The 71,010-nt window shown below is 45.4% G+C and overlaps 2 protein-coding genes across 4 annotated transcripts; one reads left to right on the top strand and one right to left on the bottom strand.

Annotated features, from left to right (window-relative positions):
* Positions 1 to 6,866: 6,866 nt before the first annotated feature.
* USF3 (upstream transcription factor family member 3) lies at positions 6,867 to 28,396 on the top strand. 3 transcript variants are annotated; one of them, XM_041410843.1, is made up of 6 exons: positions 6,867 to 7,025; positions 7,873 to 7,937; positions 9,958 to 9,986; positions 12,306 to 12,388; positions 13,421 to 13,517; positions 14,589 to 28,396. In XM_041410843.1, the coding sequence occupies exons 2-6, from the start codon at positions 7,891 to 7,893 to the stop codon at positions 21,053 to 21,055; spliced, it is 6,723 nt and encodes a 2,240-aa protein (XP_041266777.1). In that variant the 5' UTR covers positions 6,867 to 7,025; positions 7,873 to 7,890; the 3' UTR covers positions 21,056 to 28,396. The 3 variants fall into 3 exon arrangements, with proteins under 3 accessions (XP_041266777.1, XP_041266779.1, XP_041266778.1); XM_041410845.1 differs by lacking the exon at positions 9,958 to 9,986; XM_041410844.1 differs by lacking the exons at positions 6,867 to 7,025; positions 7,873 to 7,937; positions 9,958 to 9,986 and adding an exon at positions 11,532 to 11,647.
* A 3,933-nt stretch (positions 28,397 to 32,329) lies between these two features.
* Positions 32,330 to 55,435, bottom strand: SIDT1 (SID1 transmembrane family member 1). Its single transcript, XM_041410846.1, has 24 exons — positions 55,359 to 55,435; positions 55,111 to 55,156; positions 52,541 to 52,642; positions 51,708 to 51,791; positions 51,484 to 51,577; positions 50,224 to 50,295; positions 49,772 to 49,865; positions 48,605 to 48,648; positions 44,723 to 44,794; positions 43,339 to 43,487; positions 42,675 to 42,748; positions 42,095 to 42,161; positions 41,396 to 41,469; positions 40,705 to 40,828; positions 39,564 to 39,681; positions 39,047 to 39,183; positions 37,306 to 37,414; positions 36,937 to 36,951; positions 36,089 to 36,165; positions 34,931 to 34,977; positions 34,065 to 34,170; positions 33,651 to 33,761; positions 32,792 to 32,905; positions 32,330 to 32,392 (listed from the first exon to the last, which is right to left on the bottom strand). Exons 1-24 carry the CDS (start codon positions 55,418 to 55,420, stop codon positions 32,330 to 32,332), a joined length of 2,055 nt encoding a protein of 684 aa, XP_041266780.1. The 5' UTR covers positions 55,421 to 55,435.
* Between the last annotated feature and the right edge of the window lie 15,575 nt (positions 55,436 to 71,010).

Below are 71,010 nucleotides of genomic sequence, written 5' to 3' on the forward strand. Positions count from 1 at the left end.
CCGTGATGTGTTCTTAGTTTGTGTCAGATTTCTCAAGCCCCAAGCCTATAAAATATTTAAGAACTTGACTATGTAATCCTTTGTACTGAATGACTCGTATCTGAAAAGATGAATTAAAAAATTTGACACACAAACTCTCTGGATGCCCTGTACATTTCGGTTCTAGGATATTTTGCACTGCTTGTTAGTTGGGGTCCTCAGGAGAGAGCAGCAAGGCAGTTTGGCATGTGCCAGAAAATGCCTTGATACCTCCTCAGGTATAAAACCACACCTCATGTGTGGTTTCATAAACAGACTCTGTGAGGATCCTTTGTAGTTGCAGAACAAAAAAAGCTCAGCTTAAAACCAAAGCAGTGAAGCAAAGAATACTGCTCTGGCTAAATCATTGTAGCCAAAATGAATGTTTTTATGTTGTAATTCTAAGTTGGTTGTCAGGCTCTGTGACGAGGCTCTTTGGATAGAGATTTAATTTGGAGACGAGGTCACATGAGAAAGCAGAATTGGACTGGCTCTTGCTGGAACAGGTTGTCCAGGGAAGCTGCAGATGCCCTATCCCTGGAAGTGTTCCAGGCCAGGCTGGATGAGGTTCTCAGCAACCTGGTCTAGTGGGAGGTCTCCCTGCCTGTGGCAGGGGGGCTGCAATGAGATGATTTTAAGATTCCTTCCAACCCAAACCATTTTTTGATTCTATGACTTACAGCTTCTACATTTTTCCAATCAAGTCTGGAAAAGTCTTCGGTGTTTCAAATACAATTTTCATATATGGATGGATTCCTGAGTTATTTATAACCATCTTGGTCACAGTATTTGGAGACCGTGACGACTTGTATGTTTCAGCTTTTTTCAGGAAAAGAATTCCTTGTTCTTTAGGCAGCATGCTGCTGCAAGGTCGGGCTCACCAGCAGCTGCTCTTGCCCAGGAGCGAGCGGGAGAGCACTCAGCCCGGTGCAGGCAATCGTTGCCATCTGATCCAGGTAACCTCGCCCTAACCCACACAGAGGTGATGACCCGTGTGAGGAGGAACTTGCCTGCCATTCACTTTGTATCCACCTAGCTTTCACCATCAAAACACACTTGTGGCTCCTTTGTCAAGTGCGGCATAATTAGATGTCGGTCTTCTCTTTGAAAACCGTTTGGTTTTGAGGTGTGCCACGGATCATTGGGCATTGGAAGCCAGGGAGATGAGCACTGTCTTGCAACATAGAGACATTTCTCACACTTTCTCACTTCCTTAGTGAAATTGGTATGTGGTAACTTGGAAATTCAGCACAATACATGGGATCAGGAGGATTTCCCTGAGGAGTGTTGTTCCCGTTATTTGATCTAAAGTAGCTGAAGACAGGCTTTAAGGTGAGAGCTCTGGTCTTTGTGATTGTGGTTGTGCACTGGTTGCATAATTACAGCTCTTTAGCTCCCAAATGCCTGCTTCCCTATAACAATTGCTCCAGACCCCAGGAGATGGTTCCCATAGGCATCTTCCTTTACTTGCACCGTGTGCACTTCAGTTTGTTTGCCGTACCGAGATCATCTGCACAGTGTGAGAGGGTGGCAGCAGCTCTCAGCTGGGTGCAAAATGTGCAGAGATACTTCTCCTTAAATATTTTCCAGACAACAAACAGTGAGTAAGATACTTGGTTTTGTGGACATGAGTTCTATCTCTGCCCCTCTTCTAAGGTTTAAAAAGAAATTATGTTATACTTAAGAAAACTTGGGAGGGAACAACAGTAGACAAAGAAGAATAAATATGAGATGTGGATCTTCAGATGATTAACAGGGAAGTTTGGGGTTTTTTTCTTCTTATGAAGTTTCCTTAAGCAGATCTGGTAAGGATTTCTCAGAATGACCCTACACCTATGCTGTCCTAAAACTGCTTGTTACTAAATGGCCAGTGCAATTGCCATTGATATTTTTAAAATTACAAATGAAAACAAAAGCAATGTAGATAGGGTGATTACTAAAGTGATATTCCTTCCTTTCTCTTCCTCCAATGCTATTACAAAAAAAAACCCTAAACATTTTCTTTCTAGTTCTCTTGCACGCTCTTGTATAAGAGCCTTACTAAAACTTTATTGCTTTAAGTCAGCAGGAGGAAAACTGTTAATGTATTTGAGTTTAGATAATACAAACAAAAGAGGCAGAATAAAAATATCTAAAAGCAGTGAAGTTTTCTTTCTATCTGTTATTTGCAAGCACCTTAAAAAAAAAAAAAGAGTTGCCAGTGTAACAAGTTTTATCTTATTGGCTTTGGTTTTCTTTTCTTAGCTTTTGCAGAAACTCTGGGAACAGTTTGGTTGGCCTGGGAAACTCTCAACTGGTTTGCATCAGGAATATCTTCCTCAGCACAAGGTGGCAGTACCCACTCTGAGCTGGTCAGCCAGCACATCCATGCTGCAGAGCTGCTCAGAGACCCAGGCGTGTCCAGTGCCTCACCTGACCTCACTCCTCCTCCTCTGCTCACTCCCAGGTTTTTGTAAACATCTGGGAACTTCATCTCTTTGAGAGGTTGTAGTTGGGTCAGTCAGTGGGACCAGCTGTTGTGAGGGAGTGGATTAAGGGACGCAGTAACAGGGAAATCTCGATTTCTTCTGAAACCAGACTGATAGATTTTTTTTTCCTCCTGTCAGGAAAAATAGCCTTTTTTATTTTCCTGTATGATAGTCTTACCAGGTTGCTTTGATAGGCCACAGTAGTTAATACACACAGGTAATAATCACAAAGGTCAGCTCTGGGTTACCTTCCCTGCAGTCATTTTAATGGGTAAATACAAAATTAGAATAGAACCATTCCAAGGGGGAATAAAGAAAGGGCAGGAAATTTTGTCTCTTGGTCACAAGGACACCTTGCTTGTCATTAAAAGCTTGGACTAAGTCCCTGATTAAAGCTAGCCTTGTTCTAAAACATGCATGGAAGACTGGAGAAGTGAGCTTCAGCAGCTGCTTGGATGAAGAAGACACTGTCTCAGGAAAAAAAGCATTTGAGTAGTTCCTGTCTATGCCTTGGAATTGATCTTAGCTTTACACTGACAGGTGTACATTACATTACATTCCTAACTACATGAGGTGTACAAAACCAGGAGCAACTGTGAGACTGAAGCAGTGTCACAGCATAAGCTTGCTGAAGGATATTAAGAGGAAGAAAGATTTGGACTGCTGGTAGGTATGCAGAATATGTGTAGTTGCATATAAAAATTATTCTTTCTGCCTGATGCAGAAGAATGGACTGGCTATTTTCTTTTTAAAAATTAATATTAAGCTTGGAAACAATTCCTAAATGAGGAGTGAAAAAATAATGCCAAACAAAATAATCTAAATTAACTTGTTCTTGTATTTGCTGAGTGCATGTTTTGAAGAAGAGATTTCATAAAATTTGCTAAATACTATCTGGAAAGATGGGTGGTATGCAGGAAGATGTTTAAATAAATTGGTTTTCAAGTTTTATACACTATGTTTCAGAAACTATAGAAGAGATTAAATTATGTTAAATTTAAATCTTCAGAACACAAAGCATCCTTTAGTTTCTGAGGATGACTTTGCATTTAAATTAAAATCAATATTTTAGGTTGATGTTGTGAAAACTGTTAACTTCATAAAGCTTAAGGGAAGCTTGGAACTAAATAAATAAAAATGATGAGTAAGTGCTTCTTCATCTGTTTTAAGAATTTGGATTTTGCTACATTTTCTCTGCAGATGACATTCAGCTGAGTTAAATGAGCATATTTCATGAGTGAACTTAAAATTCATTTGTCTCTGAGCTTATGAGGCAAATACATGTATTCTGCTTTAGAGAATACATGAAGGGATCTTACCATGAAGAAGCAATATTTGATGTGGAAGAAGTAAAGGGAAACCCACTGTCAAAGCTCTGGTCATACAATAGCTGAGGGGAAGAAATTGAGACTGTAACATTCATCAGCCCTCAGAAATCTCCACCTAGGCAGTATTTTTAATTTCTTTTTAATTCACAAAGCCCATATTTTCAGCAGCCCTTAAGAAAACCTCCTCCCTGGTATTGCCAGCTTGAGCTGTTCTGTGGAGTATCAAGTAAAATGCAAAGGTTTCTGTCCTTACAGAATAAGAATGGAAAAAAACCAGCTTCAGTTCACCATATTTCTCATGGTAGAATCTATCAGTAGAAAGCCCAGAGTTTATACAAGTGTTGTTTAACAAATTTAACCACCTCTTTTCAGTGGAGCTCAAAATAAACTAATTAGTTCATTAGATAATGTGTACAGCCTTGCTTTTTGCTGTCAGGACCGTGAAAGTGGGAGCATTGATTGAGAGGTAAAGTGAAAAACTTCACCTGAAGTAATTCCACAATAAAGTGAAATTAGTGTAACAGTTATGGCATTCCTATGTCATGTCTTCTATATGAAATGCAGATCCCAGTGGAACTGAAGCATATAAAATAGAGACTTTAAGTTTACATTTGTGAGGCTTATACACTCAGTGTGGCAGCAAATGGCTTGAAATATGCAGGGAGCAGCATCACTTGGAAGAATCTTACTACATCATTTTAAAAAAAGGACAGAGGAGGAAGAAAGAAGTGGGGTCTTTGACATGTAGTAAAGATTTTCTATTCTTTTTCAGGATCAAAAAATGGTTAGAAACTGTATCAATAAATTACAGCACAAATTTTCACTAAGGCCTTGTCTATCTATCTTCCAGAATGCTATTTACAATGAATTGCTGAATCATTTCAGCATCTGCTCAGCACGAAGAAATGAGGCAATTGGAATATTTTGTATATCATCACTTTGGGAGATAGGGATGGCTGCTGTTAAGAAAAAGAACTTTGCTGAGTGGACACAGAAGAAGCCAAAATACAGGAGTAAGGAGAACTCCTGTCAGGAGGGAGAAAGGGGTGCTCTGACTTAGGGCAGGGGGAAGATGGGGTTGTGAACGTGTTCCAGACTGTGCAGCTGGAGTCAGAACAACCATGTCTTTTCTGGGGAAGGGTATTCATGGGTGGGTGCTTTTTTATGCCCTTACCTTGACAGAGTTGTGCTTTACTGTGAACGTGTTCCAGACTGTTCCATGTTTGTTCCGGGGAAGGGTCTTCATGGGTGGGTGCTTTTTTATGCCCTTACCTTGACAGAGTTGTGCTTTATCTGTAGCCTTGCATGGTAGCTGGCCATCTAAATCCACATTAATGCTTTCTGTGTTAAATACACTGCAATGCAGAAAGCTTTGGTTGGTTCTCAAGCTGTATAAATTTGCATAATTTAAAAAATTGCTTGGTGAATACATTAGTCTTTCAAAAATGCTAAGTCCATCAAAACTAAGACCTCTTTTATATTTTTGCTCTGATTTCCAGCATATTTGCTATGGTCTCATAATGCCCAACAACAGACACATCAGCTCTGTCTTTATAGGTGGTGTAGAAATCAAGAAACAGGGTATGTGACTGCCACATGATACAATCCAGCATCTTCCTTTTTCTAAGCATGTTTGAGAGCTTTGCTTTATCAGAGCCATGTCCATGTGCTCACATCCTCACTAAACAGAAACAGTACTGTACACAGTAAATTAAACAACCCCTTTGCCCTCTTGAGTACTTATTTCACCTGCTACACAAGGTGCTGCCTCAGTGATGGATACATGAGTGTAGTGTCACCAGGCAGCTGCTCTGCTGGTGCCCTTAATGGATACAGATTCTGCTGGGCTGCTTTGGCTCACTGGAAACTGCTGAAAGGAATTGTGCTGGTCTCAGTCACTCCCTGTACACCTGTACATCTCTCTGGTGGCCAACAGCATCCAAAAGATGGCTGGGCTCTAACCAGGTTTGTTGTTTGGTGGTTTTTTTATATAATCAGAATCATTCATCTGCTAAGGTCTCCCAGCTAACCCCTCATTATCACCTTGTACAGTGAATGCAGCTAGAATCAGTGAGTTAAGTACCACTGACCATCACCAGCTGTACCCAGGAGGGATGAGTTATAGATGCCTTGGGTGGGAAACTGGCTTTCCTGGCTCTCAGAGCTGTGTTTACTAACTTGGACAACCTGGCATAACAACTGGATTCATCTTACTACGTATAAACTCAAATAAATTTGTTAGTGAAGTAAGCTAATTGGATTTAAAGAAGTCTTGTTTTGGAGATGAGGTAACACAATTTATAAGAGCGTGCTGAAGTCCACCACTGCTTTCTCCCACAATAAAAGACTGTTAACTCTGTCAGGTGTTTTCATAATTTGTGCAGGGGATGGTCAGTGAGCACAGAGAAAGCAAAGTCCATGGAGGAATATAAATAGAAAGTGATGTGTTCCCATTGCTGGGCTGGAGAGGTCTGTGGTGGCTGTGTTTAGGTAGACTGTGTGTAACACCCAGTGGGGCAATGGAATGCTGTAACTCATCTCAAGAGGATTGTGTCCAGTTTTGTGATGGTGTGAACACTGTTGTGTCAGTGGAGCTGAATTATGTTCCTGAAATCTTCAGGCACTTTGAGTTCCCCGAGTTGGATCTAATCATAGGTTGTTTCCTGTTTGCTTTATTTTATGGTTTGACAACATCTCCCAAGTCTTCCCTGGAACAGAGAAAATACTTCAAGATTAGAGTGGTAAATAGCATCAGCCCTAATGTTTCTTCTCCTCTAATCTTCACTGAATGCACTACATTCAGTTAACTTCTAAAGTATAAAGGCTGAAAAGCAGTATCTGAATTCAGTTCTGGTACAATACAGATTATTTCTGTTAGTTTGACACAGATGTGTGCACAGAGCCCTTTGTGAAGTGTATGCTTCAGTGCTTTGGGAGCTCCATAGGTATCTGGTTTTCTGGATTGTAAGGATATTATTTTGGGGGTTTGTTTTTGATGCCAGTGCCAGTATTGGTAGGCTCAGTTTACATTAAGAACTGCTTGATGTTTAAAGTTATATTAAAAACCACCTCCACTTTCTTGCAGTCGAAACAAATAGACAAAAAATACCCTAAAGATATGAAGCCTGTTAAAAGAAGCTTTTTGGGAGGAGCCAGAGAAAGGTGAAGCCACAAGGAGTTTGAGGGCATATGGGAAGAGTTGCAATAACAGGTTGGTTGATGAGAGTGAACAGAGCTGTGAAAGGAGATAGAGAGCTCAGACATATCAAAAACCAGATCTGTTTTTTTCCTGTTGTCATCTGTGGTATACTTATGTCACTTGTTCTCTAAAATTCATTCCTCTGGTAGCTATGTGTTCAACCATCATTGACTTAATCTCATCTTTTGTGTAGTTTTATAAGGTTTTTGTTTGTCTAAATACAGGCTACCAATCTGTTCAAGATGAGGACAAGTTAGATGCAATTCATTAGGAAGTTATGTATAACTTTAATTTTAGCTGAATTTTACATATCTGAGAGCTTAGTGGTGTCATTTTTGCTTGTTTTAAGGTGTACAGTAATTTAATAGCAAGTAAGTTTTTAATCTGCTACATTAAGAACACTTTAAATGTGTAGTTAATGAAATGTCTTCATTGTAGCTTGTTTTTTGCTTAGCATTCATACTTTATTTTGAACTGGGAATTGAATGCATGTTCAGTGAGGAAGGGCTGATAAGAGAGAGTTCAGCTGCTCCTCTTCCATTTGAAAAGCAGTCATGTGCTCTTAACTATCCTTCTTGTTTGCTGAAAGTGGTTGGGATTATAATAGTTTTTAAATTTGAATTAATTGAGGAAATGGAAACCAGTTCATCACAGACAAGTTTTGCAAAACATCTTGATAGGTAATGTGTTTAATTTTTAATGTCACAAAATCAACTGCTCTGAATCAAGGGGATCGACTTGTGCCTGCGCTGTGGTAAGGCCCCATCCTTGTGGTCCAAGGCAAAGCCATGTAAATGTCATGGGCTAAGGATTCATAAAAGTGCAGGAGTTGTTAATTCCTTCCATGATTTTTTCTCAGGCTCTCTTCTCCGAAACCATGCCAGAGATGACAGAGAATGAGACACCTACTAAGAAGCAGCATCGGTGAGTTGCTGTGGGAAAAGGACTATGTCTGTAGTCTGCAGTCAGGTTGCAGTTACAAAGTTTCTAGCTAAAAGTTTGGCAGTAACGGTATGGACAAGAAGTTCTGTGTGTTCATCAGGGTTGATCCAAAAGTTTCTCTCTTGCCCTGTCTATGCCAAACTGTTTGTTAAAGATACATCTACTTGGGTGACTTAGGCAAAAGAGATTCTTTAATTATTTCACTGACTATTCTGATGTGTGTAGAACTGTGTTGCTGCATTGGTTAGAGCACAGCCTCTCTTTTTGTGGAGGCTCCTTGTAGGTATTGGGGGGTAACTATACTAATTTTGACAGGGTCATTTAGATCTCTTCCTCACTTCCCAGTGGAATCTGGATCTTACATCTCAAATCTCTGCAGGAACTCAAACTACACCTTGAGGTTGTACAGCAACACTATGACCAAAATTTGTAGCAAAGTGACTCAGCACTCACTAGAACTTTTCCAGTTTTGTTCCTTTGTGTTAACATGGGTGATATAATACTTGATTGGTAGGGGAATTCTTCAGTCCTTAGTTAAATGCAGCATTCATCTTACACTAGTTAACCATGTAGAATATGGTTTATGATCAGGAAAGCTCAGAGAGAACATTGATTTGTCCTACAGAAGGTTTTTCAGTCTTCGCAGATTTCGTGACTCTTTCTTACCTGACCAATAGAGTATTTTGTGTTCTGTAATGGTAATGTCAACCAAAGGACAGCTGGGTCTGTCCAGTCCTTATATTCCTGTGCATATTTAGTATTAATGATCATCTTAAAGCATTGTTTCTTAGCAGATGTCTCTGGGTCTGACCTGTAGCAGTAACATTACTGTCTCTAATCCTTGTCTAAGTTACTCTAGGTGCAGGCTCTCTTTAGTGAGTTACCAGAAATCAGTATCAGCTCAAAGCACAAAGGAAATACTGTGCCCCATGGTAATCACACATCTACCACATGTATCATGCATTCTTAGCTCAGATTCCTTCTTACATCTGGGCTGTTCTGTGACAGGCAAAAAGGACAGCAGAAGATGTTACTCTGCTTTTTGCATGCCCTAGTAGACATCTTTGCATCTAGGGTGTGCTGCGGGACGGAAGCTTTTTGAAATTGTTTTCTTCTGGAATTTTGGAATTTTTTTTTTCCAGAAGACGTGCTTTGCTTTACTGTACTTCCTGGAGGTATTTGTCTTAGTGCATGTGTATAGTACACCTTATTTATATTCCAGAAGACATGTGCTTTGCTTTGCTGTACTTCCTGGAAGTATTTGTCTTAGTGCATGTGTATAGTACACCTTATTTATATATGTAAAATATGCATTTGAAATTTACTGACTGCCAGTAAAGCAATTTGGGGCATTTCACAATGATTGTTGTCATCAGTCCCAGGTGAACATATGAAACCAGACACAACCCTCACATGCCCAAAACACAGCTAATCAGAATTTTGAGACAGTAAAGAACAGCAGCTGCAGAGGAACAGTATTTTTGGTTGCTCTCACAAAGGAAGCCCCTTTGACATCAGAAGCTATGATGTTTGAAGGCAATGTGGCTGGAAAATCAACTTGCTGCATGGTAAAGTTTTCTTCTGTTTTGGTGATCCAGTGAATGTAAAAGCAACATTTCAGACAAATACTTAACTGTCTTGTTCCTCAGAAACAAAACGATTTTTTAAAAATCTTTGGCCTTTTTGAACATTGCAGAGTGTAACAGGAACATAAAAACCCAGCTCTCCACTATAAATATGTATAAATAATCAAGTGGAGCATTACACTGTGCCATGTTATATTGCAATTGATTTAAGTCTGACCATGAACAAATTTTTGTTAGAAACTGTCTAATACCAATGTCTAAGAACATCTGATTGTGACTTCTGCTTTCTAGTTCACAGAGCAGACTACAATATTTAGTATTTTTAGCTGTAATAGAAATAATATAAGAAATATTTATTTGTATGCAGGTCTTTAACCTTCAGTTTCACATGAGTCTTTTCCCTTTATGTTTCACAGAAAGAAAAACCGGGAGACACATAATGCAGGTGGGAACATCATGCTTTGCTGTTTGGTCTGGAAATAAGCACAGACACTTTGGAGTAGTAAAACATACTTTGCATGAGAAGGTTCACCCATGGGAGTTTAGTACACTGAAAAAGTCTCACCCTATCAAACACCTTTCTGTGTCCTTGCATAAAATAACTGAGCAGATTGTTTCTAGTTCGCTGCTTTCCACAGTACAAAGTTAAAGTATGAAGGAACACCTGCCTTTCCAAAGCTAGTAAATTGAGAAGTAAGCAATTTCAGCTGTGTTCAGTTTCAAAGGAAAACAACTGCACAGGCATTCACATACAACTAGTATCACCTCTGTCAAAACAGAGACAGGTGTCCTACCTGAGAGCTTTAGAGGCTCCTGGATTAGAAGTATTATTCTAGCCTATTCCTAAGGCACCCACTTGGATGTTGACACCCCAGAAATTCTGTGCAAATGTTGGCTGTATCTTGCAGGAGTCACATCCCTTGTGCAGCACCCAGTCAGTGTCTAGTGCCAATGGCATCTTCTACAAGTAGGAACAGAAAGATGGACTGGGGAAGAGTCTGGAAGGCTTTGGCCTGGTTTATCCAAAGAAATTGATTGCAGTTCTTCTTCTGCCAGAACAGCAGTATCATGAGATCTTCACAAACTCAGCTGGAAAAACCACTGAGCAGTTTTCATGTGAAGCCTGAGCAGTGCTGTGCTTGTTGAGTGTGCTCAGGGTGTGGCCAACTTCTTAAGAATTAAGAAGAATCAGGAAACAGTCTTATCAAGTTTACTTCTAAGATGGTTGGCCTCATTGGAATTCCTAGTTCCTGTTTCACTTGTTGATAGCTTTCCAAAATCTTTATTACCTGGGCTGAACTCTGCAGTATGTGGGGACCAGCTCCTTCCAAGCCTATACTTTCTTAGTCATTAATATATGGAAAAGCTGAGGAGAGTGTTGCAAATATTACCAAAACAAAAGAGTAGCACTTCACAAACACTGTGATATGTGTATGTATTAGTAAGATATATAAAAATTAAATATTAATTGTCCTGTGTTTTAATTTTTACAGAGGTGAACTAATTTATATGGTAAATTTCTTAGATAAGAAACTTTGTCTTGCTGTGTTCAGTGTGTTTAGGCCTGTCTCTGTCAATGCCAGCAATCTTTCCTGAAATATTAAAAAAAATTTTTTGAGAAAGGTAAATTGAAGTGACAAGCTACTGAAATAAGACTATTTAAATTAAATTAGTGAGTCTTTTGTAACAGAGCAAAATGAAATACACTCACCTGCAGGTCATGGTTTGTTTCTGTGTGCCACCAAAAGCAGAGCAACTGAACAAATCAAAAGGTTCATTCAGCACCATGAACGAATAACACAATGGTTTGAGTCCTGACAAAGCCTTGACAGAATGTTTTCCTTTTTTTTTTAAAAAAAAAAGACATCTAATAGTTTTAGGTTTGCATAGAACATAAAAATATTTCAGTAAAAAAATAGCTACATAAGACTTAAGTATATTTGAAGGAGGCTGCTGTGGTGGATGGAAAACAGAGATACTGTCTGTGAAAACCACTCCTAGATTTACAGTGTAGACCCTTTCTGCCAATATTCAGACCTATTGAAGAGGTAAATGGTATCACTAGAAGACTACAAATGAAGCATTTTCTGACCTTCTGCAAAATAGGTAATTCAATGGAATTAATCTCCATTCAGTATTTTCTTTACTCCCAGCCAGTTAGACGCTACGGAACAGTTAAACCTTTGGACATAGAAAAGAGTAACTGATAGTCCATCTACCTACAGCTTCAGCTATGTTCATTGTTGGCTGGCTCCTCTGTTAATAGAAATTTAAAATTCAGCCTGAAGAGTGATAAAATCTACATTATTTCTCTTTTGGTGCTAAATTTGACATTCGAATTTAAGGGGCATGGGTTTTTGCTTCCCAAATCTGAAACTGATTCTTTCCATAATCTTTGTTCATTTGCTTTCTGTATGCATAAATTTAATCAATTTCAAATTTAATCTGCTTTATGAAGAGAGTGTCATAAAACTGTCTTAGAAAGCAGTTTCAAAACCCTAATTTTGAGTTGTAGGAACTTTACTTTTTCATGAAGGGGTCCAAAATATCCCCACCTTTTAAAGGCTATTTACATTATGGCTCTTTGATTCCAGTGAGTATTAATGAGGTTTACTTTAGAGGAACATTTTTCCTCACTCAAGTTACTCCAGGTTCCAGTGTGTAATGAAATAATGTATTTATGAGCCCTTGCATTATCCTAGTTGTGCTGCTGTTGTGCTGACTTGCCCAACCAGATGACACAGTACATATTGTTTTTGCTTAGTGGAGAGACATCGAAAGAAGAAGATTAATGCTGGGATAAACAGAATTGGAGAACTCATTCCCTGCTCTCCAGCACTTAAGCAGGTGGGTGTCCATCCAGAGGTGCATACAAGTTTCCTGTCAAACGTCCAAATGTTTCTTTGTCTGTAGAAGTATAAATACTTATTTTACTATTTGTATTAGCAAGAAGGCAAAACTGTCTGAATTAAAATACTCAAACATATCACTATTTATTAGTATTTTAAAAACTACTTGTAATAGAATTCCTAGTTGGAAGTGCAGGGTCACATGAATGTAGTTACACAGATTTTGAGCATTTTATCTGAAAGTGTTGCATATGACTGCTTCTTTTTTGTCATCCTTCGTATTGCTTGAAAGCAATTCAGAAACTGAAATTATAATAATAGTAATTTAAAACACTCTCCTTGCAAAAGATGAACAAGACAAATGCTTTGAGGTTGATACACAGAAGCATCTTTTTCAAGATAGAGGAATCCCTAGCAGAGACTGTTCCTATGGAACAGTAGAAGAAATTAAGAAATGAACAAAGGTTTTGCAGACAGAATAAGCATAGCTTCATAAAAAGATGATTGTGGATGGGTCATTTTCTCTTCCCATACTCCCTAGTATACTACTTTCAAAATTATGCATATATCTCCCTGGATAGTTGTTCCATGTTTGTTGCCTTTCTAATAAAATATTTACAAGGCAGTATCCTGGAAATCTCATGTGATGTGTATGTTTATTAGTGAACATGAATTTTAGGCTGATCAGCAAGAAAGGATGTTGGCTGTTCAGGATTTGTGGCCTTAGTATCTACTTCTGGGCATCAGAAAGTGTCAGCTCCAGCACTGGAAATGTTATTCTGTAAATTCCAAGGCATTTTAGAGTCAGCATCAGTCATAAAACCTGTAGTTTCGTCTTACAAAAGCAACCAAACCAAAAAACAACCTCTAAAAAACCCAACCCAAACCAGAAGGAAACAAACTCTACCCAGTGATATTCAGAGCATATTTTTAAAGTAAAGATCTCTTGGAGTAAGTGCAGCCTCGTCACTAATGGATTTACAAATTCTAGACCTTTCTCCTAATCTTGTGTGTGTGTTTTCTTTTACAGAGCAAGAACATGATCCTGGATCAGGCCTTTAAGTACATAACAGAAATGAAAAGACAGAATGATGAGCTTCTGTTAAATGGAGGGAACAATGAGCAGGGTAAGTACAGATGCTGCTGAGGGCTCTAGAATTTCTGTCCCTCACTTCTGCTGTGTCTCTGTACTGACTAACAAGAAAGCCTGGAACCACACATGGGAATCCCGAGAAATTATGCACCTACAGGAAAAATACAGCTGCTTAGAATATCTTGAAACAAAAAGCTGACAGAATGCCCAAGTGAGTGTTCTGGCACGTAGCTATCAGATAATGAAGCAATTGCATTGTGATGTAAAGTAATCACAGAGCTTATGGTGATGTGGCGTCATCTCATAAATTGTGCCCCAGTTTATTCTACTGTAGTGACCAGAATGATTTCTGATAAACTTCAGTTAGATTTTTTTTCATTGAAAAGATGAAGTTTTCTTTGTTCATAAATATTTTTTTTTCAGTTTGGAAAGCTGTAAAAGTTATAACAGCTCATTTTGTAAAAATATAATGCATCATATAAAATTTACTTGAATAGATGTGTAAAAGTACAGTGGTGGAGGTGTGACAGAAATAATCTTCATGGCTAATGTTGGGGTTTGTGATTTTTATTTCTGCTTTATTGTGATTTTCCCGGTTGGCGAGCCATCTCCCAAGAGCATTGCCAGTTTTTGTGGCTTTACATGAGTGCTTTGTATTTCATTTTGTCTGCAATTTTTAGATGTAATGAAATTTAATTCTTCTGGAAAGCCGTAAGCTTATCAATTAAAACAGTTTTGGTGTTTGCAAAAGAGCATGGAAAAGAAAAAAATTAATGTGCTTGTCTTTCCTTCAGGAATTAAACAGTTTTGATTAGCATTCAATTTCATTTGGGATAGTCCTAATATTTTTTCCTAAATAATTTGATATAACGGAATAGTCTGTGAAATTCATTCACTTTCCCATTCAGTAGAGAGACTTATCAGGATAAGAGCACATAGGTTGTGCTAACCGTTTGAAAACAACATACATTATTAACAATTTATTCAATTTAATTCTACAAATTATTTCATTACTTCACGGTGTTTACTGTCTAAATCATGTGGTGACATTATTTCATTATTTGCTCTGGTGCTGATGTAATGGAGTGTTCTCACTGTTTTGTAGCTGAAGAGATAAAAAAACTCCGGAAACAATTGGATGAACTGCAAAAGGAAAACGGGAGATACATCGAGCTACTGAAAGCCAATGATATTTGCTTGTATGATGACCCTACAATCCACTGGAAAGGAAACCTCAAAAATGCCAAGGTTTCAGTTGTTATTCCCAGTGATCAGGTTCAGAAGAACATCATTGTCTATTCAAATGGGACTCAGCCAAATGGAAATAACCAGGGAGCATCTGTGCAGGGAATAACGTTTAATGTCGGTCATAATTTACAAAAGCAAACAGCCAACGTTGTGCCAGTTCAGAGAACTTGCAACCTAGTGACTCCTGTGACGATTGCTGGTATTTATCCCACAGAAAATAAACCATGGTCACAACCTACAGTTTCTCCACTGGCTTCTGCTCAGACAGCTCCAGCAGGGAATGTTCTTGAGCTCTCCACCCCGGAGAACGAGCGAAGTGTGCCCACTGCTGCTCCTGCCAGCTCACAGGGCACACCTCGGCCTGTTGTAGAACAGGAACTACAGCGTCCTTCAAGTAATGCACCACAGAATGAGCAAAATCCCCCCAAAAGTAAAAGTGATGAGGAGGGCACTAAATCAACAAAGAAAACGCTCCCGCAGGGAACCAGCCTTCCTTCCAGTGCCTCTGTGGAAGCCTCCCAGGGTCAGCAAGTGAATGCAACTTGCTCAAATACACACAATTCCAGAAGTGACCTCCAGGAGAGCAGCGCCATTTCAACCACGGACACAGCTTGTGTGCCACCTGTGAGGTTGTCTGCTGCAGAGAGCTGCTCTTCTCCAAATGTCCCCAAAAGTACGGACGTGGTCAGCAGTGCCGGCACGCCTGCGACGTCTGCAGCAGAAGGAGTTAAGGCTGTGACAGCAATAAGCACTCTGGCTGCCAGTCCTCTGGAGAACTGCTGGTCTTTTTCAGGCTCTTCAGGTGTTGGCACTTCAGACTTGAAAAACATGAGTAGCCTTACCCGGATGCCTTCAGCTGGGAACACGCAGACCACGTGGACCACCTTGCAGCTGGCAGGAAACACGGTTCAGCCGCTGAGCCAGACGCCACCCGGGATAATGACTGCCCTCCTCAACGAGCCAGTCAATGGTGCTGGGACTGTGTCTTCTGCCCACAGCAGGCCTTTGACTACAAGTATCAGTTTGCATGCTTCTCTGCCTGGGGATGGCCAGGCAGCTGAACAGATTGTAGTTACCTTGCCCTCGTGCCCACCTGTACCTATACAGCCTTTAATCAGCCAGCCACAGGTTAAAGCTCAGGCTGCAGGAAATATCCTTCCATTAAACTCAGCTATGCAGGTGATTCAGATGGCTCAGCCAGTCGCCTCAGCTGTGACAGGAGCACCAGCTAACCAGAATGTCATCATTCTCCAGCCTCCAAACCCTGCTCCGTGCCCGCCCATTGTGAGAGCGGACGTTCCCAGCCAAAATGTTAGTCAGCAAATTGTAATTATACAAGCTGCAAATCAGAATCCTCTTCCCCTCCTCTCTGCTCAGCCTTCTGCTTCTGTAAGAGTTCCCGTGAATGGGCCGACTGCAGTCGCCAGTTCCAGCGGCTCCATGCAAAATGCCTCCCTTCCACAGACTTTTGGAGGGAAACACCTTGTCCATATATTACCAAGGCCATCTTCTTTGCCATCTTCTAGCTCTACGCAGACATTTTCAGTGACAATGTCCAACCAACAGCACCCTCAGACTATCTCATTAAACGGGCAGCTTTTTGCATTGCAGCCTGTGATGTCTTCATCTGGAGCTTCAAACCAAGCCCCTATGCAAATTATTCAGCCCACCACCAGCGAAGATCCAAATACCAATGTTGCCCTCAACACATTTGGTGCTTTAGCTAACCTCAATCAAAGCATATCGCAAATGGCTGGACAGAGCTGCTTGCACTTGTCTCTCAGCCACCCCACCAATCCTGCAACTGTCAATAACCAGATTGCCACAGTTAACTGTGTGTCACTGCCAACTTCTGTGGCATCTTCTGTGCCTGCAGAGGTTTCAGTATTAACCAGTGCATCTAATTCCATAAACGCTTCCCCGCAAAAAGCGGCTGCTGGCTTGCCATCCAGTGCAAAATCAAAAAGGACAAACAAAAAGGCAAGCGCAAAGAAACACCTAACAGTCAATAACAAAGTGTCCTGCCCAGCAGTTCCTTGCAAGGATGCAGGGAAGGTGGACTGTGCTCCTGTGGAAACGGTGGCCAAGCCCTCAAGTGGCAAAGGGCCACCAGAAAACGCCCCAGCAGTGTCACAGGCTGTAACCACACCACAGACGGGCAGCACGGCTGCATCGAGCGGCGTCAGCATTTCTGACTCTCCTTCCAAAGAGGCTGCAAGCTCCGAACAGGCAGTGAAAGCCCCCTCTGCTCCAGAGCCAAGCGTGGCAGAGGTGCCTGCTTCCTCACCGCTGGAGTCTGTAGTGTCAGAGCAGCTGCTGCTCGCTCCCCCGCCAGCCAAAGATGCTGCTCCTCGCCAGCAAGCCCAGGGATCTCAGAGCCACCCAACTGCTTCTGTCCCATCAGAGTCTCCCAAACCCTGTGAACCCCCCAGCACCTTAACATCCTCTGGTAAAGAAGCACAGGTTATACATTTGCAGGTTGCAAATGGGACTTCAGCAGCACAGAGCAACACACCAGGTCATACTTCCAAGGCAGGAATGATTTCAGAGTCCTGCAACGCTGCGCAGGATTCCTCAGTGGTAATGCAAGATGCGGACTTGTTAGAAGGACATGGTCTAACCAAAATGCTGTCTGATCTCACAAAAGAAAGAACAGCTGTGGAAAAAACCTCTTCCTTTACTGTTCAGGGGGAGCATTCTAATTTTCCTATGGAAAACTCTAAATCAGCAGAATCAAATGTTGATTTGCCTGAGAAGCAGGAACTCTTGTTGATGAATACAGAAAGTGACACTCTCTCCCAGCCTCACTCCTGCATCTCTGATCAGGAAGTAGTCAGTGCTTCCCTTATTACTAGCAGGCAGGCAGACTCCCCCATGTCAACCAGCTCTGGCAGCAGTCGAGGCTTCTCAGTTGCATCTATGTTGCCAGATACCACCAGAGAAGATGTCACAAGCAGCACCTCCACCAGTACCTGTAACAGCTGCACATTTTCAGAACAGACTGACATTGTAGCTCTTGCAGCGAGAGCTATTTTTGACCAGGAAAGCCTTGAGAAAACTGGAGGGGGAATACAGGTTAACACGAGGGATGTCATCTCTAAGTCTGAGGTTGTACCTTTGGAGAGAGAGCAACAGCCTTTTAAACCTCAGTCAGTGAAAGAAAACAACGCAGGGCCGCTGGAAGCGGCACCGAACAAATTCAGTGCTCATGAAACAGTACAGACAAATGTCGACAGGCAGATTGAGAAGCCAAGCTGCTCTGTAGGAGGTGTGGAAACATCAAACACTCCTTTGCAGATTTCCACTTCCCAGACGCCCAGCATAACCAGTCTAAGTGTGAATAATCTGATACACCAGAGCCGCATTGTCCATCCCCTGGTGAGTTGCTCGGGTTTATCCCAGTCTTCAGAGCCTGCAAGCGTCCCTGCAACCGTGAGCCTCTCCCTTCCATCTAGCACATACATCAATCCGTCTCCGGGACCTGCTCTGATGAGTGAATATGCTCAGGAACAACTGAATGCTATCAGGGCAAGCAGCATGCAGGCTCCCCAGCTGCAGGAACCACACTTAAAGCAGCAAAACCATGAAGGTCGCAAGGATTCTGCCAAGAGGGCCGTTCAGGATGACCTTCTGCTTTCTACAGCAAAGAGGCAAAAGCAGTGCCAGACAGCACCCATAAGGCTTGAGGGGATGGCACTGATGAACCGGACACCAGAGGGTATTGCTGATCAAACACAGATGCTGGTTAGTCAGATTCCTCCTAATTCATCCAACTCAGTGGCACCAGTGAGCAATCAAGGGCACGCTGATGGCCTCAGTAGGTTATTCCCACCCAACAGCAATTTCGTAACGCCAGCTTTGAGACAAACTGAAGTTCAGTGCAGTTCTCAGCCACCGCTTTCAGAGCAGCCAGGCCAGGCAGCGCAGCACTTGCAGCCAATCCAACACATCCCTGCCCAAGGCATCTCTCACCTTCACAGTAATCACCCGTACTTGAAGCAGCAGCAGGCTGGGCAGTTAAGAGAGAGGCACCACTTGTACCAGCTGCAGCACCACATCAGTCATGGGGAAAACTCAGTCCACTCTCAACCCCACAGCGTCCACCAACAGCGAACGATACAGCAGGAGGTGCAGATGCAAAAGAAAAGGAATCTCATCCAGGGAACACAGGCCACACAGCTTTCTCTACAGCAAAAACACCACGGAAGTGATCAAACACGGCAGAAAGGTGGTCAGCCCCATCCTCACCACCAACAGATGCAGCAGCAGATGCAGCAGCACTTTGGAGCTTCCCAGCCTGAAAAGAACTGTGAAAATCCTGCAACAAGCAGAAACCACCATAACCACCCTCAGAGCCATATCAATCAGGACATTATGCATCAACAGCAACAGGATGTTGGCAGCAGACAGCAAGGTTCCACTTCAGAACACGTGTCAGGGCACAATCAGATGCAAAGACTTATGACCTCGAGGGGCTTAGAGCAGCAAATGGTGTCCCAGGCCAGTATCGTTTCCAGACCATCAGATATGACATGCACCCCTCACAGGCAGGAAAGAAACAGGGTTTCCAGCTACTCTGCTGAGGCTCTCATTGGGAAGACACCCTCTAATTCTGAGCAGAGAATAGGGATATCTCTTCAAGGCCCTAGGGTTTCTGACCAGCTCGAAATGAGAAGCTATCTTGATGTTTCTAGAAGTAAAGGGTTGGCGATTCATAATATGCAGGGCCGCTTGTCAGTTGAGCACACAGTTGGCTCGGATGTGCAGCGTCTTTCTGATTGTCAAACATTTAAGCCCTCTGGACCCAATCAACAACCGGCGGGCAATTTCGATGTACAGGCTTCAAGAAACAGTGACATTGGCAATTCTGTGTCCTCCCTCCGGGGCATGCAGTCACAAGCGTTCCGAATCGGTCAGAATGCTGCGCCATCCATAGAGAGGCAGAAGAGACTGCCCTACCAGCCAGTACAGGGTATTCCAACGGGGAATACCCTGCCATCGAGGGAAAACGAAAACACATGCCACCAAAGTTTCATGCAGAGTTTGCTCGCCCCTCACCTTGGAGATCAAGTCAGTGGAAGCCAAAGATCAATGCCAGAACATCAAAGGAACACACAGTGTGGTGCCTCCTCCACAATCGAGTACAACTGTCCCCCAGCACGGGAGAGCGTCCACATCCGAAGGGATGGTGATGGCCAGAGCAGGGAAAGCTGTGACATGTCCATTGCGGCAATTAACACAAGGAACAGTTCATTGACTATTCCTTTTTCGAGTTCTTCTTCCTCAGGAGACATTCAGGGTCGCAACACAAGCCCTAACATCTCTGTGCAGAAGTCCAACCCCATGAGGATGACAGACAGTCATGGAACTAAGAACCACATGAATACACCCGTGTCCAGCAATATGCATGGAGTTGTGAGGCCAACTCACCCTCACCCTGCAGTTTCTCATGGAAACGGCGAGCAAGGGCAGCCTTCTGTTCGTCAGCCAAATTCTTCGGTCACTCAGCGCTCAAGGCATCCTCTGCAAGACAATGGAAGTTCTAAAATACGTCAGCCCGAGAGGAATCGATCCGGAAATCAGAGACATGGAAATGTCTTTGACCCTAGTCTTCCCCATCTTCCTCTGTCCACCAGTGGCAGCATGATCCTTGGGCGCCAACAGTCCACGATAGAAAAAAGAGGAAGCATTGTCCGATTTATGTCTGATGGCCCTCAAGTGTCCAACGATAACGCAGCCCCTGACCAACATACGCTCTCCCAGAATTTTGGATTCCCTTTTATTCCGGAGGGTGGCATGAATCCACCAATAAATGCTAACGCTTCTTTCATCCCACCGGTCACTCAGCCTAGTGCCACTCGGACACCAGCTCTAATCCCAGTTGATCCTCAGAATACACTGCCGTCCTTCTATCCACCTTACTCTCCTGCCCACCCTACACTTTCCAATGACATTTCTATCCCTTACTTTCCCAATCAAATGTTCCCAAACCCAAGCACGGAGAAGCCGAGCAGTGGAGGTTTAAACAATCGATTTGGATCCATTTTGTCTCCTCCCAGGCCTGTTGGTTTTGCTCAGCCAAGTTTTCCTCTGCTTCCAGATATGCCACCAATGCACATGACCAACACATCACACTTATCCAATTTTAACTTAACTTCTTTGTTTCCAGAAATAGCCACAGCTCTTCCTCCAGATGGCTCAGCGATGTCACCTTTGCTTTCCATTGCAAACACATCTGCTTCAGATTCTTCCAAGCAGCCCTCAAACCGCCCTGCCCACAATATAAGCCATATTTTAGGTCATGACTGCAGCTCAGCTGTATGAAAACTGGCAGACTGACTTCTGGTCTGATTTGTTGTTTATATATTTAAGAAGAAGGAAGCGGATCTTAGTGTCACCCCTGGAGAGACCATTCATAGCATCACTGTTTATTTGCCTCAATGTATGTGTATGGTACTTTCCATATTCTGATGTATTTCCACCCACCTTACTGACTCTAAAGCACCAGTGCCTATAGCAATGCTTACTTACTAGGAAACAGTAAGGATGCAACATTGAGAGCTGTGCAAATATTGGTTGTTGATTTTCCAACAATCAGGTTTGATGTCCGGTTGTCCCAAGGTAAGGGCCACCCTCAGTAATACATGCAGTGAGAGCATCCGTATGGAGATAGGAAACAAGTGCTACAGGTGTCAGTTTGTTCCTGATGTGTTTACCTGAAGCTGCAGAGGAGCTTGGAATGGTTTGCGTTTCTCTTTTTCCTTTGTAAAGTATCTTCAGGAGCTTCAACACAAGTCAAGTCTGTGTTAACCCAGTGCTAACTGGAAAAGGCATTTGTTGTGCAGCTTTTGTCTGTCTCAAGCTTGTCAAGTACACTTAACTTAAGGCTGACTTTACCTGGTGAAAATTACTGTGTGCTCCCATGGTCAGCAATTAAAAGTACTGTTTTAGAAAATTTAGATTTCTTTAACCCATGACTTTCTGTTTCTAAGGATCTTGTTTGGATCTGTTTCAACAGTGGCTTCGGTTACTGCTGGAACTCAGTGTTTCAGTGTAGCTCACGACTCCTCATGCAGTCTGCAGAGACAGCAGCCGTGTTTGTTGCCATTTCATTGTTGATTGCTGCAAGTTACCTCAGGGTGGGTTTTGTACCTTGTTTAGCACCTTCTTAATGTCTTTTTTTTTTTTCCCCTCTCTACTTCTCTTTGGCCCATGCTCTAACACCAGCTCTCTGCTTTCTGTGAGTGACAGCCCTGTGTTGTACCAGGCAGCACATGGAAGGAGGACTGAGACCCCCTCGCATCCCACAAAATGAGTGGAGATTCCTGGGGGCACAGCTTTTACTTGATATTGCTGATAGGATTGAGCCTGAGTTAATATCAGTACTCTGCACTTGAATGCACCTTTTATCTAAACCTGTGTGATTGAGGCTGAAGGAGAAACATGGATGTGAGAGTGAAACACACAGGAAGACATTGGGATTTGAGGAAGGGTGATGTGTTTGTAGATGCATGAGAGAGGGAGTGAATGTGTGTGTGCTGGCTGAGTCTTCAGTACTTTCACAAATTTTGGTCCTAATTCTTTTAAAGGAAAGGGAAGAATTAGGTAAATTTTATTTATTTAATGTCTCTGCAGTGTGGTTTTTCTTCTAACAGGGCAGAAATACTTGTCTTTTATGTGTTTGGAAGTACCATTCTGGTTTTGATTCTTCAAACAACATAGTAACTTGAGGTTCCCTGGCATGCAGTCATCCTCTGCTTGTGTGTTGCTCACCAGTGCATCTTCTTGTTGCTCCTGGGACCTGTCAGAAGCTCCTGGTGAGGGCATGGGCAGGAGCAGGCTCCCTGGGATTTTTTGTTTTGTTTCTTTTTCTTTGAAAGGTGGAAAGGAAGATATTCCTCCGTGTCAAAGAACAGGACCCACAAAGAGGGACCTAGAACAGTTTTCCACAGCTTGACTGCCCAGATTTTGGTTTTGCTAAGCTCTTTTACACTGATCCAGGAAAGCAAGGAGGCTTTAACATGAAAAATAATTGGGCTGTATCTGTAGTCTGTCCTGATGTCTCTGCTCCTGTAACCTGTGGTCTGGTGTTTTCCTGCAAGGTGAAGTAAAACAGTTCTGATCCTGGTTGGGAATCTCAGAATGAACTAGGTTGGAAAAAACCTTTGAGATCATCAAGCTCAACCCATGACCTAACCTAACACCTCCTCATCAACTAAACCATGGCGCTGAGTGCCATGTCCAGTCTTTTCTGAACATGTCCAGGGATGCTGACTCCCCTGGTCAGACAATTCCATTGCCCCATCAGTCTTTCAGTGAATAATTTTTTTCTGATGTCTAACCTTAACTTCCCCTGGTGCAGCTTAAGAGTGTGTCCTCTCATTCTGTCAGTTGCTGCCTGGAGAAAGAGACCGACCCCCACCTGGCTACAGCCACCTTTTAGGGAGTTGCAGAGAGTGATAAGGTCACCTCTGAATCTCCTTTTCTCCAGGCTAAACAAGCCCAGCTCCCTCAGTTGTTCCTCACAGGCCTGGTGTTCCAAGCCTTTCACCAGCCTCCTTGTCTCCTCTGGACACATTGGAGCATCTCGACGGCCTTCCCAAACTGAGGGGCCAGAACTGGACACAGCACTCAAGGTGCAGCCTCACCAGTGCTGAGTAGAGGGGAAGAATGACCTCCCTGCTCCTCCTGGCCACACTATGCCTGACAGGAATGCCAGGATGCTGTTGTCCTTCTTGGCCACCACGGCACACTGCTGGCTCATGTTCAGTCAGGTGTCAGCCAGTACCCCCAGGACCCTTTCTGCCTGGAATCATGATTTAATTCAGGTGGAGCTTATCTTAAGACACTAAATCTAAGTAGTGCATCGGTTCTCTGTTTCTTATAAGTAATTGAGTATTTCAGTTCACACAAGGCAGTTTCTCTCTGCCACAGTGCAGTCACCACGTGGCAGCCACTGGCCTGTGGAGGAGGCAGGGGTTAGGAATGAGTCAGCTCTCAAACCACCTAAGCCAACTGCAGGTCCGGGTGTGCCCTGGTGAGACTCTTGACCAAAGGGGTGTCTGTGGTGCAGGAAATCTCAAAGGGTCTGCCTCAGGTGGTGAGGTGAGTCCTATAACAGCACCTGTTCCATGGATTCTGGATGGTAGGGATGGGAATTGGAGCAGCAGCCACTCTGTGGTCACACACACTTGTCTGGTCTTTGAGAAGGGAAGCAAACGTGCCCATTCTCGCTCTGTTTAAATGTGTGCAGCAATGTATTTGGCTTTCAAGACAAACTAGTGAAAAATTAGACCCTAGCTTCTAGGACTTTATATAAAGATGCTAATCCTGCTCATCATTCCAGACATTCACAGAAAACCGCATTGGTTTCCTCTGCTGGGAAAACTGCACTACTTTATGATGTCTGTTAAAACTGGAGAGAGCTTATAAAATTAAACCTGTTGACATGCTTGAATGTCCACAGATCCACTTGGCCAGATAGGATTCATCCCAGAGTACTGAAGGAGCAAGCAGGACATACAGCACAACCTCACATGATCCTCTACAAAAGATCTGGGAGTCTGGACAGATCCCTGCTGACAGGAAGGAAGCCAGTGTTATTCCAATCTACAGAAAGGGCATGAGGGAAGAACACAGGGAACTACAGACTGTGAGAGTCTGGGTTCCTGGAAAAATTGTGAATATTATAAATTAATTAATATAAATTGTGAATATTATACTGGGTACTGTTGAAAGTTTTAAGGAATAATGCAGCCATCAGGCATAGGCAACATGGGTTGACAAAGTTGAAGTCCTGTCTAGCTAATTTGATACTTTTCTGCAATAAGGTCACCCACCTAGAGGGTGAAAAGAAGGCAGTGGATGTAATTTTTCTGCATTTTAGTAATGCTGTGGACACTGTCCCTCACAGCATCCATCTGGACAAGCTGTTCAGCTGTGGGATTAACAGGTGTATGGTGTGCTGGGTGAAGACCTGGCTAAGGGCAGAGCTCAAAGGTCTTACAGTGAATGGGGCTACTACCTCTGCTGGCACCTGGTCACTAGCAGTGTTGCCTGGGGCTCAGTTCCAGGGCCAGTTCTATCCAATGGATTTATCACTGATCTGGATACAGGAGCTGAACACACCACTGGCAAGTTTGCTGATGATATCAAACTTGGAGGTGCTGTTGGCAGATGCTTTGGATAGGGATCTGGATAGACAGTGAATCTCCTTGCTCTCTGCAGCTCCCTGACAGGGGAAGTGCAGAGGGAGGTGCTGATCTCTTCTCGCTGGGATCCACTGACAGGACACACAGGAATGGCTCAAATGAGAACTAAGGGAGGTTCAGACTGGACATTGGGAAGCATTTCTTTACCAGGAGAGAGGTCAGACACTGGAACAGGCTTGCTAGAAAGGTGATTGATGCCTTAAGCATGTTTAAGAGGCATTTGGACAGCATGCTCAATCCTGAAATGGATGGAGACACTCCAGGCATTTGGAATGGATGATCTCCATAGGTCCCTTTCAACTGAAATATCTGTTCTGTTTTCTTATTCCTCCATATTTACTGCTGTTGTTTCAAGGTTAAATGCAGTCCTGAGTATTCACGATAGAATATGTCAGCTGTGATTTTATTTCGGTTTTTTTTCATGCTGCACATATGTTCTGAAAAGGCAGTAACTGTCAGTAACTTTCACATGCCCTCTTTCTATTGACAAAGACAACCAAAACCAGCTCCTCCTTGCTCACAGGATGCCTGCAGTGCAGGGAATCACAGCACAGTCACTTCAGCCATACAAAGATTGTTGGGATTTTGCAGGAAATGCACCATTTTGCAGTGAGCATCTGAGAAGTACTTACTGTGTGACCCTTGGTCTTCTCTGGAGGATTGTATTTTGTAGTGGCAGTGCGCTTTCTTGTCCTTCTCAGGCTTTTTTCTGAAACCTGACGAGACCTGCAAACTGCAGTATAATTTCATTCCCCTCCCTGAACATGGCAATTTCTGTTGAAGTTCTGTGTGAGTCTCTTTTCATTCTGTAAGTGGCGCTAAATGGTCCTGTGGCACCGGTGTGGGATCAGGAGACTGCTGTGACAAGAAAGGTAAGCAGACCTCTGTGAGGGCCTCTTATCAACGCATTCATCGAAATTCTGATATTTACACTGCTGACTGGCCTCTAGATAACTTTAATTAAGGAAAAATTGGATCTGTTGTGTAGCCTTTTGGTGCAATTGACTGCTCAAGATGGGCTTTGAATGTTGAATCTGGCCTGGTCCTCTGGTTTGAGAGCAGCCTGTGAGTTTCAGCTTCTCTCATGTTCATGCTCTTTTATCTTTAGGTGGGACAGTGGGGGACTGGATATTTCACATCAAAAGACAGGAAATTAGATGTTAAATTTGTTAGTTTTTAATAATTAAATTTGTGTTTTCGTTTGCACTGTAAATGAACCCCACCAGCCATTCCACATCCACCAGGCTTCCTGCATTTAGTTTTGTGGGTCAGTTTGTGGCACTGACATGTTGGTGTCTGTCCTCCCCCAGGGCCTCAGGCTCTGCTCTCAGGAAGATGAGCAAAACATCTTATGAGTCCTTCTTTTCTTCAGTTTTCCTTTCCCCTCCCATTGAGCCCGTGGTGCTCAGCTATCAGGTTGGTAAGGCTCACCTTACCTTGATCTGTGCTTGGAGAGGGCAGTTTGAAAAGGCAGCTTCTGCTTTTAATCAGCCAGAAGATTTCTGGTTTACATGTTATGAAAACCATTTGACAAGCAAGCACATTTTCTTCAGCAAGCATCAATGACATCAATTTTCTTTTTCTCCTGAGGACTACCCCGCAATTAACGGTTCCTTTGTTTTTCAAGATATACTTGGAAAAGATTTTATGAGTTTAGCTGCAATTTGTTAGCCTGAGAATGGCATTTTCTCTTCCATAGTACTTTTTTCAAGATTACTTACACAGGGCTTGTTTTGGCTTTGAAGGAAGGAAAAATATCCCAAACCACTTAATTTAGAAAAATCAGCAGTGGAAGGGAAAGGTTGGACACTAACTCTGGGGTGGGACTGCCATAGCTGATAGGCATTGTGTGGCTGTGGGTTTCAGCTTGGCCTCAATGACTTCAACACACAATAGTAAATAATATTGGGCTGGATTGCATGTATGTCCATATTAATCCCTTAAACAGCCTAGGAGAGTAAGAGCAGAGATAGACTAATTTGAAAGCAGGCAATAAAATAGTAATGTGTTAATATTTATATACTTTTTCTCGAGAGAAAGGACCTCATTTAGGAACAGTTAAAGAAAATGAGAACTGGAGTGATTTGAGTTGGGGGCTGGAATGGGTTTTCCAGCTCAGACTTCCAGCTTATCACCGTGGTGCTGCCCAGGTAGAAGAGCACCTCTCTGAAAAAAAAGTAAAAGCAGGTCCTAGTCCCGAGCCTCTGGAACTTTGCACAGATTTCCTACTGCACTTTAAAGCTGTGCTGCTGCTGCTACTGTGCTTGGTGTCTGCAGTGCTGTTGCAGGAAACAAGGCATGTGGCAGGGCAACTAGCAGAGGCTGTGGCTGGAGGAGAGGGGCCAGTGAATTATTTCTGTCTCCTGTTGTCTTTTCACCTTTTCTGAGGTACTTGTGCAGTCCTGGCTCACGTCACATTCCCAATGTTTCTGGATGACAGTGTGCTAAGAGCTGTCATCTCTTGCTGTCCCCTTAGTAAGTTTCATGCTCATCACTTTAATAATGATCTAACTTCTCCTGGCAAGACAGAGTAGCATTGGATCTGTTTGTGCCAGATCAGTCATATTTGTTTTGTTTGCTGACACTATGCTATAAGGAGATCCACTTTTTGCTGTCACTTGACCTGTTACCACCTCCTGCTGTTCCCTTCTCCACTGCCATGATCCAGCATGGGTAGCAGACACAGGTTTGTGTGAGGGTGTTTTCAATTTCCCACTGCCTCTGCAATGCGTAAATTGGAAACCTTGGAGCACAAGGCTTTATTCCCACTGAAAAAAGGTTTCTCTGTGAACTGGTGAAAGCAGAGGTTTTTGGACCTGACAATACAAATTCGTATTTTCTGCGAGCAAGCCCTGCTTAGTTACACAGACACCATTTATTATTTGCTGATATCAGTTTTTCTGAGATCTTTTTTTTTTTTTTTAAAAAAAGACTTTTTTCCTGCCTCACCAGAAGTCTCTTTATAAGAAGGTTTCCAAGTTTGCAATATGTGCTGCTGTTCTGGCACAAGTGTGAAACAATAGAGCTTGTGGGGGGTTGGACCCTGTTCCTGCCTGCTCACTGTGAGAAGGGAAGCAAGTATGGATTTTGCCACAGGAGATTAATCAAAGATGCTGTTGCCCTCCACAATGTAAATTATTTATATTCAATCCAGAGTATTCTGCTGTGCTTCTGTTTTATACAGCTGTAAATGACTTGGATACGGTCCCAGTGGAAAGTCCTTACTATTTTGTAATGGAAAATAGGAACTCTGCAGTAGAAATCTATAATGAATGAACAGGAGCATCATCTTCCAATTGTAAATAAGATCTTGCTCTGTTTATTTTGACATCTTTTTACAAATGTGTTGCATTCAGGTGTAAATATCTCAAACCATGATCTTGTTCAGAGTTCTGAGATTTCTATTGTTAAATGTAATACTTTGTTTAATAGTTGTAATAATTATTTGTATAGATATGAACATGATAGTATTTTATTAAAAAAAGAGAAAAACACTCTTTGAATATTGTGTTCTTTCTTTCCCCACAGACAGCTATGCCATTTACTCTTAAGTAGAGGTAAAAATAAAAGCTTTGCTTTGAGACTGGGAATTTAGTCAGAGTTTTCCACTGATGTCCATTCTCTGCATACACAGAGTAATGCACCATATTAGTTGGAGATATAAAATTATGTAATTCAGAATAAATAAATACTGATTGTGCAATATCTAAAAAATACATGGCAGGTGCTGTCCCTGCCCCAGTGACAGCGATCAGTGTTGAGATACAACTTCATTGTATAAAATGCTTCTCATCACAGTCCCCTTGCATTGTTTGGAAGTGGTCTAAGACAATTGTTCTGTCACAGTTTGAAGCTAAAAGATGTAGTTTGGATGAGAGCAGTACAGAGACATTGCAAGGTAAGTAAAGGCTTTTTTGGGAGATTGCACTGAAGTTGACAGAATTACTACAAAACAATTATTTTCAGGGGCTTGTAAACCTCAAAAAAATTCTTGCAGGCATGGAAGTTGCCTTTAGGGAAGGTCTTAATTTAAAAACAGCTGAAGTTTAGTATTAAGACAGAGGTGCTTTTGATCCTTGAGTGACAGCCAGTGTGTTGGTTCAGTCATAGAGGGGAGGGGAAACAGGACACGAGGGAGTTGCCTTCCTTTTTCACACTGCCTTGGCTGCTCTTCTGCCAGTCCAGAGGCTCAAGGGGGAGTTGTAACAGCTCACATACCCCTGGTAGTTTTCCTAACCTGTGAAGGGATGTCAGTATTATCCAGAAGCTGTTTCCTTCTCCTTTCACTTGTACTGGGCTGCACAATTTTACCTGCATTTCCTGAGAAAACAGGGAATATATGGAATGTAGGGAAGAAGTTTTTTACAATGGGAGTGGTAAAACACTAGAACAGATTGTCCAGACAGGTGGTGGATGCACCATCTTTAGAAAGGCTTGGTTGGATGGGTGTTTGAGCAACTTGTTCTAAGCAGGAGGTGTCCCTGCCCATGGCACTATTATTTCCCTGTCAAGAATTGTGACAGCAGCTTCTCCCAAGCATGGGCACAGCAGCGCACTGCCACCACCGGCAACTCGCGCTGCTTTGACAGTGCCGAGTGCCTCCTGCAAACTGGCATCAGGAACCTGGGCTGGAGAGTTTTGTTTCCTGGGGAATGGGCCAGTACTTGTATTAAGGGGTCTGAGGCCCTGAGTGGCGGGCTGCCTGCTGAAATTCCACATTGTGCAGGATGCCTCCCAGGCCCAAGCTGCCATCGCTGCCATCTCGGGGGCAGTGACTCCACTGCCAGCACATGGGCAGCAAAAAGGCCCCCTCACCTCCCAACACAATTCCACAGTTCTGCTCTGCTTTTACCCCTACACATCTGTCTCCCTCTGTGAGCAGAGCAAGGTGAGGACACAACAGCATAACCCCTGCAAATTAGGGAATGAGGGTCCCCCACGTACCCAGCAAGCTGCTCTTCCTGCCCGAGGGCAGTGGCCAAAGAAGGACAGCAGCACCCAAGAAAAGCTGCATTTCTGGGGCAAGGGCTGCAGAGCCAAGCGTGCCTGGGACAGCAGGGAGCACAGAGTGCCCAAGTGCCCAGCCAGGCCCCCAGCAGCCACAACCATCGAGGGGTCAGGTGGCCACCAGCTGGGAGAGCTGGAGAGCCAAGAGAGCCCAGCAGGCAGGACAAAGCTAAGAGGAAATTTTAAAATTGACGCAGCAAGTTGGAAGCACAGAAGCAGCAGGGAGACGATTCCAACCCTTCTTCCCATCTCTCAGGCCTGAGGTGCCTTTCCTTGTATTTAATTAAATTCTGTCATGGTTTTCTGTTTGTTCTGTGCTGTTCCCCAGCCTCCCTCTCCCTCCCTGCTACCACCTTACCATTCCATGCTGTGTTCATCTCTGCTTAGCACAGCAAGCCCATATGCTGTTCTACCTCCTACACTGAGCCTTCCAACTGCTGTTCAACATTATTTTTTCCTCATATTTCAATTTAGAGAAGATAACCAGCTTCCTGTCTAGAAACAAATACGAGCTTGGAACACTATCTGAGACTACGGATTATGAAAACACAGGGAGAAGGTCTATTTTATAAAAATGTGTCCCCAGAACTGGACAAATGTGGGGGCACAGAGGTCCTCCTTCAGTGTGGCACAGCTACCCCAACACCCTTCAGGGCAGCACAGCTCTGCTCAGGAAGATAAAGGCTGGCAGCCTCTTGTGTCCTTCCTCCTCCAGCCCTCTCCTCACCCTGCCCAAGGGACTACAGTGACAAACAAAAGTGTCTGTTCTTTACTCTGTGTAACCTCACAAAGGCAATTGGGTTAAGAGAACAAGTAGGTCATCCACACCGATGCTCCAGAAACACCTGTGACAGTCCCAAGGGTGGCAGCAGCCATGTGACACCACTGGGCACCCCTCTACCCTGACTGCTGTCTGCTGCTGGGAGCAGGAGCAAGAAGAATTCAGATCAACCTGCAGAGCAGGGAACCAGCAACATCCATTTTATTGACCATCTCAATAAACTCCAACTTAGAAAAAAAATAAAAACCAGCTGGTGCAAAACTCTTCAAGGAGATACAGATTCTTGGAGTAAAATATCACCAGAGTCACCTGCTTTAGTAAGCAGAAGTGGAATGAAACCTTTGCATCACTGGCTACATGCACACATACCAAAGTAAAAATGCTCAGGCAGACAAGAATAAGGACAACAGGCCTCAAAGAACAGTTTTTAATTGCAAATTAGCAATTAGCAAAACAGGTCCCATTTTAGATGCAAGGCCTGAAGTAATTCACACCTTATTCTTATTCTTGGGTTTTTTTTAAATAACGAAAAAACTGGAAAGAATGCAGAAGCCATTAAAAAACTCATTTCCGATTTGGACAAGCTGGAGAAGAAAATTTGGTCCACATCTTTAGCTAAAGAGCTCAACACCAATTGCTCCAAAATCTCGTTCATCCTCCCAGCCCATAAGAGAACCTACTTTGCCAAGGTTGTCCAAGGCAAGCTCATGAGAGGAGAAAGTCTGAGGCTGCTGGCAAACCTCCCTGTCCCTCCCTGTCCCTTTGGCAAGGCACCCAGCAGGATGTCACACACAAGCTGTGGCTTTGCCGTGCGCTCTCGCAGGGTCGCTGAGGAGAGCACTTGTGGTGCCGTGGCAGAGAGCGGAGCACGGCCAAGTGCCAGCAGGAGCTGCCAGAGGAGTGTGGCTGCTCAACAGGAGCGACAGAGAGGCTGCACGAGAGCAAGGCAGGAGGCTCTGAGTCTGGCAGAGCCCTCACAGGCAGCTCTAGTTCACCACCTCCCACCGACGCCGCAGCCTTGGTACCGTGGCTCCCCACCAGCTACCGAAGGAGTCTCTCCAAGAAAAAGAGGAAAAAAGAAAACACAGTCCTCCCACTGCCACCTCAGTTTGGAGTCCTTTTCTCCCTCAGCTGCTGCTGCTGAAGGGACTCTTGGAGGGCAGCAGACTGCAGGGTGCAGACATTAGCTCCCTGTGCAGGAAGGTTTGCACGGCACTCTCAAGCCTGCTCACCTGAGAGGAAGTGGAGCACATCAGCAGGAAGAAAGGGAAGCCAAGGTCTCTGACATGCCTCCCTCTTGTTTCCTCCCCCCTCACTGGCTCCAGCACCCACTGCACCCAAAAGCCAGAGGGCTGTGCACGGGCCTTGGCCTCTGGATCAAGCCAGCCCCAGAGGTGCGGCAGGAAAGGAGTAGCATCGTCTTCCCTCCTGGTCCCCCCTCACTGCCACAGCACCCCTCCATGCCTGCTGGGGGATCCAGTGCCCCTGCTCCCACTGGGCTGTTGGCCATGGAAGCAGGCTCATTCTCCACAGACACCAGTGGCCCAGTGCCTTTGGCTGAGTGGTTTGGGACACCTCTGCGCCCCTGTCCCTGGGGACTCAGAACACTGGGATCTTGTCCCTGCGCACCGTATCCAGGTCATCGTCCAGGGTCAGCAGGACCTGAGGAGGAAAGTGCAAGCCAGATTCAGGTCTTGCCGGCCAGGGAGGTCTTCCTTTCAGATACCCAGGCCTTGCCTTTATGGGAGGAATTCACAAATCCATGAGTCATTGGTCACAGCAGCAGCCCCCCAGCTTCCCCATAACAGCTGTGTGACCCAGAAGGAAGTTGAGGCCAGAAGGCACTGTGAGACAAATAAGGTAAAGGAGAAAGCCTGACCCCTGATTCCACTGACAAGGAGCATCCCACTGTGAAGGATGTTTGGAGGTAGAGCCAAGCAGAGGAGTTGGAGCACTTTTGTGGAGTTTTGGAGCAGGCACAGCTCCATGTGCACAGAGGGGAGCAAGGTGAAAGGAGAGGGTGAGGCCATCCAGCAGAGTGGGAGGCTCAGCAGGACTCACCAGAAAGGAGAAGAACAAGGCAGCTGCAGAGAGGAAGTGCCAGACATCGTGGTCATCAAAGAATCCCAGCAGGATGCACGGCCGGTTCTTTTCCCGGGACTCGGCTGGAGTCTCCTAGGAGGGCAGGCAGAGGGTCAGGACCTGATATCCACTCCTACCGGGCCCTTGCTGGCCACACTAGACCCTACAGGGATCACCCTATCTTAATCCTCCAAGCAGGATCCAGGAAAAGTTGCTGTGCTGGCCAGAAATGTGGCATGGGCAGGCCAGAAACAACACAATGTTATACTTGGACTTCCAAATGGATCTGGAACCACAACCCACATGCAAGGGGAACCCTCTGCTCTCCACTTCTGAGGTCCTGCATAGCACAGGTTGCACAGCCTCCACCAGACCACCCTGCAATAAGCCCCTCATTTCCATGGAGATGGATGTGACATCCTGTTAGAAGGCACCCAGTCAGGATTTAATGGCGTCCCAGGTCACCAAGAGCCCTAACAACCCCAGGCAGGTTGACCTGGTCGACCCCAGGTGGCCATCTGCTCCAGCAATGTCTTCCACCAGCACTGGTCAGGATTTTCCCAGTTCTCCTTCCAGATCCCCAGCTCTTCCTTTGTCCCCTAGGAAGGACCAGTCACCTCCAGATCACCTGGTTATAAACAGCCTCTACACAGCTACAGTCATTTTTGGCTCAGCACAGCTTCCCATGCTCCCTTCACAAGTCTGCTAAATGAGTTAAACCCTTTCAGCTCCCCATGAGCAGCCCAAGACTCCAGAGTAGTTTTTGTGCAAAGCAAGCACCAGGAAGGAAAGATGATGAGAAAGAGATGGACAGAAGAACAGTAAAAGGGAAATTTACCTCCCAGCTGCTGAGGGTCTGGAAGAAGAAGTAGAGGGCAGCTGCCCACACCACTGCTGTGGCCACGATGCAGAACATGGGGATGGGCAGGAGTTTCTCAGAGCTGCGGAGCTGCAGACAGGGACACAGCCTGAGTTCTTTCCAGGGCACAGAGCCATGCACAGGGCTCACACAGCAGCCTGTACTACCTGCATTTGTGAAGAGCTGCCCACCCCCCAAAGATACAGCCCAGCCACCCCCGAAATGGCTGCACACCATCCCTCTCCAACACCCTGTCCCACCCATAGCCCCACAAAGGTCCCTCCACACCCCTCTGCAGCACCACACGAACCCAAATTGCAGCCAGAAAAAAGGCCCATCCCTTCCCCTTTGGAGCCAGAAGCCCCAGGGACAGCTACAGCTGCCTCCCATTACCTTCATGATGATGTAGAAGGCCAGATACAGCAGCAGGTTACAGATGAAGATTCCCAGTATGTAGGAGGCGAAGTCTCTAGGCCGATACACCAGCCCAAAGATAGCACTGAGAGAGAGGACAGGAGGGACATCAGGCAGCTTCTTTCACTGGGGACAGGGTACATCCCCAAACTGACAGCCACCCACTGTTCTACCCCCACCAGGACTGCAGGACACAGCACCAGTGCCACAGCTTCCCAATTCCCTGGGGGAAATGCACTGTTTGCCTCTGCTCCAAGCCAAGGAAATTTAGCCATGGTCACACGCTGAAGCAATTGGAGACCCCAGAGGACAGGCAAGGGCCCTGGATTGCTTCCAACCCATGGCCAAACACATCTCCTTTGGTAGGATCTGGCCCTAGAGCTGTACATTTGGTAGAAGGCGTGTCCCTGAGAAGCAGCTTCAGTGAAAAGCAAGAGCCTGGGGCAACGATTTTAGGTCTCATCCGAGAGCTGATCCCTCCCATGCAGTTACTGCTCAGCCAGGCTCTGTCACTGAGTGCCTGCCAGGTCTCCTGCACCTTGGCTGTGCCAGAGATCTCCCAGCTCTGTGGGAGGCACAACACAGCAGCACAAGCAGCACAGTACCTGCACAAGCTCCTCAAACATGAGCCATGAGACACCCCAAGCTGAAATGCTCAGGGGATGCTCCATGTAGCTCTAGTGCTGCACTGGACCCCAGGGATCTGCCTGCCAAAACGTGCCAGAAGGGCCCCAGCACAGGATCATTGCACAGACACTGCTGCATCTCCCCAGGACTCCAGGCCACCCGTGTCCCAGTACCAAATCCTGCACAAATACACAAAGCACCAACACGCCAGTACTTACAAGGACCAGTTGACCAGGTTCCCAACGATGAGCAGCACCATCCTGTCCTGGAGAAAAGACACTGAAGATCATATAAAGTGAAAAGAGTATGCAAAAAGGCCTTTGCCTCAGAAATTCAGGAGAGCATTATGTGAGGATTTGGAGTCCAGCTCCTGCAAACAAACATGCACCTGGCTCTGTGGGAGCTTTTATCGGATGGAAACTGCTCTGACCCTCAAAAATTTTAAGAAAGTGTTGTAAGGCGACTAAACATCTAAGAAAGGACAAGCTCAGCATTTAAGGGATCAGCCTCAGGAGGTTCAGTGAATCCTTTGACTGCTTCTACTGTTTTTCTAGTTACATTCCTTCCTTCCCACTGTTTTACAAAACAATTACTGCAGAGAGCAGGACGTGCTTGAAAGAGGTAGCAGGGGAAGCTTTGGACAGCATCCTGCACATATTCAGGGAGCCTTTTTTTCCTTGCCATCTCACCATTAGTTGGGGAAGCACTGTAACAATAGCAGGCAGAAGGATTGTATCTGTGGGGCATGTGCATTTATGCTTACAGCTGCTTTCATGATCTGGCTGTTTCAGGCTGGCCAGGCTTACTTCATGCCTGAGTGGACCAAGTTTGCTTATTCAGAGATGGGAGAATAAATAAAAAATTAAGAAGGTTTATGGATAAAAACTCCATGTGGCTTCAAGCCCTAATTAGCACTCTCTGCTAAGGAGAAAGCAATCAGTGGGACACAAGGGAACAGCCACCGTTTCTTAACTTTTTGCTGTCTGACCTGAGGTGCTGCAGAAATGGCAATTGCTTTTGCTTAAGCCACAGACCCAAAATAGCTACAGCCTTCCCCAGAGAGGCTGCACTGCACAGAGCCTCGTACCTGCTCCTCTGAATGGATGCTCCCAGAGAGCAAGTGCAAAGGCAAATGCTATCATGCTTGTATCACCATTGCTCTGATGTTTTATTCACCAAGGCTGAGATGAGGGGAGGCCTGGAGACTGGGGGTAAACCGCTCCAGCAGAGACCTACACTTACCCAACCATTCTGGGGGAAGGAGAACAAGGGGAGCAAGGACCACCACTTTTTCAAACAGCCCCATCTCTTTCCTCTGCACGTTGCCTGAAGAAGGGAGGAATTGCAGAGGGGTGCTGGGATGAGAAGTCACCTACCATGTACATTGGTCGGCTGCACTGCTGGATACAGTCCGTGTACAACACCATCACTGCTCGCCGAAATATGCCCGTGTCTGTCAAAGGAAAGGGTAGAAAGCCAGAACAGCCAGCACAGTGAGCTCTAAAATGCCTGTGAGGAAGAAGCTGACACCCACCAGCTGACAACAGACAGCCCAACATGTCAGCAGATTCATGTCTTGCCCTTTGGAAGCACTCTGTGCTGAGCAGGAGGGCATCCACCGCAGGATGCAGACAGCAGTTGGCCAGAGCAACAGGTTACAACCAAAATAAATTTAAAAACCCCCTCTACACTAGCACTGCTCAGAAGTCACACAGGCCCTGGCTGTAGGTGTAAAGAGGCTGGCTTTGCAATCCCATCTCTGGAAGAGACATGTGTGTGTGTAGGAAGGGGGAAAAGCACCTTCCATGGAACAAGTTGCCAGAGCAGGGAAACAGCAGAAACATGTCCCACAGGCTTTAGAGCGTCCTAGAGGGGCAGAGCACACTCAAGACACTCCTGCTCTCAAAATCATTGCAGAAGCTTCACTGCAGAGCCATCAGTGGCAACAGGGATGGACAAACATGCATGAATACACATGTTCCTCTTTAGCCACAACACAGAGCTTGAAAAGGCTCCTGCACCAAGATGTGAGCTCTCCTGTGCTGGATCACTCCCCTCCTGCCAAGGAACAGGACTGGCAGTGCTGCTGGCAAACTGGTTTCACTTCCCAAGAGCTGACCCCAGGTGGCACACGATCCTGCCTCCCCACACACGTCCATGCAATCCCTAGCTGCTACAGCTCAGCACAATCGGTTCTACAGGGAAAAAGGAAAGCTGTGGTTACCTGAGTCAGGGTCATCTGAGGCAGACAGGGGCAGAAGAGGAAGAAGAAATAGGTTTAAGCAGAGCACAAGAGCCAGGCTCCCCAGCAGGCCCTCTCCCCCCCACCCCATTACAGGGTGTAGGTCCCCACTCCGAGCACAGCGCTAGGGAGAACTGAGCTCCCTCAGGACCCAGCAGTCCTGCCACCACACAGCTCCTGCTGATTCCCAGTGGGAATCAGGAGCACAAGGACTTCAGAGGCCAGGAAAGCATCAGATGGATGAGAGGAGAGGGTAGCCCAGAAGAGGGGCCACAGGACTGTGCTGCACAGGCAGGTGAGGACAGGAGGCACCGCACACCCAGGAGGAGATGGTTCGGTCACAGCACTCACCGATCTTGAAGCGACCCATGTAGTAGATCTGGGTGCTGAGAGCCAGTGAGGCCAAAACGTGGATCAGTGAGAAAATAACCCAGAACCACATGTCATTTTTTCCAAACACCTGAAAGCAAAGACATTTTAAAAGTAAACTGAGCCCTCTTTCAGCAGGACAATCCTTTCCTGGGCTATATCACCATGGGACATTAAACAACCTCACTGAACACAGAAAAGAAACCGCTAAATCTTCCAACCAGAAAACAGATGTATAAATTCAAAATGAAGTCCAGAGAAGCAAGATTAGCTCAGCATCCTGGAGAGGAGACCATTCTTTCTGAATGCTCCTTTAGACAAGAGTGGATGGACAGCAGCTGGCCCAGCTCAGCAGAAATACAAGGCCAAGCAAGCTCTCTGCTGAGCTGGGTAGCAGTTCTATGGCTAGGAGGTGGATTTTTACAAAGGCAGTCAGGGAACCAACCATTGCTTTAACAACTGTACTGAAGTAGACCAAAAAGGACAGAACTGCTCTGCAGGCAATTGCTCCTACGGTGCATTTTCATTTTATTTAAGGACTGGAAGTAACCTGCAAGCACAGGTTAACGTTACATTAAAATCCTAATTTTTCATTCATACAATAAGAAGTCCAGAAACTCTGATGTGCCATCAGGCTGTGACCACTTCCCTACCCTGGGGCAAAGCACTTGCCTGAAATTTTCACTTTGTGTAAGCAGAGATAAAAACCCACACATCAAAAAGCAAGTGGAAAAGCCACCTATCCATGAATGGAACAAGGAAGACATGCTGCTTTCAAGCTCCACTGAACAGCTTCAAAGCATCCCACAAAAGAAGACAGAGCAATCCACAATGAAGTCTCAGTGTTTTGAACCTTGTCAAGATCTACCACACCTATCAAGAGATTCTTGGCAAGTCCCAAGGTCACTAGCTCCTCCTGCATGCCTTATCCCACAGACAGTCTTGTAAACAGAGACCTCTGCATTATGTGGTAGTGAGGAGCTCACAGCCCACTGGCATCTAGCTGCCAGTTCAGAGCAAGAATTCCATGGACTTTGCCTGGTTACTGATGAATGAAAACGAGTCCTTCAAAAGAAGAGAAGCAGAGACCTCCAAGGAAAAGCACAGCTTGAGGATCCCGGTGAGCCCAGCTCAGTACTTGCAATGCTGTGAGCAAACAGGCAAAGTCTGGCAGCTTCTGCTCCAGTGCCCTTCCACTGGCAGGTACTCCAGGAATTTGCCTGAGAGCCCCCCATATATCATCCTTACCCTGCTCCTCTCCAGAGACAGGAAAATCAACTGCAGAAGCTGTGACAAACAACATGGAGTATTCCAAAGGGGAGAAATAGGCACAAGCAAACAGGTATAAGATACCTGTCTTGGAAGCCCAGCCAGCCTCACCCCTCTTTCCTACAATGTGAATCATGCCCCAGGAAGACCATCTATGCACTGGGACATGTATATCTGGGTGCATGCATTTCTGCTCTTGAGAAGGATGGCATGTGATGGGCAAAGCCCAAAACAAGAGCCCACCCAGAGGAAACTGTTCTGCTCTTCTCCTACCTGAAAGCTCAGGGGAAGGGAGGAGGAAAGCCCAGCAGAACTGAGACTTCAAACGCTGACAGCTGCTTGACACACTCTTATCCTACTCTGCAGCTTTGCCCAGTTATTTTCACACTTCAGCTGTATTCCCAGCCATGCCACCTCCAACCCAGAGAAGCAGCAGAGTAAGAGGGAGCCATACCACTCCAAGGACAGCCAGGGAGATCACCACAGCAAACGAGGCATAGGCGGAGTAGGCGCTGGCATTGATGTCTGGGTGCCGGGTCTGGTAGAGCTTGAGCATGCACAGTCCTGCGATCATGTACATGAAGGAGGTGTCTGTGGAGGGACACAACAGAAACAGAGTCAACACCTACTGCCAGTGGCCCCAGAAAGCTGCTCCAAGGTCACAAAAAGCATCAGGGATCTATGCCTGCCAGCCTTGGGTTTAGCCCTGCGGCTGCACTACACTGTACAGCACTTTGTGCTTTGCCACCTTGCAGCAGCACATCTTCCGTGCTCTGGGGAAACAAAAACTAAAGGGGATCAGAAAATAAGTGCCCACAGAGCATCACAACCTCCTGACTGAGCTTTGAAACAGGCAGACTCCAGGGAAACTTGCAAGGGTAGAGAGATGCGAAATGTGAGCAACTCAGCAAGAGACAGAACATGGCAAATCGTTAGCTTCAGCTCAAAAGGAGAAAGGAAACTCAGCTTACCAAACTGGAAATTGGAGTAATTAGGGCAGACATGGTAACAGGCACTCAGCACCCCTTCCATCATCAGAGCAATGCCCATAGCATAAAAGAGACCAAAATGCTTTGGGATCCCATAGTCCTGGAAGAGAGCAGAGCTGTATAATAAGTGTCCTCAGTGTCCTGATCACAGGCAAGCTTCCATTCTCCATCACTTCATCCCTCCTAACTCCTACACAATTCCTCTAGTCATCAGTGCAGCACAGTGTCCTGGGTGCAACCACAGGTTCTGGATTTAGATACATGGCATAGCCAGGTGAATCCACAGGCAGCAAACCTAAGCTAATCACGCTGGAAGGTCTGATCTGAAGACTTCAATGTCTTGGTACTGACATCATGTGACTGAAAATCTCTGTCCTGTACCTCATGCTATGCTACATCCGGCCCAAAACTGAGAGAGGACTGACCAGAATTGCTCTTGTGCTCAGCAGGGTCTTAGGAGCTCTTGAGTAGAGCCCATCAGCCAATGTGAGAAGTCATTTCCACCACAATTTTGCCAAGATTTCACCTGAAAACCCAAGCAGCAGACCATTACAATCACTAGTGCCTTTACTTGCTACCAAGCCCATGAGAACAGAGCTGTTTGTCTCCAGAAACCACCAGCAACTCTGCCCACAGGGCTGCAGATTTCTCCATCCTCTCCCACGAGAGACTACAGAAGTTCTGGCTACAAGAATCTCTGCTTCAGAGACTGAGGCAGCCAAATTCGTCTGAGTTATCATTAAGCAGCTCTTGTGTAAGACAAATCAAACTTCACTATAAAGAGAAGCATCTTGGGACACTCCTGCTGTCCCAGTTCCTCAACAGCAAGCACTGCAGGAAAAGCCAGAGCCATGGGACTCCTTCCTCTATTAATCTCCTTGTCTTCACAGGCCCAGGCTGGGTCACCACCACAGCAGCATGGACATACTGTAAGCAGTAAAGCACTGGGGTGTGCAGGAATATAAGCATCCCACCTTGACCCTTCTGCACAGGAGGAGAAAAAGAGAAGGATTCAACCCTCCAGCGAGGAAGACAAGTGGAAACCCATTGTGTACCACTCTGGTTTTTGAGTTCACTCCATGCTCCCTGCCTCCACTCAGCCCCAGGCAATCCAGCCTCCTACCAGGGTGTAGATATCTTTCATCTCCATGGCCCGACGGTGGAGGATATCCCTGCGCAACACGATGAGGAGGAAGAGAAAGCCCAGCATCATGTGGCCCACGTTGCTGAGGATGTTATTGAAGGCACTGCAGGAAAGAAGGTTTAAGACAAAGGCAGCACAGCAGCAGGAAGCTGAACCCTGGGTTGTGATAAGCTGAATCCATTTTGCTCCCCCCCTCCACCACCTTCCACCTCAGCAGCTGCCAAACTGCAATCTAACTCTCCAGGTGACAATTAATTCAAATAGTTCACCTGTCCCAGTTAATTTAACACTTCTGAGAGATTCCCAACTCTGGGCTTCCTTTGCACTCACACATTAATTTAGAGAAATGCTACACTGGAAGGACTGATCTGAACTTCTTTGCAGAGCTGCTGCTCCTTGGATACAAGAGTCCTATAGAGCACAGGAGCACCTCATCGCTGTGCCAATGACTTGCAAGGGGCACCCAGGAACCACAAGTTCTAGGGTGAGTGTGTCTCACTGCAACAGAGCAGCACTGCTGAACAAAACACAAAGATCAGAGTCCTAAACTCCCAGTGGTCTTATCAACACTGCTACTGTGAGCCTGGCAATTACAAAATTGAGACCTGGACACAGCACAAACACTCAGGAGGTACGCGACAAAGATGCAGTGATGAAAGGGCTCACTCACCTCAGCACACCAAGGGGATGAGCACACAGGAAGTTGTAGTAGCAGATGTCCTGATTGCCAGTCACATTCACTACCTGGACAGAGAGCAGATGGGAGGCCTGCCATTAGCAAACCCTCCCTGCTCTGGGGGGTTTGCCCCATGTAAACACAGCACAAACACAAGGCCTACCAGGACGCAGCCTAGCACCCACACAGGGGAGTACTGACATCTTGCAAGCAAAGCTTTTAGAGTGGGACAAAATGTTGTCAAGGGCCACAAACCTGATAACAGTCTTCAGAGGAAACACTGTGTGCTCTCAACCCCCCCACTAATAGACCTGCTTGCAGATATCTGAGTAACAGCAGGATAGCAAAGGCTGGGAGAAGGCAGAAGAAATCACAGCAAACACTACTTGCTTTCAGAGATAACATCACATTCCTCCTGTCTCTAAAATGAAGCAGAACCCAAAATGAGACATCAGTTGATCAGGAAAACAGCAGCACTCCCACTTCCCAAGCAGAAATAGCAGAAGTGCAAGCCCAATGAGCCAAGCTCACTGTAACGTCAACACAGTGCAGCGAGAGCAGCTAAGGTAAACTGCTCCTCACACAGAGCAGAACTCCTGGGTGACCCCAGTTTCACTGTGACTGTCACCCTTGCACAACACAACCACAGGGCAAGTTTAAAGCAAAAGGGGGCAGCCTTGGAGCCAAACGCACCGTCTGGTAAGTGATGACCAGCTGGATGACCGGCAGGGCATAGAACACCGCAATGGTGATGATGTTCCTGCAGAGGGGAGACAGCAGCAGCAGTTACACACACACCAAAACCAGGGGTGCACACCCAGAAGAAAGGCCCACAGTGCTCGTGGAGGAATGTGCACACCTCACTGCTCTGGTGTTACGATCTCATTGTGAGCCCCTGATGCAGAAGAGCACGTGTGCTCATACACACAGGTGGCAAACCAGGGGCAAATGCTAAGGGCACAGGAAAAGCCAGAGTGCTGGCAACAAGCTCATGTGTTTGAGTGCCAGTTTCTCCTCCTTCCCATTACATTTCAGTGCACTGGTTGTTACCACGCTTAAAAGCAAATGATGCAAAACAGAGTCCATTGCCAGGATCATGTGCGCACTGGTCCACAAATATCCTTACTTGAGGTATGTGGGATTGATTGGAACAGGATCAGAATGGGCAAGAGGGTAGTTCAGAAGTGGTTCAGAAGAAAGGCATGCAGACAGACTCCACAACCAGAGACTATGGGTGCAGAGTTTGGGTCTTACCAGTTTGGCTTCTCCTTACCAGAAATAGATTTTGTATTTTTTGCTGACAATCCTTCGGTCTTTCCTGGACAAATCTGATAGATAGAGGAACACCTAAAACATTATCAGGTGGGGAAAGAGGGAAGAAAACACAAAAGAATCAATGTAGATTACAGATGCCAGTAGAAGATCTTGACATATTTGCAGCTTGGTGGTATTTGAACTGGTTTTACACAGTGAACTCACTGTGGCCCTTGATTCTATGGGATTGAGTTCTGCAAAATCCTCTGACATCCAGAAATGGCTCCAACCACACAGAGCAGTGCAGGATGACAAGAGGTGTTTGAGAGCTGCTGGCTTAAAGGCCCTCTGTACATCCACTATAGTCACACTACTTGTACTAAATAGCCACCTGCTGCTGCAGATTATTTTCTCCCTATCTTCACACCTCCTTGAACTTCTCTGGGCATTTTCCTCCTTTCTCCATAGTCCAATACATTTTGATTTTCCATAATAAAGCACTCACTTCAGCAGCACTCTTATCACAGTGGGAAAACTTCCAGTGACTGAAAAAAGACTAAGAAGCACACTCAGCTGTATTAGATGAAATCCAGCCTGAAAGGCAACAGGATTTTTGAGATTTCACTCAAGTGACCAGTCCTGGTCACGGCCCAGACGTGCCCACGGCCCAGCACCAGCCGTACCTTCGTGCGTATGATGTTCTTGTCACTCTCAATTTCTGGCATGGTGTCGAAGTCGCTCTCCTCCTCCACGGAGCTGTCTGTGTCCGAGCCAGCCGGGGGCCTGCGCTCCGGGGAGGACAGCTGACGTCCACCGCTGGAGCTGGACTCGTCTGGGCCGCAGCGGGGAGAAGGAGACAGGCAGGGTAAAGGCACAGCAAGAATCCAGCTGTGCCAGATGCTTTGGTGCTTTGACAAGTCGATAGGGCCAGTTCAAGGAAAAATTTTTCCATGATCCCAAACCTTCCAGAAGTTTAGGTGCTCAGCTAAGAGCAGTTTCAAGGACCATTATCTTTCCCTCTCTTCAGCATTTTAGTTTTCACTTTGTTTTTATTCTATTACTTTTCATCTCTTAACATTTTCTACTCTCTACTAGCCCAGGCTCTGAAATCTGAAATTCTGAGACAAGACAAGCACCTCTAGAGAAAGAGCAGACTGTTAGGGGTCAAAACCACACTCACCTAGTTAACCTTCAGATTTTATGTAAGCTTTATATATATCTAAGCTTTTCTAAAAATACTGTAGAACAAAAGACAAAGAAGAAAGTAAATTTTTCAAAGCAAGCAGTGTACCAGCTTTATTCCCATTGCATCCCTGGTACTGGTCACATACAGGTTAGCAGGACAGCCTGCACTTCCCACAGGCTGGGCAACTCCCACATCGGTATGGGCAAAACACGGGTTTCTTCCTCATTTCCCAAATGCTTTTAAAAGATTTCTTTGGAAAAAGGGGAAGGAGGGGTAAAGTGGTCATTAAGCCCTCAGGAAGCTTTTTTCTCCTCTGCCTCCAGGACACGATTCACCTGTTGTCAGTATGACATTATTTCTTCCCTAGTGAAACCCCTGGGGGCAAGAAACTCTGGTTGTGTCTTGCTTTATGGCACACAACCCTTCAGCCTCCCAGGGACAGGTATGTTTTGGTTTAAAGGCAGACTGTGAGCTAATAAAAGGCTCCTAGAAGCTTGCTTGCAAGGGACCTTTTTCAGTCACTAGTAAACGTCCTGCCTGAAGCAGCACTGTCACCCACAGCTCTCAAGTGACTGTAGCTTTGTCTAAGACACATTTCCAATGACAGTCTTTTGGGGTACCTCTTTCAGATTTGCCACTTTTATTATGTAGTTGCTTTTCCCTAAAGTGCAACCTGAACCTAGCAATCTGTAATTTGGTTGTTTGTGTTTGATTTTGTTTTTTGGTTTTTTTGTTTGTTTTTTTTTTTTTTTTAATAACTGCAAGACACTCCTAAAGTAGCTTGCAGCTTTATTCTCCTCTGGTGTTAAATCACCCTAAAAGTGCCTTCCTCCACCCCAGGGAGAAGACTCCCTGTGCCCCAGTTCTGGAATATACTGTACCAATAGCACCGTAGCTGCTTCCCTCAGGAGTGCTGGCTGAGATGGGGTGTGAAGAAGTCATCATCCCAGATCCTGCAGTAAAACAGACCCAGGAGGGACAGTTAGTTTGATGTCAGTGCTTCAAAACACCTCTGAGGTTAACACAAACAGCTTGAAGAGCTGGAAGGGCTTGAGAAAGGGAACATTTCTCTAAACAGATGGCAGTCCCCCTCTAGAGCATACTGTGCAAAAGGGAAACCCTCATTTTGCAGTGTGAAGGAAAGCCATTCCCTTCAGCCTCCCCACACAGGGTGCCAGTGAGACTGGCAGCAGGAGCCCCCCGCCAGCACCCTGTACAGATCACACTGTGGGGCTGCCAGGCTTCCTAAATTTTAGAGCAAGTCTCATGATGTTCTTAACAGCCTTCTGAATTTCTAGTTCTTCTCTTTCCCCATCTCATGCAAGTCTTCAAATCTCTTTAAATCCTGCTGCCTTCAGCTATCTCTGGAAGAGTCACAGACTTTGGCAGGACAGCTGCTACATAATTTTAACCAATCAAGGAGAAAGAAAAAAATGCCTTATGTAAAAAGTGGTAATGATCTCGTGCTGATGACAAGAAGGGCAAGCCTTTGAGGGCTAGGAACATCCTTCCTTCTGTCCACATATAAGAAGCAAGGAGGAGTGCTCTCCTGCCTCCACATTCCCTCTTTTTGCTCCCAATGGTGGAGCTCAGCAGCTGACCTACATGGCAGGAAACAAAGCCAGCTGAATCCCTTCACTGAGAAGTCAGTCACAAAAGGGAGGGAAGCAAGGGCAGCAGGAACAGGACCATGTTTTCCAGTAGTGACAAACAGCGACACAAGTTAAGTTGCTTTAAAGCTTTATCCCTGCAACAATCTCATGTCGTCAGTCAGTGGCAAAGCAATGCAGAACGTGGCAGAGTATTTAAAGCCTCACTGCAGCCTGGCAATGCCCTGGCTTCCCAAGCTGCATCTCTGGCTTCCCAGTACCTGACTGGTCTCAAACTGGCAGGTGCAGGCAGAGCACTCTTTCCAACTGGAAATTCTGGGCATTTCTGTAACACCTTGCGAAGGTTTTTACCCCATTTTCATTAGCCACAAATGTAGAGAGATCTAAAACTTGTCCCTGACTGACCCCAAGTCAGGGAAGCACCCATACAGCAATGATATTTGATATTTCAAGTCCCAATTACTGCTTCTCTTTGGCACGTCTGCTGTGCTTGCTGGGCTGGGGGCTAAGACTTGGTCTCAAATTTTGGCTCCTTCATCCTCCTGCTCTATCAGAGAAAACAAACAGCTCAGAGGAGCACCAGAAGTGAACATGGCATGGACTGAGCACCAGAGGGAGGGCTCTGGCCCACTGCAGCCCCCAGGGGACAGCCCTTGAGCCCTGAGCTGAGATTGGCAGGATGTTGTAGGTTGCAGCACGAGCAAGATGCAGCTTCTACTCATCACCTCCAATCCAATGTCCCTCTCTTGTGGAAGCTTTTCCTGTTGCTTTAAAAGTCATTTGGAAATCCAGATCACTGGGAAGAGGGCAAAAGCATTTCCCTATGTTCACAAGCACAATTCCTAGGCCTGTCAGTCCTGTTCCACAAGGATACTCCCTCCTAATTTTAGCCCAGGCTTTATTCTCTCAAGTGACCTGTCAACCTTCTCTCCCAAGTTACCAAAGATTTAATCTGGACAAAGCAGGCAAGCCAAGCAGAAGAGGCACTCTGCCCTGTCTCTAACAGCCACTTTGAACCCAGCTCACCCACTAATTTCCATCCCACTTCCCACTGCAAGAGTGAGTCAGCAAAGTAAATCTACCACACCAGGCGTGGTTCCTCCAGCTATTGCCTCCACCAGATAGTGAGGATGTGGAAGGGAATGTGTGCCATGGGATTAAAAAAAAAAAAGTGAACCATAGAAGCCAGACATAAGATGGATAAGAAGAGGAAAGAGGCACATGGAGTGGCAGGACATTCCAAGACCAATGGCAAGGACACATTACTGAGCATTTCTATCCAGTTTCTTGGTGGGAAGGAATAGGGAGTAATGAAGAAGGCAAGACCAGGGGTACTTGGGAGGGAAAGACATTCCAAAGGGTGGGAAGGGGAGAAAAAAAGAAAAAAAACAGAGAAAGCCAGTGTGTCCACTGATCCGGAAGACAGGGAAGCTGCTAATTACCATTTTATAAGCATCAGTCAGACACACCCTGAAGAGACAATAGATGAAGAAACAGCATGTGGGTAGGACATGATTCCTCCCCAGAGGAAAGGACGTGGCTGCAACATGCAGTGCCAGGTATGTGAAAGTGGCAGTGGAATACAAGGGAGAGGACAGGTCAGAAGCAGTAGGTGCCTCTGGGAGGAAAGCTGTAAAGTATGAAGGAACTGTGCTCCTCTCTCCCTCCACAGGGATGCTGTTCAGCAGTCCTCCCTGCTCAGCAACCCAGTTCTCTACTCTCCAGGTCCGTACTAAGTCCAGTATCTGTGCCCTGCAACTTCTTTGGGAACTTTCCAAACACCAGAATTTAACTTCCACCTCTCAGCAGGCCAGTTCAGAAGGCAGCTTCTAAGTTGGCTTCAGCACATTAAACCTCAGCTGCAGTATCAGCAGCACTCCCTGGGACTTCTGGTCTCACCTGGCTGAGACTGTGCCTCCTTGTCTTAGACAGTGGTTCCTTGTCAGCACCCTGGAGCTCTTTCACAGCCTTGGACAGGTCCCTTCAGCTTACTCAAACTCCCCAACACACAGACTTTTCCCATTGCTCCAGTGCCCTAAGACCTGCTCCTGTTTTACAGCAGGATCCATCCCAAATGATATAAAATTAGATTACATTTATGGACATTTTTACAGTTCCCTGTACATGCTGTGAAAAAAAACTCTTTCACATGTACTCCAAATACAGGGGTACATGTGAATCTTAGTGGCTGACAAAACAAGTCTAAGAATTCAAATGTCCCCAGGTCCTCAGCAGAAATATTAAGCCAGTCAGAGTGAAGTTCCACTGCTGACCCTTTAAACACAGCTCAGTTATACTACCATGCTTATCTGATGGGATGTAGCAGACCGGAGAGACTGAAATTGCTCACATCAAAAAAGGAGTAACATCAAGAACCTCTCAATGCTGCCAAGACTATGTGCTCCCCTCCTCCAGGAGAGAGGTACAAATGACCTCAGCACCAATGCTTTGAACTACTTTGCAGGCACTAAATATTTAATCAAAATGAAAAGACTCCCACACCTCACCAGAAAGCAAGAACTCCCAGTGCCCCCCATCCACATGACAAAAATTTCCATCTTTCACTGGCAGCTTCTTAGATGCAGCTCTGTTTTTATGAGGCAGAAGGCTGCAGCTTGTGGAAATGTGGGTGCAGCACAAAGTAAACTGAATCCAATGCCAACACAAATATCATAAACACCACTACCTAACTCTGTTAGTCATTCATTCACCTGACTGTCTGCAACGTCCAGTGAAAAACAATTTAACATTTAAATTCAATTAAAACATTAAAAGACCCCATGCTTAAACCAGGCAAAGGAATTCTTAAAGCATAAGAGATTACATACTCAAAACTGTCTTGTTTAAAAATCAGCAGACCTGGCAATTAGCCTGCAGCCAGGTCCAGGCAAGGCTTGGCCTTCCTCCACCCCTTTAAAAGGCAGCTCCTAGGGGTAGGAGTCAGGACCAGGTTCAGGGCAGCTGGCTTCAAAGGCCCCCTCTTGTGAGGGCAGAGAGGAAGCTCTAACATCTCTCCTCAGCACCAGAGTCTGTATGAGCTGCCAGGGAAGACAGCTCCAGGACAGAAGGTACTCGACTGACAGCCTGTCCTCTGCCTGGCCCGGGCCTGTGCTCTTCACTCAAAGCTGTCACACGACAGAGAAGAGACCTTACCATGCTCAGGGCTCAGTCTCCCAGCTGAAGCCTTCCTCTGAACCCTGCAAAGCAACAGACAGTACTCATGAGCCAGCCAACAAATCTCATCACCTGCCAGCCATGGCAGGATTATCTGGGACACCAAAAGGTAAATGTAGCACAAGCTCAAAAAAAAAAACCCAAATAAAACCAACAAAAATAACCACAGAAGAAACAAACACACATAACAACAAAAAAGAAAAACACTGTTTTGACCATACACAACTCAGCCATGATTGCTTGCTATCCACCTCTCTAACTTCCAAAGCAACAGAGTGGTTTTTCATCCCCTCAGTTATCCACCAGAGGCAGGACAATCATTTCCATGATTTATCCCATCCTACACTGCTCAGTATGTTGGGAGAGACCTTCACACCATCTTTCCAAACCCATCTTCCCTGCTCAGGGGACCAAGCATGTATTAATCTACTCAAGGAGCAGCAGGATCTAGAGGCACTAATTAGCACAATGCTTAAGAAGCCCATATCACCCCTGTCAATGCAGATGTTAAGCAGAAGGAAGATGGTAAAAAAAAACAACACACCAACAAAAAACCCCCTACCAACATATTCCCACAACACAGAAAAATATCAGCAAATAAGAACACACACTTAAGTCATTTCATTGAATTGTTCCAATTAAATGTATTTTCATTGATGTGTCTTGAAGTTAAGCCATGCCCATGCAGACATTCTTCTCAACACAAGCCCAGACACCTAAGTTTGGGGCAGGGGAGGCAGGTAAAGAAGGAAACCAGCATTCTTGGGATTCCGAGGCCCAATCTGTGTCACTGTCACTTATTTCAGTTCTCAGTCCAGCATGCTCTCACACTCCATATCCCAGACTGGTCCCTTCACATTTCCCACCTTTTGCTGCCCAATGTCCTTATATAAGAAAACACAGGGTTGGGGCACTACAAGATTGGGAGGGCAGACCCTTAGATTATCATCCTTCCCATGGTCCCCATAGCAGAGGAAGAAGTATTTTCTGGCTGACGGTCAGTAGGAGCCCACTGAGTAGTCATGAACTTCTTCAGCTGCTCTGCTTAGATGCTTGCCACCCCACTCATCCCAAATTTTCTGCAGGGTGTGGTGTCCCTGATGACAAGAAACAGAAAGGCTGTTCTTTTATAACCCCTCGACTCACCTAATGTAGTGCACAAAAGCAACAACCACTGAGCCCAGGTAAAAGGAGAGGAAACTCAGGAAGCTGAAGAACATGGCCTGGACATAAACAGACTCTGAGGAAAGAGAAGGGATCAGTCAGCTCAAAGAGCAGGAATAGCACCTCTCAGGAAGAGCACTCTTCCTTCACCTTGTAAAAATGCCCAGCCCCAAAGAGCCCTTCCCAACCCATTTGCTTTCTTCAAAAGGAGACAAAACCTGTTCAACACCATCTCCCCCCATTTCTTCACCCCCAGTACTAGCTGGTGTGCCACACAGCCCTTCCTGGACGGGAGCATGCTCCAAGTGATTTTGTCTCCTTTGCTGGTGCTGTCTGCTCCATTCCTTCAGAGGCTGCTGGCCCAGTCATACCCCTGAATTCAGAAGTGCCAAGTTCCCCTGTAAAGCTGCATTGCTTTGCCCAAAGACACTGACTTTTAATGGAGGGCACAATCGTCACTTGAAGGTTCTTTGTCCGCTGCAGGTTCCAGGTACGGTTAACGTTTCCTGTGAGGTGCAGTGCACAGAAAATATAAAAACAATCAAGATTAATGATTTCCAGCACTGATCTTGGTTCTCTGAACTTGCAAAAAACAACAGGGCCTGGCTTTTCACTAAAATGTGTAGGTGGTTTTGGTTTAAACTGTTCTCTGATCTATCAATATATAGCCTTTCCCAAATGTTTCCCCCCTGTTCACAGACTTTTTTTCAGACTAGAAATCCCTGCTTGAGCCTTCCATATATTGCTTAAGTCTGGATATCTGAATTCCAAAGGCATCTCATCTCCTATTCATTTAATCCCCAAAGGAGAGGTTCTCTCATTACAAGTAGTGGGAGTCCATTTTTGCCTTTGGCCAAATCTCTGTGAGCAAAACACTTCTGTGCAGGATGCCACTCTAGAAACTCACTCTGTTTCTGCAGGGCTTAGCACACCTGGCCAGTACAGCTCTGCTGACAGCCTCAGGATGAGAGAATGACACCCCAAAAGGCGCAGTTCTTTTTTTTGTGGGAAAATTGGGGCAGAAAGGTGGTAGGGGAGTAGTAAAAAGCTGTTGAGGGAGCCCAATATATCTGTTGGTTGCAGTCTTGCTTATTCTATAGAGAGAAAGCTTTGAGGCTTTGAGAATAGGAATGTTCCCACTCCAGTTACAGTCACTGCATGAGTGGTGGAGACTTTGCTTTGTCCAGCAAGTGGACACAGTGTTTTCTGGTTGGAAAAGACACTAGAACAAATCTTTTGTAAAACTGTTTTCCCAGAATTATCAATTTTTCCTGTTCCCCCAAGTTCAGAGCAGTCACAGATCCCAAGATAGCAGTAGGAGAAGATACTCTCTGCAGGAACTGAGACTCCATGGAGACAGGATAATACAGCAGCAGGGAGCAGAGGTGAGAACCAAACAAAAAGCTGTAAGCAGCATTGCCTGGATGACTCCAGTATCTCCCAAGGCCCCAGTGCTGCTGCTGAAAAGCACACAACCCCAGCATACCAGGCACTGTACTAGCCCGCCACCTCCTGCATTTATCAAGACTTTTAAACTGCCCAACAATATCAAATTGATACTTCACTCTTCCTCACAACTAGCTGGATAAGACAGACCTACATAATCAGTGGTATCCCACAGGAAGGTCCCAAAAGACACCCACTGCTCCATCCCTCCGATGCAGCAATCAAATCCACCTCCCAGAACAACTTACCAGGAATTGAAGAAGGCACAGAACCCCCACAGGCATAATCCTCTGGCTTAATGACAAACACAACGAAGAACTGCTCACCTGGGAAATCTTTTCTCTGCACAGAAGGATGGAAGAAGAGAGAAAATCCATGAGACACAAAGCCTCTCCCACCCAACAGCCCAGAGATCAGGTTTTAACTGCTACACAGACACTAGAAAACACTGGGACACAAATCAGCATCTCACCTGCACTGTTATGGCTGCCTGCTTTGTCATAGACTGATAAACTCCATTGAATTCCACATTATGGTCCAGGTCATACACTGGGCACTAAAACAGACAACTAAGAGTTAAACCAGGGACAACATCCAAACTATTTTCAAAGGAAGCCAGCTGGAAAACACAGCACAGAACAACGAAAAAAAGGCCCCAGTTGGGGTATCCAGGGGAACAGAACATCTTGCATCTCTGTCTGCTCCTATACTGCAGCCCCCTACATTACTCAGGGAAGTGGGAAAAGGGAATAAGTATGGGGCTATTTCCCAGCTGCAAGCAACAGCCAACCTCCATGACAGGAACACCCCAGGAAAGGAGATGAAACATATAGAAAGGAACTCGAACTGGAAAGGAAGAAAGACACTGTGTGTCTGAAAATCAGAAGCTCCCCAAGCTGCCTTGAGCCAGGGGAGAGTCAAGGGAGCAGCACTGTTCCCTCTTTGAGCCACCAACATTCCACCCAACACCCTCCATGGAGAGACAGACCCATATCACAGGGCAGCAGGGAACCTCACAAGGGAGACATCTATTCCCTCTGTGGAATGTGTTCCCTAAGGATAGGCTAGAAAGGAATAGCTTGTTCACCTATTTACAACAAAAGTCTCCGTACGAGCCGCTTGAACTCAGCATCTCTGTCTTGGCCTCCTTCCCACAGAATTCTCATTCCTCTTTCAGGGGCTCCCTTCACCACCACCACCAGGGCAAAGTCCTCCCTTGGGCTTTTCCTTCTGCAGGGCCCAGACCCCCCACAGCTGGACAGAGCTCCAGCAGGCAGCTCCTTACCCTTCTCTGCTCAGACTTACCACAATGTCCTGGACAGAGACAACTGAGCACGGGTAGGCTGCATCAGACACCACATTAATAATAACTGAATCGACACCCTGAGGAAATTTGTACAGAAAATACTGCAGAGAAAGCAGAGTACAAGAGTCATGAGCCAGAAATCACCCTTGACAGTATCTTCAACACTATCCCAAGCTACCTCAACAGCCCTAGATGGGCTTTGGGGTTGGATGTGGATGGCTTTCATAAAAAAATCAGACTTCAAATATTAGGACCTTACACTGCAGAAGAGCAGATTAAATATATACAGGCAACTGTCCCCCTTGCACAGTATGCTATTAGGCACAAACATCTGCAACGAGCAAAATACAGCATAGCTTCTGCTCCCTTAAGCTTTTTTCCACCTGATGAAGCTAAAGTGACTTCATTTACACCCCATTCCATTTTACATTGATATGAGCAATTTCCAGATGTTTCCATACTGCTGGCTGTACTTTTATAGATGGAAAACATCACAGAGCTTTCTCAAATGGGCTGTCCTAAAGACAGACCATGAACAGTATTGGGTCAAATGGCTGAAAATCCGTCAAGAGTTTAATAAATAAATGATTGATATTAGTTGTAGGATTTAGGGTTATTTGTTTGCTTTGATAGCAAAGCATAATTGGGGTTTCTTTTTGCACCTGAGCTTTGAAAATAATTCAGCTGTAACTCTAAAAAAATTTGTGAGACACTCATATCTGGCAATATTCCTACTTTTCCTATGGGGGAAAGAATGGCATCTCCTTCATTGAGCAAGCCCATAGGAGAGTTTGTGGGGTTAGAAAAAGCTGTTTTTTCAGATCTGGGCAAAAGATGTCCCAGGCAACATCATTATTTGTATATTTGTTCAGTAAAAAGTTTGATGCACTACCCCAACCTGCTGCTGGAGAAGTGGGGCTCCTGTGCCTGCCCCAGCAGGATGCTTGTTGCAAGGGCTCCCATCACCCCACTTGGAGGCCAGACCCTGAGAGCTCAGGCTCCAAGCCACAGCTACCACGAGGGGCTGATGGGCACCTCATACCCCCTCAGAGGGACACAAGGCTGAGGAGTGCCACCAGCCACCTTCCTCCCTTCCATATGGTCACCAGGCAGCCACCGCTGCCACACGGGACGCTACCGACACCCCTGCTCCAAAACCATCACCTGAGACATTCCCAACTGTAGAGCTCCCTTTCCAGCATATAAATTTTATTACTGAGCAAGGGCCAGCTGCTTCCTGTTTCTCTTTCCCCATGCCAATCCCAGGAATTACCTCCCTGAATTGGGAGGGCGGGACAAGCAGGAAATAACCCAAGCCTTTTCCAAGTTGCCCATTTCTACTAAAGCATTTATTCCCAGCACCCCTCCCCAAGCAGGGTCCCTTCCCTGCGGAAGGAGTGCTGGCTCCAACCACAAGTCCCTACAAAGTGCAAACTCACCAAGCCAGTTTCCTCAGCAGAGCACGTTTCATCTGCACCAAGCAAGGACACGGGCAGACTGAGCTCCTTGGTTTCCCAGGGGCACTTTTTCCCCTTGGAAAGTTTTAGGGGCATGAGGACCACCTTTTAGTTCATGAGGACTCTTCTATAATTTTCTCTAAGCCAGGCTTGCACCAAGGTACAGAATTAACACAAGGGCATGGAGGCCAGCAGTTCTCTGCTGCACACACTGCAAGTGTTAAAAACACATCCAGCCAACACTTCTCACCTATACAAGCATATCCAATTTCTGCCTCTGCCCTCAGGCACAAGCTGAGCTCCAGACAACATCTCCTTCAGTTGTTACGTCTTTTTACAACACCCATCTAGATTTTAAATCATCTTTTTTTTTCTTTCTTTCCCCTGCAGACTGCTTAATACTTTGATTTACAAAAACCTCAGCATTACACCAAATAAGAAGTCTTCTACTCCATACACCTGGTTATTAATTAAAAGTCATAAATCTTGTATTATTAATTGTGACCAAAAAAAATCAGACCACAGTCACAAAGTTCATTTCACATCCTAAACACTCTATATTCAAATCACAAAATCCTAAGTAATGAGTGCTTACAAAGAGTCACCATCATTCCCTATGCTTCTATAGTATAAAACACTGCATGAATCTGCAAACCAGATTAAGACATTTGTCAGCAAAAAGGATTAGCTAGGATGCCTGGTAATACAAAACCTAAAATTAAATGGTGTTACTAACAGTGAAAGCAACAACAAAAACAGAGTCCCAGAAGCCTGGGTAAATCACACACCCTCATAGCCCTACAAGTTCCTATATCTCTACAGTTACTGCCAACAGCATTTTCATTCAAGAGGGGATTTGTATCTGCAGGGCTCTAAACAAAGCTGTTCAGCTGGAGGTGCTGCTCATATGTGCCTCCTTCTGAACTAACAGACATATTGACGTCTTAAGTTTTAGCTTTCATATTTTCTAGATTCTTCACTGTATTAGTATATAACTAATTAAACTATATATCTATCATATAACTCTAAATTTCATATAGAAAGATCAACAGTCACATCAACCACTTGGATGTGGTAAGACATACAAGTAATCTACACAGGATTCTCCTTACCTGGGGCTGGGAAGGGCTGGCAGTGAAGTTAAAGGCTTTGTTGGTCCTAGAAAACAAATGCTAAAATGTTGAAGTCTAAAACGTTTAGAACCGGAACACACCCAAAATACCCTCAGATTAAACAAAAGAATTTTTTTTCCCCTAGGAAGGAAAAATAAGGGAAGAGTAGGCAGACGGACCAAGTGCCTTAAGTGATGTTCAAGTGATACATGAAGAAATTGCATTTGTATTCTCACATCCCAGCTTACTCAAGTTGGAAGTTCTCCAGCCTGGTGACTAGCAGCTCATATGCAATATTGAACGGTGCCATGGAAGCGACGTCCACAAATATAATCTGGTCAGAGGGTCTTGTTTCAGGTGTTGGCTCAGAGGGACACAGGGTCCTACTCACTTCTTGGTATTTGTAGGTCCTCTGGTAGCTACAACAGCCAGGGAAAGGAGGGAAGAGAAAGTCGTATAGGAAAGAGAGAGAGAACAATTAAGAAGTTTTTCAGCACTACTAAGAATGGCATCATTTTGCCTCTGTTTACATAAATGAAATTGTCTTCTAAAAGCTCAGGAGCATTCACTCTTTTATTCAGCATTCAAGCCCCACCTCTGTTGCCTCTTGCAATCTGCACAAGGGACTGGTCATCCTCAACATTTCACTTTCCTCAGGGATGCCCACGACAGCTGTGGATTTCTAACATCTGCCATTTAGTGGAGGCAAAGAGAGCACTGACAGCCACTGCTGCACCCATCACCTGCATCAGGCAAAACACTGCACGATATCTGCTGCTGGCACCAGATTCAGCCACAGGATGAAGCTTCACGTATGAAATGGACTAAGGTGCCTGAAAATTCTCTATTTGCAGCCCACCGAGCTCTGGGGTCAATGAAGATACAAAGCAGCACTGTTTTCATAAAGAAGCAGCCCCAAAACAATAACACTCTAGAAGAGGAAGCAGCCCCAAACCACCCCCTACAATAAACTTAACTTAGATGTTCCTGAGGTTAGAAAGAGAAGCCCCAAATGCACTGTTACACAGAAGCTACAGTGCTCTTTCAATAGCCTGTTCAAACCATGTCCCAAACCAGAGCCCAGGAACTACCTGCACACATGGCAGGCAACTGTGGAATGACAGCAACGATGTGTGGTAGATTCAGTGACTGGTGCCACAGGCAGATCCCCTGCAGACAAGCCCCCTGGTACTGTGTGCACATATCTGAGAAGCTAAGAGCCAAGAGCAGGCTGCCAAGTGAGAGGTTATCTATCAAATCCTGCTCTTCCTACACTCAGCTGGCAGTGAGCAAGGACCAACAGTGTACTACAGTGGACCACAGCCCTGCAGTGTACGCAGGTTACAAGACGTAGCAGGTGAGGGAGGCTGGTAGAGGAGTGTGTCACAGAGAAGAGCCTCCAGTACTTACAGGCCTCGAAAAATCAGTGGGACCTGCCATGAGAGCACTCCCTTCTGCTGGCGGACTACAAACAGGACGGGGTACTGGAGGTTCTCGGAGCTGCTGTTCACATACACCCGCACCGCATCTACCTGTGGGAAAAGAGAGCATAAGCTGAAGGTAGAGAACAAGGCAGCTCCAAGTCTAGGAGGGAGAAGCCTTTCCCCCTTCCTCAGTCTGACCTAGGTGCTGACAATATGCACAGGGAGATCAGCAGTGTTTATCACTAGACTAATTAATAAGATCCAGAAATCATTTACAGAAGTGCCTCTCTGCTGATGCTGCAGTCCAGAATCACAGCCCTGTGCCCAGGTCAGAGGTGACTGTCAGACAAGACACAGTGGACAAATGCAGAATACTTATATAAGAGAGTTCAGTAGCTTCTGTAGGGAGCAACCTACACAACTTGTCCTACAAAAATTAAGCAAAAAGATGTGGACACACAAGACAAAGACCCAAAGCTACAACTAAGAATTTTCTTGCCTGGACTCTTACGTGCCCAACTCAATCAACATTACTGGGAAAGTCACAAAGATGACATCAAGAGCCAAGGATGAAAAAGCAGATTAGCACCTGGCTCTCATGTAAACAATTCCATTTTAACCATAATACCACCAACAAAACAGGAATATACTGCTGATTGCCCTCAAGTGGACAAGAAAGGCTGCTTGTGACACACGGTTTTAATGCAGCCCACTACACCAGCAATTGAAATTTCTCCTTACATTATCACTGGCCATCACATGGTTGCAGATGTGATGTAAAACACTGTTAGCTCACTATTTGAGAAGGAAGAAGTTTGTCTGCACCACATGGAAATATCATCATTCCCATTCAAAAACAGCATCCTTTCAGCTCCCTCTCCAGAACTACAGTCATTGATAAATAATACAAAATACAAGAGTGCATAACTCATCATATGATAAGAAACAGTCCATCTCAACTAGAGGCTTTGAAATAATCAAAACATATTAAGTAGATAATATATACACATTTTAAATGTGCCACATCCTGGAAGATTATAATGGATTCTCACTAGATCGGTAAAATACTTCTCACAGATATTCTGATTTTATACCCTTCCAGAACAGTAAAGGTTCAAGGAGGCAGCATGTTCTGAAAAGAACATACAGAATTAGGAAGCTAGAAGGAGAGTTATCAGAGAAACAGCAGCTTATTCTTACCCTGGGGACACCAGTTTCAGAGAAAATACTTACCTCTGCAATTCCAAGTAAAAGAAAGTTTCCTATTTATTCTTGTTTGGTGCTTCTAGGCTCACAAAGGAGTTGAATCTAGTAGAACAAAACACCTTCCTGAAAGCCATAATCATCAGTTTTCCTGACATTATCACCATAATACAGAGACAACAGCCACCAATTCCAAAAACATTAGGTCTTCAACAAAAAAAAAAAAAAAAAAAAAAAAAAAAAAAAAAAAAAAAAAGAACCAAATAATTTAATTAAAACCCCCTTGAAACAGAAGAGCAGACATTAGAATCTTTTCTCGTTGCCTTCTGGCTTCTAAACCTTTGCAAAGCTCTTCTGGCCTGCTTTCCAGTTTTTCCTTCCAGTCACAAGAAATACATATGCAATTTTGTTTCCAAGTATATTTCACCATAAGGTGCTAAAACAAAGTTAAGAAAAACAGCACCACAAAGCAAAACACACAAGAAACACCTGAAGGGTGTCACCACAGCAGCATTGGAAGATAACTAATTGGTGTGACTTGGAAACACAGCAACTGGGCTGAACAAGCTCCTGCTTGTTTCTTGGTGTTTGTTGTGACAGGGAATGAGAACATGAAGAAGCAACTGGAACTGAACAAGAAAACAAATCTAAGGAGCATGAAGACAAAATGGTCAAGCCAGTCTCCTGCAAGGACATGGAACAATTCTCCACCCATGGGGAAAATAACCATCACTGCAGAAAGGACACATTTCAGCTACCTGTCCAGCAGCCTTTTGCCCATGAAACAGTTCAAGCAAGCCCACCTCCACAGGCGAAGTGATTCTCGCTTGCCTCAGGCTGGACATGGCTCTGTGAACCCTCCAGGGCTCAGCACTTCAGCTCAATGCAAAGGGGAGCTCACATCAAACTCACAGCAAATACCACTACTGCCTTTTGCATCCTCAACTATCCATAAATACAAGCTAGAGATTGGGAAATTCTCTTCTCCATTGACTGCACAAATACAGACCATAACCCAGGACATGAGTTATGCATATATTGCAAATAGTCAGGCTTTTTTAATTGTCCATGAGTATGTGTACATTAAATGAGTACAATTCCCTCCCAGCCCTCTCCTTATGGGAGAGGTATTCCAGTGCCTTCATTGGCTTTGTGGCTCTGCACTGGACTCATTCCAGTAAATCCATACCTTCCTTATACTGGGGAGACCAGAACTGGGCACAAGCAGGACCACCTAGAGCCAGCTGACCATGGATGGAGACTCCATAACCTCTCTGGAAGACCTGTTATGAAGACTGACCATCCTCAGTAAGAAAATAAAATTTCCCATCTATTCTGGAGAAGCGCAAGGGAAGGGAAATAAAAACACTGGTGATTAATGCTCTGACACAGGAAAGCCTGAGAAGTGGGAGGAAGTCCCTTCCCTCTGCTGTGATCCAGCAGCCAGACCCCTCATTTGGTTTCCCTCTCTCCACAAAACTAAGCTGATTATACACCACCTACAACATTTATTCAGTTTTGCTGCTGATTCCATGATCTTATAATACGTGTAGGAAATAGGAATATCAGGAGAGGGAAGTAAGAGTCTCAAGACTCAGTACTCCTTTAAATCTAAGCATTTACTCACAAGAAAACTGGTATATGCCATATTACTACCATAATGACTTCTCTGCATCCTTATAGCACTCTGTATTTGCTCTCTGTTACAGCTGGTTATAGCTTCTTTGCCCTGCTTCCCTAAAAGTATATATTCAGGTGCCTTGAGCTCTTTTTGGTCTGATAACATCTGGAGCAACACCAAGCTGTATCAAGGCAGGACCAGCTATGGCCTAAGTATGGGCTCCACAGATGGGATCCCACTACACTTCCTTCCCCCTCTCACCTTTCTCTCTGTACTCTACACAGGCAAAGCTGCTTCCCAGGCCACATTCAAACAGGCTGCCTCAGAGAGGAACATCAGAAGTCAGAAGCAACACTTATAGAGCAGCTCATTAAGAAGATCCCAATGTAATTTAATTTTCACCTCAATATACCAACAATTCACTTGCAATGAATACCTCTGCTCCTCCTACATTTGCACATACCCAGATCAATCTGGAGCATCACACTGAGTCTAACTCCATCAATGTCTTTGTAATAAAGTCCAGGAAACAAACAGGGTGATTAAGAAGCTGGACAGGTGGCAATTGAGGTTCCAGTCCATCATGTTATCCACCCTGCTGCCATCGCCACAGCAACACAGGGCCTCTTGTGGGCAGATCCTGCACTTCCAGTGAAGGAGCCAGATCTTCATCCCAGGGTGCAGCTCTGCCCTTCCCTCACAGGATCTCAGGGATACAGCAGCAGCTCCCAACTGCTTTGGTTGATGGGCATCTTTCTTATACAACAGTTATTTCTGCCAAACACTGCAATAACACAGGTGGGATTTGCCTTCTGGCCAAACCTGCACAATAAGTTCCCAATTAATGGTTGATGACTTGGAAATAAGCTTGGGCTTAAGTCCAGCAAAATGTAGGTGCAATTATGAGGAAGTCTGGGAAAGTGCAGAAAGAATTAACATTTAACTGCAACAAGGGCTTCTCTCCAGCTCACTCTCCAATTTAGTGCTACAGATTAGAAGGAACCCTAATTAGTGTCTTGGAGAAAGACATTTTCCCTGGCAGGATGAACTGTCTAGCAGGAGCATCAGAAGGGACAGGGATAAAAATATAACACTTATGAATGGATGTTTATGATTTTTTAGGCCTTCTTCTATTTGACCTACCTTAAATTTGTAATCCATGCTTTGCTCCTAGATTCTCTGGCCTTGATAGAGACAACATATACAGTTTCATGCTACAGATTTAATGAATTCACTCTTGAGCCAATGCTACTAATCCCATCTTTCCTTTTGAAAGTCACTTGGCATTTGTCTTCAGCAAAATATTTTTACAAGAGTGAAAAAAAAGCAGGAGGTGAAGAAAAAAAAAGTTATTTATTTATTTCAAACATGCTTCCCCCTCCACACCTCTCCAAAGGTTATTTCATTTTAAAAGCAAGCAGTTCTAACTCAAGAAGCCTTCCCTGCTACAGAACCACTGCTCCCATCACACATACCTCTCCCTTCCAACACAAAAGGTCATGTAGAGACAAGAGGAACTCCAGTGGAAAAGCAGTGTTTTAATTTAAAATTATAATCATCACAAAGACTATGAGCCTCCTCTGCATCCATCCCCGCTCACTTAGCACTGGTGAGACGAGGAGGAAGTTTTGCCTGGCCAGAAACAGGGTCAACCAGGCTGCTGTCACTCCTGCATTGCCAGCACTGATGAGGGACTTCATTTTGTAGCAGATCACTGCCAGCCCCACAGAAAACTAGCTGCACCTTTCCCTTCCTTGTACATTCCCAGTAGGAGGCTGGCTCTATTGGTATTATAATATAGTGCTAGACTTCATCTACGCCCTCCAAGCTGAAACCCTCATCTTCGGAAACAAACCCGTGTACCAAATACTCCCTTGGACAAGGCAGGCCCTGCACAAATATTTGTCAGCAATAACCATACTGCTGCATTTGTGCTGCAGGGCTGAGGCAGGGTCAGGACTGCTTCAGAGACTTCTGCTTCTCACATTCCTTCCCAGCGCCAAGGCTCTGCCGTGTGCAGGGGCGATTCACCAGCCACACTCATGATAGTTTTGTTTTGCAGATGACTGACCTTGAAGTTTCTCCTGTGTTTCAAGGTGGACAGAGTAATAAGACAGCTGAATAAAGAGAGAGCTCTCAGCTCTGTATAAAAACGTGTTAGACCAGGAAAGACAAATATTTGTATTTCAGTTCCACCACCACCATGGAGATAGGGGGAGGGAAGGGAAGAAAAGGAAGGAAAAAAAGTACAACTGAATTCCATTCTCTAGGTGGGAACAGGCAGAAGAAGCCAGCCCCAAATTCACACAGCCGAACAGAACCAACATGGCGGCAAACATCGAGCAAAATAAAATAGGTTCTTGTTGACATGAAAGAATCCTTGGCCTCATTATTAAATCTGCATTTCCCACAGAGATTACACATAATCTTAAGACTGTGGGGATGTGAATTTAAGGGCAAGGCAGGAGGTTGCAATGACACTTTGTGCTGTAAGCAAAGGTTTTCAAGGGCTTTACCACGGATTCCCTTCCAAAAGCTCTTGCTAAAGCAAAGCCTTTGAGTCACAGCAGGGCTCCACCACGCTCTCCGCCGCACCCACACGCCAGCCGCTCCTTGCCAGCCTGTTGGGATTACCAGTCCGTGTTGCGACAGCGCTTGGTTGTGGGCCTGCCAGGGCACGGGGCCAAGCCCGTGGGCAGGGAACACATCCGGCAGGCAAACACAGACTGCTGCTCACAACGCAAGGTCTCAGCACAGGACACGTGTGCAAAAGGCACTGACCTGCTGCTGCCGGCCGCTGCACGAGAAAGAGACGCTTCATTTTTATACAAATCCTGAAATTAAGTGAAGGAGGATTGAGCCAGATGGACTAGAGCAATCGAGGCAGGGAATGAATACCCCACCAGCACCTGGCTCTGCTGATCTTCCCACTGGCAAGGCAAAAGGGGAGGCTGAGACCTGGAGGGAAAATAGTTGAGACAGTGACAGGTTTTAGAGAACCTCTCTTCTGCCGTCCCAGGAGATGTGAGCACCGCTCCTGGCTGACAACAGAACAAGTGGACCTCAGAGGATCCTTCCCTTTCAGTCTTTCTCTGTCTCTGCACTCCAATGTCAATAAGACTTAATTGCCAAAAGCAATCTGTCAAATAACCTTGGCCCAGAGCTTTCTTCCAGCATTTCTGCCAGGAGTATTAAATACCTGAAACAGCACAAACAAAGAGACAGACTCTGGGTATGTCAAGCACAGCCTTGGACACATTAACATAACTGCCCCAGAATTAGTATTTTTCATTTAAATGTTTCACTCTGTGCAAATGTGCTGTGAGGACTAACAATCTGCCATGGACTTTCCCATGAGTTCACTTGTTTGCAACAGTGTCTGTGAAGCATAAATGGAAGTAAAACAAATATAAAACATGACAATATTTATCTTTTTCCATTATTGAAATTTTGTCCTCTAACCAATGTCGCCAGGGAGTCTCCAGGACAGCCAGAAGGAGAAACTGGGAGTTGCTATGCTGGATGAAGTAGGTACCTGTTTGAACACCTTCAGACTTCAGAAAGGCGTTAAAAATAAAAAATCCTATTTTGAACAGTCAGTTACGGAACAAACTACTCTGCAATAATTGCATCTTCCTAAACCACAGCAACTGGAACTCTGGGCCAGGCCAACCCTTGAAACAGAACGGTATATAACCTTCCCAAATGGTAACTGTGTAACTCCAAGCTCTTGGCAGCAACTCCAGGGATTGCTGTCAGAACATAGATACCTGGTTCTTTCTTGGCTCCCAAGTTCTTCACTTTAGTATGTGAAGAAGTTCTACACTTTGGATGTGGATTGAATTATGTCTTGTAATGCCTGATGTCTTTTTTTAAAACCGTTTTCCATTTATTTTAAACTACTCTGAAGTAGCTATTTCTATGCTCAAAGAAAAACATCAGTGTAAAAAGTAAGGAAGGCTGTTTCTGAAATCCTCTGTGGTTCTCCAAGTGTACACAGCACAAAATTATGTTTGCGTATGCAAATGTACTAAACTATATTTTCAAACTGAGCAGATGGCACACCCTTGCAATATACCTTTTACAGTCTGCACTTCAATTCCTTAAATATTCTCTGAAATAGCAGATGAGGTCCATACAGAAAAAGCTTACCTCCCTACCAACAACTTCTGCACAAGTTATTTGAGGACATTTCAGCCTCTACTTACAACGCAAATGTATAATAAATTGCTGCAGTGTTCTTGGAAAGAGTTCAAACTGAGGAGAGGCATTTTGATTAAGTTCCTCAATTCAGAATTTGTTTTCCTGTTTAATCTAAACATCTTGGGGCTGGGGAGGGAACAACAAAACCCGATCAGCTTTGATTTTAAAGATGACAGCCCAACAAGAAGAGAATTACTGAGACTTAGAACAACATTCAAATTCAGAAGAGATGCTTTAGTTCAAGGACAAGTTATCGAGCTTGACAGCATTAGCTTACACATTAGAAATAAAAATAAAATTCTTGCCAGCACCACAGTCACCATCTGAAGGTCTGCCGGCTACCCTGCAAGAAACCAGAGCAGCTTTCAGTTTTTTCCCCTAAAGCCTGCAAATTGATAGCCTCTGTCAAGACATACTCTCCTTTTGCCTCCTAGGTAGCAAAACCCACAAAGTGCAAAATCCTAGAAGGATAAAGAATAATTTAAGTTTATGGGGATCTCAGTTGCTTCTATCCCCAGCCCAAAGCAAAGCCACGTCCCACACTGCTCTTTCACCTAAGATATCCCACTTTTGTCAGAGTTTCCAAGACTGTATTTTCTGATGCAAAAAACAACAGTCAAGTTTTAGGTTTTAGTAGATCCCCATGCAATTTCTCTCATTGTTTACTTTTGTCTTCCCCTGTAACCAAAAGCTTTTTATGTGACCCTAGGCAGGGCGAGGAGCGTTCAAGAGAACCCACTGAGAAGCAGCAAGCACATTCCAAGTGCTGTGTGCTCTACACTGCCTACGTTGTCACCGCCTAGGGTTGGCTGTTTTCTTTAAGAAATATAAATTATATACACAAAAGTTACTCCAAAGAGATTCTGTTGAACCTTGCTTGGCTTCAGACATCATACACTATAATTTGCTTTGATTTTTTTTGGATTTGACATTGTGCCTACATTCCTGTCACATAAGACATTTACTATTAGGTTCCAGAAATGGTGTGCTGAAGCTCTTCCAGGGTCCTGTGGTGAACAGACTAGAGCCAGCAACCAAAGAGCAATAGTGTTCAGGCCCCGGAGATCCTGTAATAACAGCAGCTCTACCGACATCAGGAGATCCTCTCATGCAAGCATTTGTAACCCACCCAATTTCTTTTGATTTTTACCTGCATCTTTCTGACTAAACGGTGGCTGAGTGGGCTTCCACTCAGCATTAAGGAAAGACAGAACTTAACCTATTGTCCTCATTATAGCTCAGGCTCAGCCTTCTCCAAACAGCAGACTAACATTTTATTGCATGCATGGTGTAGCTGTGGACTGAAAGCTGGGCTGGAGCCAAGACTAACATTATGGAGAACGTGTGCAGGACACCAAGGGAATACTTCAAGGTAGTTTAGCCTGAAGGTTCCTACATGTGAAACCCAAAGCCAGCTCAGAAGCAAGAGGTGAAAAAATTTCTCTTAGAGTTGTTATAATAGACATGGGTGCTGCTGGAGTGAGACCTACACTAGTATGTCAAACAGCAGAGAACAGCAAACACAGATTTGATCACTGCCACTTATTAAACCAGGTTGCCCTGTGTAGCAGATCAAGGAGTTTTCCTGCAGCTAGGACATATGCCTTTAGTCTGAGTAATTGTGTGAGTCATCACACAAGTCCAGAGGAGCACACGGGTTCTGGCTTTTTGCCTAAAGAAAAGCAAGTGCAAATACCATCACACCTCAGAAACGAGACCCATTCACTAGGGGTCAGAGGAACACAAATGCATTGTGCTCTTTGGCTGCAAAAGGCACTTGGTCACAAAATTTAAGGCATGTAATTGGAGGACTTTTGATCTTCTTGCTAGTGTTGAAACCTAGAGTGAAAACTCTTCCTTTAGGGCAGTCAACTTTTTCCTATCTGCAACTCTGAAAAAACGAAGGGTAATGATGGTAGCAACCCTCCCTGGTAGCACACAGCCTCTCATAGACTGAAGGTAATTTTTTACCCATCACTCCTCAGATAGACTTCACAGACAAGACACTCACTCCAGGGCTACACATCCTCACACTGCATAACTGCTCAGCAGAGAAGCCACAGCTTAATCAACTGTCAATCACAATTTATGGTAAGTTGGGCCATATGGGAACTGGGACTGGAGCTCTGTTCCTAGTCCTGGCAAGGGAGGAGGAGGGAAATAGCACCCACTCTTTCTCTTAAAATAGGCACAGCCCACTGCTCAGCTTCAGAGCTCATCGCAACCAACATGTACTGCATGAATGTCCAAGAACTGCGTCTGGATTGCAGCAGCTTTGCCTACAAATGGAAAGTTGGAAACTTGTTCTCTTCAGAGATACTTGGTTTTCTAAATATAGTCCAAGTATTTCCCAAATAATACATTCAGCTGACCTGAGCTTCAATGAGGAAAAAGAACTTGGGTTGTCTTCTTTCTCATTATAATCTCCTGGACTGCTTACAATTTGGTACAGGACATACCAACCTGCACAATATTAGAGCAATTTGTGTTTTCAGCAAATTAACCATTAACAACTGCCACATCCTACAGCGGTGGAAAGTCTCATTCACTTTGAATTCCATCAGTACTCACACACACACTATTCTTTTAGAAAACCCTGGTATTACTGCAAACATAGAACTAAGCAGATTCTCTTACTTGTCACATAAAGCCTTCTCCAGTCAGTGGTAAATCCAGCAGAAACATTCTACAGCACTTTTTCAGTCTTCTGAGCAGGAACACGCTGCATGTGCAGCTCCAGCAATTCAGCAAAGGTCTCCTTCCTTTCTCCCTCCCAAGCTGAATACATGGAATGAGTGTGCTTGCTTTCTACCCCCACCCTGGATGTCTCCAGTGTAAATAATCCTAAAATAAAAGAACCCTGTTTGCCCAACTAATTGTTCACCAGACTTCTAACAGTGCACATCTGCCTTTGCTGTTAGAGCATGAGGGCATAGCAACAAGTGACACAATTGGGCTTGTTGCTGTATTTTTTTTACACTCAGAGTTAAAAATTAAACAAACAGCTCTACAGGGGGGGAATTTCAAAGAGCAGCTAGAAGAGAAAAAAGGGAATTCAAAAAGCAGTAAGACTACCCCTTAGTCTTAGCAGCAGGACTAAGCAGAGGTGGATGTGCTTCTCCTCAGCACAGCTTTACCTTCACATTTCCACCTCAGCAATTAAGGCCTAAATCCTAGTAAATAAAAGATTGTCCCCTCTCCTGCCTCCAGACAAGTGCTTCTGCACAGCACATAGGAAGGCTTTTCCCCCTCCACAGACAGAGAGGTTTTACACACAGAAGTGTCAGCTATGTGATTTGGTTCACAAATGATGATACAGGTATCATCATTTTCACTTTACCCACAAGTCATACAGAAAGGAAGCCACATGTGTCAAAGCAGCTCTGCTGCAGAGCCCTGAGTTGTGGTTTCTTCACCTTGTATCTATCTGCTCGCGAATACTCTCACGGCACTCACTTTTTCCCTCCTGTCTTGCATGCATCTCCATATCCCAAGGAGTGAGGATGATGATGTGGATGAAGAACATACTCTGAGATCAGGCAAGCACGACACTTTTCAGAAACAGCAAGTCTCCGAAGCACCAAACAGGAGAAAAGGTCTTGTTCCCTCCTTTCTCTCATCCATCATTCAAGCACTGCTCTATTCAGCTGCATTTTCAGATGTGCCTGTGCAGCCATAGCACACCAGTAACCAGAAAATTTACAGACGGTTGCTGGATCACAAGCCAACTCTCACATTTTGTCCTTCTTCCCAAGTGTTCCCTTGCTTTGTAGGCCTGGCCTCATGAGAGCAGCAAAGGGGAAAACAGCAGAATTTACAGCATCATGAAAACAAATTCCTGTTTTCAGAGCCAGATCACTCCAGACTCGACTTTGTTTCAGAGGGGAAAGCACTTAAACTCATTCATTTCAGCCCTTCCATATGGGGAATGCTCTTTTTATTCAATTAACTTTTCTGTAACTAAGGTTAATTGCCTATGTAGTATCTGCCTTGAGTTATCAGAGGCTTCTGGTTAAACTGCCATCAGCACAGACACAGGAAGAGACCAAAAAGATCAGGAAGAGCAGAGAGCTCACAAGTGGCAGGCAACTGGCAAACACGGGCTGGTATTCCCTCACTAGGAGTTCAAGGCTTAAGACTGTAGCAAAAGGCAATGACTAATACACTGAGTTTTTGCAGGATTTGCATTCCTTCACAAGACACAATACCAAGAAGACAGCATGTCCCTAAACATCCTCCCAACTTTTCCATAAGAAAACCCTGCTCACAAGAACTTGGTGATTAAAGCCAAGATTTCCACTACTAAACTTCTAAATCTTGAGCAATTCTCAACAACAGGGGGACACACCAAGGCAGCTCAACCTTTGACCATGCCAGTAAGAGGAGATGCAGTCACGTTTGCCTCTCATGGGTTCAGGGCTGCAGCTGGGAAAGGGGCTGCACACAGCCACAGCCATCACCCCAACTAGGTCATCCACCTTCTTCCCAGCTCCCACTGGTTCATCTCAGAAATGCCACCTGCGGAGCTCAGTGAGGAATCACAGAATTGGAAGATCATCTTCAGAGATCATCTAGTGCAAACATCCTGCCATGGGCAGGGAGATATCTTCACTAGATCAGGTTGCTCAAAGCCCCATCCAACCTATGAACACTCACAATTATGCGTATCCACAACTTCTCTGAACAACCTGTTCCAGTGCCTCACCACAAAAAAAAAAAATGCCCCTTTTGTCCTACCCTTATGTCTACACGCTTTCAGTTCAAAACTGTTGCTCCTTGTCCTGTCATAACGCTGTAGAAAGCTTTTCTTGATGATTTTAAGCTTCATTTATAAGCTTTTCTACACTGAAAGGCCATAATAAAGTCTCTCTGGAGCCTCCTCTACCATCAGAACCTGTTCTAGGCATCCCTCATCAGAAAACTTTCTATGAAATTCCATCTTTATTTGAAGAGCTTTTATCTTCCAAACACTTTTCCGAGCAGGAGCTGGTTGCATGGCCCTCTAAGCATATTCATGGCAGTGCTTGGTGAGCTCTGCATTAAAAAAATATTAAATCTCAAACCTAAATATTCCCTCCTTAGATACACTCTTGAGCCTATCTCTGCAGAGACTTCATGTTCCAGCATACAGAACCATGGAGATTAGTCCATTAAAGCTCCTGCTTAAGGCAGTAGTCTGTACTGAGCAGTCTGTACTTCATAGCCACAGGAACAGCTTAGTGTCTAGAAGTAACCTAGAAGTTGCATTTAGGTACCTGCAAACACCCCTGAGCAGCCATGTGCCTCCTCCCACTGCGCTTTCACTCTCCAGGAGAGAAAGCTTTTTTCCAGAAGGTGTCCAGCAAAAAAACACACAGCTTCAAAGAGCACATTAAATTGAAGGAACCAGTTTAATTTTAACTGAAGTCAGTATTCGTGCTGTCTCTGCTAACAAGCCACAGACAACATGTGGACTGCCAACAGGCCCTCATCATAATATCCAATACTTGTAACACCTGAAGAAACCTAACTTACACCTCATCCAGCTTCCAAAAGGAGGCTCAAGCCCAAAGTGTGCTTTTGGGTGAGACCTCCTGAGAACATTGGTGACACCCAACAGTTAAGTAAGGCTGGGCTCAGTTGCATCATAGCCCAGACACCCAACTGCTGGCCCATAAATACCAGGTGCATTTTATTACATAGTATACAGTGTGGGGAAAAAGCCATGGTTTCCATTTTCTATTGTTCTGTGCAACTGAGGACAGGAGGGAAGAGTCATCTACCTAGTTCACCATCTTTTAGTACATCAGATCATCTCACTCAGCAATTAACACCCAATCCAAACAACGGGGGGGAGGGGGGAAGACCTTCCAAGGTACCACTTAGCTACTTGAGATAAACACGACAGAAAAAGTGGGGAGGGGGGAACCCACAACCCACAATAACTGGGTAGCTATAAAGGATAGGTTTCTTTCCACCATCAAACAGCCATGTGGTGGCCCTGGCCACCCTGCCCTGCAGCCTCCTCACGACACACCTCACGTGCACAGCCCTGCCTCACCTCCCGGGCTACCAGGGGAGAGCACCCTGATCCTACGGAAATGCACAGTGGGGAAAACGGCATTTAAAAAGGCTTATTAAGTGCACACGCACACACACTCTCACACTCTTTTTTTTTTTTTTTTTTCGGGTTTTTAGGGATTATTTTTAATGTAGTACTATTATCCTCACAACTCTCTTCTAGACTTCAAACGCATTCTGCTGCTAGAACTGGACTGCTGGATATGAAGCCCCCCTTTGGCGGTGGGGGGCACCAATCCACCTGCCCACCCCGCAGCCCCTGGGACAGCGGCACCCTGGCAGCCGGCAGCCCCGGGGATCCCAGTCCGCGCCGGGGAAGGCGGAAAGCAGCCCGCAGGTGCACTGCGGCTCCCGACCACCGCGGCGGCGGGAGGATGCGGGCAGGACGGAGGGAGAGCCCGGCCCGCTCCCGCTCAGCGGCGGAGCCGCAGCGGCGCCGGTAGCTCCCCGGCACACCCCCCAGCCGAGAGGGAGAGGGGACGCGGTGCTCGCCCCGCCGCGGGGACCCTGGCGCGGGGGGGTCGCTCCTACCTGCCCGGGCTCGCTGCGGTAGGCGAAGGCGTAGACCCGCTCCGAGCTGATGTTCACGGCGCCCCGGTAGACGTGGCCGAAGGCGCCGGGAGCGGGGTTGTCCCCGGGGCCGCCCCCCGCCGCCGCCGCCGCGAAGAGCAGGGCGCAGAGCAGAGCCCCGGGGGCCGGGGCTGCCCTCCCGGACATGGGCTCCTTCCTGCCCACCCCGCCGGGCGCCCGGACTGCGTGTCCCCGGCAGGGCGGGCGGCGAGGCGAGGCGCTTTATCTGCGATTTAAATAAACAGCTCGGCGACACGGGCGAGAGGCGGCGGGGGCAGCGCCGCACACGCCCGCCCCTCGCCCGGGGGACACCGAGCAACTTTCCCCGGGGAAGGACCCTCCGGCGGCCGGCGGGGAGGGGAAGGGAGGCCGGCCGGCGGGCTGGCCAGCCCAGGGGAGGAGGGTCTCCTCTCTGTGACCGGCCCCGAATTCTGAGCCCGGTGTAGCAGCCGATTGTCAGGGAGCTTTTCCCCTTGGGGAGACGTGCCGTGAGCGCAGGGACACGCTGGCATCGTCAGGCACGTGGGGATCAGCATCTGCAGGGCTTCAACACTCCCTGCCCATCGCGTTAGGGGCGTCCTCGCTCCATATTCTGCTGGCTTGCTGGAGCTGCAGGTCGCACCTGCAATCCTGTTTGCGGTGCTCCCTAACCTTTATTTTTGGCTTCTCGTAACTTTGAGATAAATGCTCTCGTCCTTTAGTTCAGCCTAAAGGTCTGAAAGGCAGCAGCAAATGTAATTTCATTAATCTGAAAATGGCTTGGTGCATCTTTTGTTTGCATAATCTGTGAAACTGGCTACAAACCTTACTGTGATGCTC

The sequence above is a fragment of the Onychostruthus taczanowskii genome, unplaced genomic scaffold (genome assembly GCF_017590055.1).
Source record: "Onychostruthus taczanowskii isolate IOZ18803 unplaced genomic scaffold, ASM1759005v1 scaffold34, whole genome shotgun sequence".
Lineage (NCBI taxonomy): Eukaryota > Metazoa > Chordata > Aves > Passeriformes > Passeridae > Onychostruthus > Onychostruthus taczanowskii.

What these genes read in the sequence shown, in the direction of transcription:
- SIDT1 (XM_041410846.1), bottom strand. Translation starts at nt 55,420, where the DNA reads ATGGCACCGTTCAATATTGCATATGAGCTGCTAGTCACCAGGCTGGAG. An exon ending in TGTGCCTTCTTCAATTCCTG is followed by an intron (nt 50,296 to 51,483) that starts GTAAGTTGTTCT and finishes TGCACCTCACAG; the next exon opens with GAAACGTTAACCGTACCTGG. An exon ending in AAGCAGCTACGGTGCTATTG is followed by an intron (nt 43,488 to 44,722) that starts GTACAGTATATT and finishes GCTGCGGCCCAG; the next exon opens with ACGAGTCCAGCTCCAGCGGT.
- USF3 (XM_041410843.1), top strand. Translation starts at nt 7,891, where the DNA reads ATGCCAGAGATGACAGAGAATGAGACACCTACTAAGAAGCAGCATCG. An exon ending in CCGGGAGACACATAATGCAG is followed by an intron (nt 9,987 to 12,305) that starts GTGGGAACATCA and finishes GTTTTTGCTTAG; the next exon opens with TGGAGAGACATCGAAAGAAG. An exon ending in TGGAGGGAACAATGAGCAGG is followed by an intron (nt 13,518 to 14,588) that starts GTAAGTACAGAT and finishes ACTGTTTTGTAG; the next exon opens with CTGAAGAGATAAAAAAACTC.